Here is a 72,089-nt window from a genome sequence, read left to right on the forward strand (position 1 = left end):
GGCAATTGGCGACGAAGAAGCGATGACAGATCCTACCATGGTTACCGGTACGTTTCTTCTCAACAATTCTTACGCATGCATTCTTTTTGATAGTGGTGCGGAGAAAAGCTTCTTGAGCCATAAATTCAAACATATACTAAAGAAAATCCCTAAACATTAAAAGATACATTTATCGCAGAGATGGAAAATGGAAAGACCGAGAGTACAAACGACATATACATAGGATGCACGCTTACTCTAAACAACCATTATTTTCAAATTGACCTTATGTCGGTCTCAATTAAAAGCTTCGACATTATCATCGACATGGATTGATTAAGTCTTCACTGTGCTAATATCCTATGTTATGAAAAAGCCATTCGTCTTAATCTGCCAAGTAACGAATCTCTCGTTATCTGTGATGACAAACCCGATACGTATCTTCAAATCATTTCTTGCGTCAAACAGAAGTATATTCACTAAAATTAATGTGCCTTCTTTTCTCATGTGGTAGATAAGACACAAGAAGTGTAAAACATCAAGGATATCCCTGAATTTTGTGATTTCCCCGATGTTTTCCCTGAAGATCTTCCAGGAGTTCCTCCTGAACGCTTAGTTGAATTCCGAATCGACTTGATTTTCGGAGCTACCGCGTAGCTAAATCCCTGTACCATTTAGCACCATCAAAGATGCAGGAACTATCCAACTAGTTGAACGAACTTCTAAGCAAAAGACTCATAAGACCAAGCTTCTCTCCCTGGGGAGCACCGGTCCTGTTCGTGAAAAAGAAGGATGGATCATTCCGCATGTGCATAGACTACCGATAATTAAATATACTCACTGTTAAAAACTGATATCCTCTGCCATGAATAGATGACCACTCGATCAACTTCTAGGAGCCAATTTCTTCTCCAAGATTGACCTGAGATCAGGATACCATCAACTACGAGTCCAGGAGGATGATATTCCAAAGACTGCTTTTAGAACTCGCTACGGTCACTAAGAATTTGTAGTGATGCCCTTGTTGGATTAGGTGTCTAAGCTCATAACTATAATTGGTATGTACTTGACCCGAGAGTAGCATGGTCCATTCGGGTTGCATATCATCAGGACAATTTGATAGGATGGATACTTGAGTAAGAGGTTACTTATGATTTATTAATATATTATAAGTTCTAATATATTAATATGAAATCATATTATTTAATTAGTATTGATCAAGAATTAATTTTGTGATCAAAAGAGACTAATTAAATATATGGGGATTGATTAGGTAAATCAATGATTCTTATAGTGTGGGCCAATGGTTATTTAGGATGTGCTAAATCAATATGGTAGTCCACGGATAGTCCATGGAGGTTTAACCCATGGACCCTAAGTAATATGAAAGGTCATGGGTATTAGGGTTTGCATGAATGTAACCTTAGACCTTGCCACACTATAAAAGGAACCCATTAGTCACCAAAATCGGCCCCCATGCATTCCAAGAAGAGTGGTAGCTGGTTTTTGTGCAAGTAGCCTCTCTCTCAAGTTCTCCTTTGTCCTAGGTGTGTTGTGAACCGTTTGAGGTGCAACATTTGGGGCACTAAGTTCTTAAAGGCCAAAACTATAAGCTACAACAAAGGGGTAACTCTATAACTGAATTCTATGTTGTTTATATCAATTGTATTTTAGTTGTAGGCTTAAAGCTTTGGAAACAATATTGCATGTATAATTAGAGAAAACATAGATCCAAAGATTTTAGGGTTGTATGTGCACCATAGGATGTTGAAGTATAGTAAAAGCCAAAGGTGGTATCAGATCCATGGGTTGTTTTCTGTTATATTGATGCTTGGTTAATTTGTTCAATGCAAGAAAAATCATTTTTTTTGGAATGTGCCTGATCACCACGAGGTGGTGACTGTTCAGTGGGAAAAAATTTCAGTTTTCTGGCCTGTTTTGGATTAGGATCATTATCACAAAATGTTTTTGTTCATAAAATTTGATTTTGTTGCTATGGTAATGATTATCCACATCCAAATAAAAGATAATTGTCATAGTTTCAAAATTTGTATTAGTTTATATGATAGGCTAATTTCTTGCAAATGGTTGATATCAATTATCTTGACTTATGAGTTTCATTAGATCATAGATATATTATTTGATAATTTATCTTAGTTAAAAAAAATATGATCTAAATGCCCTTTATGAACTCCATAACTTTTCCTCAAGTTATGGAAAATGAAAAAATTTTCTTTTTAAATGTTTTTAAAGTCTTCCATAACTTGTCCTCAAGTTATGGAACTTGAAACGTTTTTTCATAAAAACCATATTAAACTCATAAGTTATGGAAACCAAAAGTTTTGAAAAGTTTCAAAACTTACCCTTAAGTTTTGGAATTTTTAATGTTTCACTTATGAATACTTTAATTCCAAATTAAACCCTAGAGTTTTAAAAGTTAAAATTCAACCCCTTATACTATTATATTACTACAAGTTTAATAATTATATATATATATATATATATATATATATATATGTGTGTGTGTATATATATATATATATATATATATATATATATATAAGATAAGTCAGTCTTACCGTTAGTAGGCCTCATTCACAAAGTCGGTCTATAAGGGGGGTGTATAAGTTTACTGCCTATAAAATGGTAGTTTAATGGGTGCCACACTCTCACCCACCGCTTCCTTGACTGGTGGAGGGTCGTTAGCCGAACGGGTAGGATAGGACATTAATTCTCATTATAAGTATAATGATAATTATAAAGTAACTAAACTTTTATTAATTTCCCAATCTTAGTTACTTTAGGAAAATGTGAATATGGTGCTATCCCATGAAATTGCACTTTGCACCTTGTTAAGTCGTTAGTGGAGCGTGTGTGGTTAACCGACACACTAATCTGGGACTGACAGTATGCGATAAAGGGTAGTTTGATGTTAATCATAGATCAATGGAGCATGTGTGGTTAACTGACACATTAATTAGGCGGTTGTAACATTGGGTGTACCAAGTTAATTTGCATGGTTATTCACACCTTGTTTGTGATCCTCGACATCCCAGTCACAAACTTGAAGGGCATAATCGAGATTTAAACATGCCATTGAAAAGTTCAATGAATCTCAAAGGATCTAGGAATTTCATACCAATTAAAACTTAATATTCAATTTTTTGTTCATGGTGGATATTGGCAAATCGTCATTTACCTACCTTCAAATACTTTACAATTGGATTACGACATCCCTCTTCCGAATTGTAAAATATTGTGTTGGGTCCTAGCCTTAGTATGTCATTTGGGTGTTATATTAAGGACTTAAATCTACTAACTTGAATTTCTCCCTTGTAGATGTCTAGTACATACAACTATGGTCTACCCAAATCTTTTGGAATAAGGTTTCCTCATGAAGATGATGTTCCACGATTGGATCGTGGAAATGGAAATCATGCTTCACTTCCTCCACCTCCTCCAATTATTCTCCCTAACCCAGAAGCTCAAAGAGTTGAAAAAGTTCAAGGTCACTCAATCCCTACTTGCAATGAAACATCAAGATGTAAGGTATGTGTGTACTCACGTCTTGGAGATGAAGTCACATATAGACATGTTGAGTGTATTGGGTGTTGTTGTCTTGAGGAAGTTGGCTGTTGACTGGGTTCTTCAATCACTTCCTGAGTCATATAGTGAGTTCGTTAAGGACTACTATGTGACAGACCACGACATGACCCTTATTGATCTTATTTATTTTCTTGTTGCTGCTGAATCAGCAATGATTTGGCGCACTTAAAAAGCAAATTTGATTGGAAGATCTACTTCTCAAACTTCCATGGAGATTGACAATGGAAACATTGGAAGTACAGAAAAGATTTCTCTTACCAATGGAAAGGGATCGGCCATAGTCAACCCGGTTGACCAAATAGTAAAGAGAAAGGCTAAGTCTAAGATAGTCTCGTTTACCATTCCCAAAGAGTCCATATGTTTCTATTGTCAAGAGAAGGGGCATTGGTTGCGAAGCTGGACAATTTACCTAAAAGATCATAAGGATGGTAAAAGTCAAAATATTTGACTCTACTTCAAGTAAGTCCACTATCTAACTCTATTAAGTTCCTAATTGTTGATTCTTAATACGTGATGTGACAAGGTTGCATTTTGAAGTTTTGTAGGAGCATGCACAAGGAAGGAAGCTTAAAAGTAAGAGCATGATGAATCTGATCGTGAAGAGATGGATTTCGATCGCAAGGTTCGAAGATCGGATTTTTGAGCTGCTGCTTAGGAGTTATGATAGATTGCTTAGAAATATGTAATAACATAGTTTTCATTTATATTTACATTGTAAGGACAAGTTTTCCACAAATTTTCATAATTAAAGAAAAGTTTTTTATTTTATTTTAAGTATCCTTACAATGGAATTTGTGAAAAAAGTTACTTATATGTTTCCACTGATAGCAATATTGGATAATGGATTTGATTCTTTCGTTTGTGGTAGTGTCAAAATTTACCAAATAAGGAAAGATTCTCATCATCCAAGTTTCAATTGGACAAAAACTTGAAATCATGCAACTTATATTGCGTGAAGAATGAGAACCTTCATCTTTGGGAAATTAAGACTAATTCCTTGTTCACATGTATATGTGAGTCAAGTGAAGGAGTTGGAGATTGGGTACACTTGGTTGTGCGCTGGTCTGGTCAACCACAAAGAACTATAAAACTGTTCGTCATGATTTACTAAAGTTTAATAAATATGGTTATGCTTACAAGATTAAGTATAATTCTGAATCATTGATAAATTTTCAATGTATGGCAGAAAAAATGAGAAGAATCAAATTAGGTAGAAAGATAAAAGTTTCTCCAATCTGAAAAGATGAGAGTGTATTTAGTATCGTGTTTTATGATCATCTTAATGATTATGAAAAATCATATCACAATTGATCCTCTAGGGTTATCTTACTGCATTTCTATGGCTGAGAAGAGGAATCGTGAATTGCTGAAATTGTTAAATCAAGAAGATGAGTCATACTTTGTTCCAAAGACAAGTCTTGGAGTCATACTCTAAGATTGTTACCTTGAGTGACATAATCTTAAGGAAGGTTTAAAACACTCATCAAATGTAGAGTAAAATGTTTCTTACTCTTGTACATTAGAAATTGGTAAGTTGTGATGTCTTGGATAAGACAAAGACAAACTAAGACCAATTGTGTGAAGTGTATGTCTCGATAAGAATCCGCACTAACTCTTGAATATTTGTTTGTCAAGGAATGGTTCATGACAACAGAATCTTATATATCAAGAGGTCAGTGGGAGTCTTAATGATTTTGACTAGTTTCAAGAACTAATCAAGAATAAACCTATTGTTAATCACTAGCACACGACTTGAGGTTGTAACCTATCGTCCTGACATATTCTTATTTTTATGCTTATTCCAGTTAAAAGTTGACTATGCATGTGAGTTCTATGAGTTCTCAATTGTTTGAATAAGGCAAAGCACCTGGATCAATGAAAGTTTCATTGATCAGTATGAGTGAGCTGCTTAACAACTTGGAAGACATGGTAGGCCCTTGTGTTACCAAGTGGCAAGAAATTAAAATTGAACAAGTTCAGTCCATATGAGTTTGGATTTTTCACTAACCTTGTCTTATGATTATGGTTTGACAAATTCACATGGATAGGAACACATACACCATAAAATCTAAGTGTCATAAGGTTTCTCTCCAATTCATGAAAATGATTGTGAGGAAACACTTTCACTAAGTGGATTTTAATAATTAGCAGTTGTGATATTTGCATTCTTAAATTCGATTATGATTACGACATACCTCTTCATAGTTCAAATTGTGAGAAATGGAAAAGGTCTAAACATTTGAAACTTATTGTTGTAAGTTCTAAAATTGTTTAGCACACATGTGAGCTATCTAAGGAAAGGTGTATGATTTTGAGAAGCCTAGGTAAAGTCTTATCGAAGCATCTCGTATCAGAAATCTGAACTTTGGAAATAAAGTCAATAAGTATTGATTTCTAGAAGTCCAGCTGATTTCTGAATACATGTTAAAGCTAGTAGGAGCATTGATGGGTTTTGTATACTACAACATCCTATGGTGCACATACAACCCTAAATACCTTGGATCTATGTTTTCACAAATTATACATGCAAATGGTTTCCAAGGCATTAAACCTATAACTAGCATGCCTTTGACATAAACCATATAAGATACTAGTTAGGGTAACATACCTTTTATGCAGCTTGAAGTCTTGATGTATTTGGCCTTAAGAGCTTAGCCCTAATAGTGTGGAAGCCTCAAATGAAGTCACAACACATCATGGACAAAGGTATACATTTGAGAGAGAATTCCTTCCACACCTAAATTAACTCCATGAGCCTCTAGAACTAGAAGTGGCGATTTTGGCTATGGAGTCATCTATTTATATGTAGGATTCCAAGGGTCATGGGTATAACCCAAATCCATAGCCATGGGTGTTATGATCCATGGTTCATGTGGCCCAACTCTTTATGTATCCAAACATAAACTTGGTCCAACATGGATCATAAGTCCAACATATATAAATATAACTAATTACCATAATTAGTCCCCATAGATTTAATTAGTCTCCTTTGATCACTAAATTAATTCCAAATTAATTATTGATCAATACAAATTAAAACATATGATTTTATATTAATATATTAGAACTTATAATATATTAATAAATCATACATAACCTTCTCTCAAGAGGCTATCCTAACAAATTGTTCTGATGATATGCAACCCAAACGGACCATGCTACTCTTGGGTCAAGTATATACCATTAATAGTTATGGTCTTAGACATCTAATCCAACAAGCATAAGTATTATGCTAGTAAGATAATAATTATTATGATAGTGGGAGCATAATTATTATGAAAAGTGTTGCAAGTTAGCAATGTTAATTATAGAAAAACAAAAGGTTTCAAATCACAAAGTTGCGGGGTTTGAAAAGTTGTTTTACTATAATTAAGGGAGAGGAAATTATACTTCAGTTCAAAATCTAAATGCTTAGATTGAGTTTTTTAATCAAATTTAGTCAAATATATATATGAATGTTATGTTGGAATGGTTCAACATAAGGAAATTTTATATATGGAAATCTAGGCAGTTATAGCGGTCCAAAATCAAATATCGTTCAAGGGCCGATATTTGGGATATAGGTTATCGCGGTGGGATATCGATGGGATATTGGTATTTTTATATCATGCATAATTAATATATATAAACATAAAACATATATAAAAGTAATATAAAAAGTCAAAATTCAAAACTGTCAATGTTTGAAACATAATCTTACGTAAGCCATGGAATCTTCCTCCAAGTCCACATCAACCAAGGCGTCTAATTAATTTATCTAGATCATCCACATCAACTCTAATATCATCATCATCATTTAAGAATTATGTACTTAACACATCAACATGATCAAACCTATAAAAACTAGCAAGTTAACACTTAAGTATGTAACAATTAACATAACAATAAGATCGGTTAATACTTAAAACATGAGCCTATGACCTAAAACTAACAATTAAGTACTTCACATAATAGTAGGTTCAGTTAAGTTAAGTCCATAAGACTTAAGGCTATGACTTAACACTAAAAAAAAGCAAGTAAAATTACTTAACCGATATCCCACCTGGAAATCGCCTGGAAATATCGGTAAATATCACTGATTATTTGCGGTTCGATATTTTGGACCGATATTTGTCACCGCTATTTTTAAAAGTACCGATAACCGATATCCCACCTGGAAATCACCTGTAAATCGCCGATATTAACTGCTTAGATGGAAATGTTAATTGCATTCTAAAAATTTGATTATGATTACGACATCACTCTTCATAATTCGAATTATGAGAACATGGAAAATAGAAATATTGTAGCAAAAGACTGGTCAAGTATCATGTCTTTATGAATTTTGTCCAACACGCTTCGGGTATAAGATCAATTACATGTGCTATAATATTCATCCGTTCTCAAATTTCCAAATGCCTAAGGCATTAAGAGGGAAAAAGGACTAGAACTGGATATGACTAAAGTGGTTAACAACTGTTAAGCACAATCTAAGGTTCGCCAAGGATTGGTCGCTTATAGTTGGAAGTATAAAAATGGATGGACCATATTGACATACTCTGAGAAGAGGTAACTCTTGTTCAGAAGTGATAGTCAAAATGGGAACATGGAAATGTTTCTATAAGTGGAAGTTATTCTTTAAATCTGTGTAAGATTAGGAAACTTAATGAAAGAAGGATGTTCAAAGGAATGTATTTTGAATTTGAGACTTCGTTTCCATGGAATTTATCTCCATTGGAATATTGTGTAATGTTTTTTGCAAAGTCTCTATGACTTTTGTGCATAGTCATTACAAGAGAATCATTGCATATAAGTTTAGCATCTAATCGATTATAGTAAATGGCAAGACTTTGATATTCTTACATTTACGTTAAGGATTTGGAATTGTGAAATGAGCATCATTGAAATGTTGTCAATTGATCTATTTCACAAAGTAAGGATCATAGATAAACATAGTGTGCATGCTTGGAGCATGGGACAACTATTGTTTTAATTCAAGTATTAAGTTGATTATATAACATTATACAATGAATAATTAGATATACATAGTGTGCATGCTTGGAGCATAGTATTAAGTTTATTATTCTTGTGTTTCACTTTGCATGTTTTGACTTCCTTAATAACTAGGTTATTCAACCCATCCACAGTCGATCATACTTTGGAAGTAGGTATTGAGGCAACACTGCCATGAATGGGTATGTAGTTTGTCTAGGTGTTTTAGACATTTCACAAGTTTGTTGCAGTGTTCATGAGTACTCTTGGAATAAGATTCAAGTATTAGATTCAACCCACGCTCGTCTAAATCACTTCATGGATTTTATCACGAGTGATTGTGAGACGCTAATATCTTATATTCTTTAAACCAAGACCTGTGAGTTGTAATATACAAGTTGGTTGCACATTGACATATGTAAATGCATTAGTAACTTGGTGTTATAAAACATATTGTTGTGTGTGATTTGATGAGTAAGTACAAGCGAGCATATGAGTCGAAGTTTATCCGTTCCTTTTACCATTAGAGGGATATTAGCGATATCTGTGGGCCCCTCGATGATTTATTGATGACACCCTAAGTGCTTGGCTAAGTCTAGACTGATTTGATTTGTTCAATTAGTCGGTCGTCATAAATCAGAAATCGAGAAACAACATATGGACAAAGAGAATGATTATAATCTATGTCTTAGTCCATACGATATCTAAAATGGAGGAATATATGATCCCTTATCTAATGGACGCGTCACTGACTAGGTCAGAATTCGACAACGGCATTTAAGAGCTACGATTGCTAGTTGGGATTTTGGAGTTATACTTGCAATAATACTTATAAGACTTAACCCAGAGGGAGACCGTTGGATTAGGTGTCTAAGCACATAACTATAATTGGTATGTACTTGACCCGAGAGTAGCATGGTCCATTCGGGTTACATATCATCAGGACAATTTGATAGGATGGATACTTGAGTAAGAGGTTACTTATGATTTCTTAATATATTATAAGTTTTAATATATTAATATGAAATCATATTATTTAATTAGTATTGATCAAGAATTAATTTGGAATTAATTTTGTGATCAAAAGAGACTAATTAAATATATGGGGATTGATTTGGTAAATCAATGATTCTTATAGTGTGGGCCAATGGTTATTTAGGATGGGATAAATCAATATGGTAGTATATGGATAGTCCATAGAGATTTAACCCATGGAGCCTAAGTAATGTGAAAGGTCATGGGCATTAGGGTTTGCATGAATGTGACCCTAGACCTTGCCACACTATAAAAGGAACCCATTAGTCACCAAAATCGGCCCCCATGCATTCCAAGATGAGTGGTAGACAGTTTTGTGTGCAAGTAGCTTCTCTCTCAAGTTCTCCTTTGTCCTAGGTGTGTTGTGAACCGTTTGAGGTGCAACATTTGGGGCACTAAGTTCTTAAAGGCCAAAACTACAAGCTACAACAAAGAGGTAACTTTATAACTCAATTCTATGTTGTTTATATCAATTTTATGTTAGTTGTAGGCTTAAAGCTTTGGAAACAATATTGCATGTATATTTAGAGAAAACATAGATCCAAAGCTTTTAGGGTTGTATGTGCACCATAGGATGTTGTAGTATACTAAAACCCAACAACCCTTTAGTCTAACGAATATGCCTGTAGTGTTCATGGACCTAATGAACTGTGTGTGTCGACCTTACTTAGTCAAGTTCCTTATAGTTTTCATCGACGATATACTAGTATATTCCTGAAGTAAGGAAGAACATAACATACACTTATGACAAGTCTTAGAAACCTTAAGGGCAGAGAAATTGTATGTGAAGTTCTCGAAGTGCAAATTTTGAATTCGAAAGGTGGACTTCCTAGGTCATGTAGTTAGCAAGGATGGGATACATGTCGATGCCTCTAGGATCAAAGCTATCGAAAACTGGGCGACCCCACGAACCCCGACATAGATTCGTGAATTTCTAGGTATCGCTAGATATTAAAGAAGGTTCATCCAAAACTTCTCCAAAATCGCAAAAACCCTCACCACTCTGACTCAGAAGGGTGTAACCTTCAGGTTGGAGGGGAAACAAGAAACTGCTTTCCAGACACTAAAGCGAGCCTTATGCAACGCACCGATCTTGTCCCTCCTACAAGGGATGGAAGATTTTGTCGTTTACTATGATGCGTCCAAACAAGGGCTAGGTTGCGTTGTCATGCAGCAAGGAAAGGTCATATCCTATGCCTCGAGACAACTTAAGAACCATGAGTTCAACTATACTACACACGACCTTGAATTGGGAGTAGTGGTTTTTGCTTTGAAGATCTGGAGGCATTACCTTTATGGTACGAAATGCACAGTCTTTACAGACCACAAAAGCCTCCATCACATATTCAATCAAAAGGAACTTAACATGAGACTACAACGATGGGTGGAACTACTCAATGATTACGAATGGGAGATTCGCTATCTTCCTGGCAAAGCCAACGTAGTAGCAAATTTCCTTAGTCGAAAAGAGTACTCGGGCCACTGAGTAAAGTCTCTAACTATGACAATCCATTCACACCTGTCCGCTCAAATCAAATAGGCTCAACTGGAAGCCTTGAAACCCGAGAACGTGACAGGTGAAGCCTTAAGAGGGATGGAAAAGAACTTGGAAATCAAGGGTGACGAAGTTCGTTTTCTCATGAATCGAATATGGACACCGAAGTTTGGTGGCTACCGAGATGTTGTCATAAATGAAGTCCATAAAACTCGATAATCCATTCATCTAGTTTCAGAAAAGATGTATCTGGACCTTAGGAAACTCTATTGGTGGCCGAACATGACAGCTAAAATTGCTACCTATGTGGGCAAGTGTCTAAATTGTGCCAAAGTCAAGGTAGAATATCAGAAGCCTTCGGGTTTGCTAGAACAACTTGAAATACCTGAATGGAAGTGGGAGCAGATAACTACGGATTTCATAACCTAGTTACCTAGGACAACAGGTGGTCATGACACCATTTGGGTGATTGTCAACAGATTAACCAAATCCGCACACTTCCTGCCAATAAAAGAAACTGACAAAATGGAGAACAAGGACGTACATTAAAGAGATAGTACGATTGCATGGTGTGCCAATATCCATTATCTCTGACCAAGATAGTAGATTTACCTCGCGGTTTTGGCAATCACTACAAAAGTCCTTGGGAACCAATCTTGACATGAGTACAGTGTACCATCCTCAGACTGATGGGCAAAGCGAGAGAACCAAACAAAAGCTAGAAGACATGTTGACGGCTTCTGTAATTGATTTTGGTAAAGCTTGGCATACCTATTTACCACTCATTGAGTTCTCGTACAACAACAACTATCACACTAGCATCAAAGTTGCTCCCTTTGAAGCCCTCTATGGTCATAAGTGCAGATCCCCTCTGTGCTGGGCTGATGTGGGTGATACGCAACTAGCCAAGAATAAAGTACCCGACAATACTTTAACCGGTACCGAGATCATTCGAGAAACAACAGAAAAGATCGTCCGAATCTGGGAACGACTTGAAAGCTTCTAGAGACATACAAAAGAGTTATGCGGACAAACGTCGAAAGCCCTTGGAATTCCAGGTTGGTGACTCTGTGTCCCATTGAAGGTCTCACCCTAGAAGGGCATGATACGCTTCAGAAAGCGTGGAAAATTAAATCCAAGGTACATCGGACCATTTAAGAATCTTGCTAGCATCGGCCCGGTTGCTTATAAACTCAATCTACCGCATGAGCTAAGTAAATTCATCCCACTTTTAATGTATCTAATCTCAAGAAGTGTCTGTATGACGAGACTCTTGTAATCCCACAGAAAAAATAGAGTTAAATGAGAGTGTACACTTCATAGAAAAAACAGTGGAGATCATGGATAGGGAAATCAAAAGAATAAAACAAAGTCGTATACAAATAGTGAAGGTTCGTTGGAATGCCAAGCGGGGACCTGAATTCACTAGGGAATGGGAAGTTCAAATGAAACAAACATACCAACATCTTTTCCCTAGTTCATGTATACACTTTAAAAACAATTTCGGGACGAAATTCCCTATAACGGGGGAATAATGTAACAACCTGTTATTTCAAGTCCATGTAAGTTAAACTTGTTCAAATAAAAGTTTAAGCTACAACCGTGTACTTATCTAAGTACCAACCAAGTCCTGAAATTATGACCAGAGTCTCCTAGAGGGAGAGCGTGACACTAATGTATAGATCTATACGGGACTGACAATCCCGCACCTTAACCGTTCGCTACAGTTAGGCGGACAGGCCTGGGGTGACAAATGTCGTACTGACTACGATGCCCGAAGAACGTCATGTTCATGCCATCTTAGGTCATCAAGCATGGTTATGATAACTCATTATTTGGTATTGAATAAAACGATTAGTGTATGAATAAGTAAACAACTTCACATAGGTTTATTAAATAATAAAACTATAATACAGTATTTTACAAGTACAACTGGTGAATCCAGGCACTTACAATTACACAGTTTTTATACAAGTACAAATGCAGAATACTATTCCAGTATAAAGAAAACATACTTTTCATGGTTTTATGTGAATTACAACTACATTATACTAATTAAGAGTATAATAACATTTACACGTTTTGGTCTTAGGGTATTAAGACTACAACACATTACAACAACAAATATAGGATATTCTAGGAAAACATACTTACATTTTCAAGGAACAAATAACAAATTTCAGTTACAAACATGCTTATCAACTCACCAACTTAATTGTTGACACTCTTTTCAAAACTACTTGTATTCTAAGGAAATCAGTAAACATGTATCCATAGGTTTTGAGAAGACGGAGCTTCATAGACTCATGTCTTCCAAGCAACAGTAACAGCTGTCGTGGTTGCTGCTATGACGCAAATTAATGCTAGTGGTACTAGTGGATCCAGTAGTGGTGCTCACATCTCTAATCACGGGGAAAGTCTTGGACACCCAATGGAGTGTTCTTATAAAGACTTCACGAACGCCAAACCCAAATTCTTTGATGGAACTGGAGGTGTCGTTACTCTAACACACTGGTTTGAGATAACCGAATCGGTGTTTGGAATCTGTGCGTGCCCTGAAGCTAGAAAAATGAATTTTGTAACATGAAATTTCTTGGATAGAGCCCTCTCTTGGTGGAACAACTATGTCTAGTCGTTATCTCTCCCAGTAGCCAATGCTATGAGCTGGGAAGACTTAAAAGTTCTGATGCTGGCAGAATATTGTCCCAAAGGTGAGACACTAAAGTTAGAGCAGGAAATCTATAGTCTCATGATGAAGGACTCTGATATTGCTGCTTATACTGCCAGATTCAGTGACTTGGTTCTTTTGTGTCCCGGGATGGTCACCCCGGAGAGTATGACAGTAGAAAGATACATATGGGGGGTTAACTCCCCCGACTCAAGGAAACGTTATAGCTGCCAATCCCCTTACTTTCAATAGTGCCAAGCGTCTGGCACATACACTCGTAGATCATGGAGTTCGTTAAGGCTCCATGCCAGCCATTTCTGAAAAACCCAAATAAGGAGGCAGCAAAAAGAAGGTCTAGAACAAACGAAAATGGGCAATCATCGCAAGAGACTTCTAAAAAGCAAGAAACTGTGGCAGTACACACTACTATTGTTCCCATTGTTGTTCCTGCTTTTATTCCTACCACTGTCTCTATTACTCCAGTACCCCCAAGTCGATATGATGGAACTTTTCCAAAGTGTAATAAGTGCAACTTCCATCACATGGGAGTTTGCACGGAAATGCACTACAGAAACTGAAACAGGAAGGGCCTTGAAGAGTTGGTCTATGATGTTTTTCAGTTGAATTTGATGCATATGTGAATTGTCCAAAAGAAGAGGGAACATATTCGTCAATCTGTTTTTCAGACTCGACAAGTTCCTCATGGGACTCGAAGAGTTGGTCTAACTCAACGAGTTCACTGCCCATAACTCGACGAGTTGACTCGTCAGATCTCTGATTTTTTGATTTTCATATCTTGATTTGATTAGGATAACTGCCTTAATTCGTTTTTATTGCTTAAAATGGAATTTTCTAGAAAAGGTGATGGTATATCCTTATCAAGATAAATGATTTGGTCAAATTTTTAGATAAAGACAAAATTAATTTATTAACTTAATCATTTAAAATTTGATCTTGTATTTTTGAATACTTTTAAAAATACACCATATGGTTTTACAATTTAAAATTTAATTAAATAGTTTAATTTTGAAATTTTAAATTTAAGAACCTCGGTATTTTAAAAGGTTTAAAGTACATCCTTATGGATGTTATTAATAATTTACTTAAGTGTTTAATTAAAAGACAATTAATAAATCCATAAAGGGTTTAATTTTAATCAAATTAAAAGTTTAATATATATATATATATATATATATATATATATATATATATATATATACAGAGAGAGAGAGAGAGAGCTAGGTTCAAATGTGGATTGACATCTATTGTGCGGACGTGTGGACAGTGTTATTCTGTGAGAATGAAAAATAAAATATGTTGTTTGATAATATCAATACGTTCAATCTTACATAACTATTGTCATTATCACATATTCTCACTAATTAAATCATCTATGAGGTTATTATAGACTTTTTATTATTATTCTCATTCTGTCAGAATGTTGTCAGAATGTTTATTGAGTCATATTCTGTAAGAATGAAAATGAGTGAAAAACGATGTGAGAGAACAAAAATGAATAAAAATTAGTGAGAATGCATGAAAATGACGATATTTATGTGAGATTGAACGTATTCGCATTACTAAACAACTTATTCTATTAGTAATTCTCATAGAATAGCATTGTCCACACGTCCGCACAATAGTTGTCCATCCACATTATAACCTAGCCCTATATATACATACATACATACATACATACATACATACATACACACACACATATAATATATATATATATATATATATATATATATATAATATGTAAGAAAAGTCAGTCTTGTCGTTAGTAGGCCTCGTTCACAAAGCTGGTCTATAAGGGGTATTTAAGGAAGCGGCCTGTAAAATGACCGCCATTAGGTATCCATTCTTACCCACCGCACCCTTGACTAGTGGAGGATCATTAGCCGAACGGGTAGGTTAGGACACTAAACTCTCATTAAAAGTATAATGACATAAAGTAAATAAATGTTTTCTAAAATCCCATTCTTAGTTACTTTAGGAAAAAAAAGTGAATTTGATGCTAACCCATTAAATTGCACATTGCATCTTATTGGTCGTTAGTGGAGCGTGTGTGGTTAACTGGCACACTAATATAGGACCAATATTTTTGGCAATAGGTGTCTCGTAATTTATCATTGATCAATGGAGCGTGTGTGGTTAATCGACACATTGATTAGGTGATAAATGACATTGAGAATACCAATCTAATTTGTATGGTTATTCACATCTCGTTTGTGATCCTCGACATCCCAGTCACAAAGTGAGAGCATAATCGAGATTAAACATGCCATTGAATAGTTCAATGAATATCAAAAGATCTAGAAGTTTCATTTTATTGAAACTGGTAATTGGTTGCCTACCTAAAATAGATATGAATTTGATTACGACATCACTCTTCAGAATTCGAATCGAAAATATGGGTCCTAGCCTTAATTTAAATTTTGGGTTAATAATTAAGGATTAAATAAATCAAATAACTTGAATTCTTTTCTCCCTTTATAGATGTCAAGTTCAGACAACTATGGTCTTCTTGGAAATGGTTTTCCTTCTCTATCTGAAGACGATTTTCCACAAGTTGATTAGGGTGAAAGAATGTTCCCTTCTTCAAATGGTGGAACTGGAAATCATGCTTCTCTAACTCTTCCTCCACCACCTCCAGTGATTCTCCCCAACCCATGTTTCCATCAAATTGAAAAGTTCAAGGTCACTCAAGCCTTGTTGGCATGCAAACACCTAGATGGAAATTCTCTGTGTGTGCATATTCTAAACATGAAGTCGTATATTGACAGATTGGGAATGTTGGGTGTCGTTTTCCCAAAGGAGCTGGCTATTGACTTGGTTCTTCACTTGCTTCTTGAGTCATATAGTCTGTTTGTTAAAAACTACTATATGACTGACAACGACGTGACCCTCATTGATCTGACATATTTGCTAATTGCTGGTGAAGCAGAAATGCTAAACTGCACTGGTCAAGCAAATGTGTTTGAAGGATCAATCTCCCAAATTTCCATGGATCTTAGCAATGGCAACATTGGCAGTCCAGAAAAGGTTTCTCTTCCCAATGGAAAGGGATCGACCAAGGTCAAACTGTTTGACCATATGGTAAAAAGAAAAGCCAGTTCTGAGATAGTTCCATGTGCTATTCCTGAAGAGTCCATATGTTTCTATTACCAATTGAAGGGGCATTGGATGCGAAGCTACCCTGACTACCTGAAGGATCGCAGAGATACTAAATTCAAGTTGTATAACTCTACTTTAGGTGCATCCATTATTTAACTCTATTAAGTTCCTACTCATAGATTCTTATTACATGATGTGATAGTTACATTTTGATGTTTTGCAGGATCTAAGAGAAAGAAGAAAGCTTAAGAAGAAGAGAAAGCTAATTCTGATCGTAAGAGATGGGTTTCGGTCACATGGTTTGAGGATCAGATTTTTGAGCTGCTGATTAGGAGTTATGATAGATTAATAGATTGCTTAGGAAATATGTCTAGAAACATAGTTTTCATATGTTTGCATTGTAAGGATAAATTTTTCCGTATTTTATCAATAAAGTAAATTTTTTTTATCTTATTTACTTTATATATCCTCGCAATGGCATTTTTGAAAATTGGTGGTTATATTTCTATTATTAAGCAATAATAAATATGGATCTGATTCTTTGTTATTTGTGGTAATGTCATAATTAGCCAAGTCAAAATGAATTCTTATCGCCCAAGTTTCAGTTAGATAGAAACTTGGAGTCATACAATTTGAATTGTGTGGTGTATGAGAACCTTGATCGTTGGAAGATTAAGACTAATTTGTTGATTAAATGTTTGTGTGAGTCAAAGTGAAGGACTAAAGGATCTAGTACACATTGACGTGGAATATTCAGATCCACAACAAATGATGATAAATCTATTCGTCATGATTTACTGATGGTTCAATAAATATGGTTATACTTATAAGATTAAGTGTAATTCTGATTCGTTGAAAAGTTTCAAAGAATGGCAGAACGAATAGGAAGAATCTATTAGGCAGAAGGATAAAGGTTTCTCCAATCTGAAAGGAAAGGAGAGTACTTTAGTATCATATTTTATGATCATCTTAATGATTATGGAACTGTGTCACAATTTATCCTCTAAGGACATCTTAGTGAAATTGTCTCAACTAAGAAGATGAATCAGATATTGTTGAAATAGTTTAATCAAGAGATGAATCATACTTCGTTTCCAAATCAAGTTTTAGAGTCACACTCTAGTAACTACAAATCGTACCTTGAAGCTCATCTCAAACTAAGTAGGTTTATACCACCTCATGAAATGTGGAGTAAAAATGTTTTCTTGCTCTAGCACATTTGAAATTAGTAAGTTGTGATGTTGTGGTTAAAAGACAGATAAACTAAGACCAATTCCATGAGATATTTTATTGTCGAGAGTTCACACTAACTTTTGAATATTCGTTTTTTGCTTGTCAAGGAATGTTCCTTAAAAGAAAAACTTATATGTCAAGGAGTCAGTGGGAGTCTTAATGATCTTGAATAGTTTAAGGAATCAATCAAGAATAAACCTTCTAGTTACCACTAGGACACGACCTGAGGTTCACAACCAATCGTGTTGACACATTCTTGTTTCTGTGCACCTTCCAGTTAAGTTGACCATGCATGTGAGTTCTATGTTTCTCATTTGACTGCGAAAGGCAGAGCACATTAGCTAATGATAGTACATTGGTCAATGGATGTGAACTGCTTAAACATCATGGAAGACATCGTAAGCCTTTGCGCTACCAGAAGGCAAGAAACTAAGAATAAGCAAAGTTCAGTCCATGAAAGAAAAACTAAATTTGATTTTGTTTTTGTCATCAACCTTATCTTATGATTGTAGGTTGGAAATGAAAATTTCGCATGGATAGGAACACATACACCATAAAATCTAAGTGGAAAATGGTTTTACTCTAATTCAAGAAAATGATTATGAGGAAACAATTTTGATGGTAGATTTTAAATCTGAATTGATATCATTATGGTTAGTAGATGTAATAATTGTGTTCTCAAATTCGTATATGATTACGACATCCCTTTTCATAGTTCGAATTGTGAGAAATGGGAAAGGACTGTTTGAACGTTCAAGACTTATTGTTGTAAGTTCTGAAAGGGTTTAAACACACACGTATGCTATCTAATGAATGTGTATGAGCTTGAGAAGTATAGATGAAGACTTATCAAAGCATCACGTATTAGAAATCTAAAATTTAATAAGAAAGTCAAGAGCATTGATTTTCTGGAAGTCCGGTTGATTTCTGGATACATTTCAAAGCTAGTGGGAGCATAATTGTTATGCTAGCTAGAGTATAATTGTTATGATAGTGGTAGCATTATTGTTATGCTAAGTATGGCAAGTTGGCAATGCTATTTATAGGAAACAAAGTTTTAATTTGCAAATTGCTATATTTGAGAATTGATTTTCTATAAAAAGGATTTTGTGGAAAAGGTACTTATACTTCATTCCAAATCTAAAAGTTTAGATTTAATGGAACTTAGTCAAGAACATAGATGAATATTGTGTTGAAATGATTCAACATACGAAATTCTATATATGGAAATATTATAACAAAAGACTGATAAAGTATCATGTCTTTATGTAAGACATTATGTATCGAATCCCATATGCTTTGGATATAGGACTGATCACATATGCTATAGTATTCACTTGTTCTGATTTTTCCAAATTCCTAGGGCATTAAGAAGGGAAAAGGACTGGAGATGGATATGACTAGAGTTGTTGAACAACTGTAAAAGGACAATCTGAAGTTCGCTGAAGATTGGTTGCTTATGAACGGTTAGAAGTATAGCATTTGGATGGACCACACTAACATCTTTCAGATTGGGATAGTTCTTGATCAAAATTGATTGTCATATGGAAATATGGAAATGTTTCCATAATGGGAGTTGGTGATTGGAATATGAATGTGAGTTAGAAACCTTAATGCACAGAAGGTGTTCAAGGAGTTACCTTGAATTTGATACTTCATTACGATGAACTTGTTTTAAGTAACAAAGTTTCATTAGAGCATTTTGGGACATCGTGGCAAAGTGTTTGTGACTTCTAGGCCACATCATCACAAAAGGATGATTGCATGAAAGGTTAGATTCTGACACATTTAGTTGTGACAAGAATTTTGGAAATTCTTACACTAGTAATAAGGATTTGGAATTGTGATATGAGTATCATTGGAATTATGTCCAATTGATCTATTCACAAAGGAAGGACCATAGAAAGACATAGTATGCATGTGTATAACATGGCATGACTGATGTTTAATTCAAGTGTTTGGTTGATTAATCGAAACATTATACAATTAATAAAGTCTGATTGATATGGTGATTAAAAAATAAGTGTTTTATTTATATTCAATAGTTGTGAGACCATATTTAATTAGGTTATTATAGTGTTTCACTTCGCATGTTTTACTTCCTGAATAATTGGATTATTCAAAACATCCACAGTCGGTCATACTTTGGAAGTATGTAGTGAATTAAGACTGTCGTGAATTAGATTGTAGATTGTCTAAGGGTTTAGACATAACAATGGTTTGCTGCAACATTCATGAGTACTTTTGAAATGAGGATTTGAGTATTGGATTAACCCACGCTCAGAGAATTACTTCATGGGTTTTATCACGAGTAATTTTGAGACGGTAATATCTTATATTCTTGAAACGGAGACATATGAGTTGTTGTTTACGAGTCAGTTGTGCATTGATAATATGTAAATGCATCAGTAACTTGATGTTGTAAAATGTATTGTTGTGTATGATTTGATGAGTGAATTGTACAAGCATATGACTCGAAGTTTATCCATTCCTTTTGCCCTAACGGGGAAAAGCGTTATATGTGGGCCCCTCGACGATTTGATGGTAATATCTAAAGTGCTTAGCCAAGTCTGGACCAATTTGATGTGTTCAATTAGTAGTCTGATATTAGTCATCATAAATTAGAAATCGGGAAACAAACTTTGGACAGAGAGATTGATTATAATCCACGTCTCATGTCCATACGATATCTTGTAGAATGGAGGAATATTTGATCTCTTATCTTAAGGACACTCAACTAACTAGAGTTCAACAACGACTTTTGAAAGCTACGATTGTTTGTCAAATTTTGAGGTCATACTTGCAATCATAGTTATTAGACTTACCCAAGTGGGAGACTATTGGATTAGGTGTCTAATCCCATAACCATAATTGGTATGTACTTGATTTGATAGTAGCATGGTCATTTTGGGTTGCCTTCACTCTAGCAACTTAACAGGATGACTTTTGGAGAGAGAAGTTGAATTTATTATTTGGAATAATAAATTGATTTATTAATGTATTATGAAAATAATATATTAATTGAAAATCATGTTATTTAATTAGTATTTAATCAGAAATTAATTTGGAATTAATTTTGGGATTAAAGGAATTGGTTAAAGGGACATGGGTTGTTTTGCAAATCACTGATAGTTGTGAAATAGGGCTATTGGACTCCTTAGATGGGAGTGAATGAAAACTATAGGGAGGCCCTATAGGTTTCGTCGAATGCCTCTAAATGAGGAGTCCATGGGCTGCTTAAGCCTTAAGCAGGAAATTCGGGTTTCATCCAGAAAACCCTAGCATCCCACAACTATATAAAGACCCCACCACCTTTGGATTTTCGGCCAATGCTTCAATCTTGAGAACCCTAGCCGAAATTCTAAAGTATTCCCTCCTCTCTCCTCTCATCCTTTTGCTAGTGGTGGATGTAAGCCATTAGAGGTGTCATATTTGAGGCACTAAGCTTTCAAGAGTCAAGGATCTACAAGGTGTTCTTTTTATTGCTACATAACAAGTAAGGTAAACACCAAAACCCTTTTATTGTGTAATTTTCAAAAATTATATGCTAGATCTAGGTTTTGCTTTGGTATTCAATTTGGATGTTCAACTAGTGAAAAACTTAGTGTAACAACGTAAATTTTCAAAATTATTTTTTTCATTTTTAAAACATTCATTCATTCATAAAATAATGTTAAACACATTGTATCAAATGTTATTGTCACAAAACGTCTCCCCAGAATCTCTACAAAAACTCCAATGTGTGTGTACGAATCATGTTGGCGCCTTCTCGCGCTCATCATTAGTAACTGAAACACATAACACAACAATTGTAAGCATAAATGCTTAGTGAGTTCCCCCAAAATACCACATACAGCACATACGCCACTCGAGGCTATAATACGACCCTCCGGTCAATGTGTCTCAGCGGGACCCTCCAGTCCCGTAGCTCGTTGGACCCTCTAGTCTGGTCATAGCTCGTTGGACCCTCCGGTCTATATCATCATACAACATACAAATTTCACATAGCACATAATCTCACATATAACACATAAGACCCTCTGGTCATCGTATAGTACCACTCTAGGTAACGTATAGTGAGAAGACTTACCTCGATGTCTCGGTAAATATCTGACTCGGAAGAAGTGTGATCTAGCTTCCGCCTAATCACATAAAGTAATACTCTCATAAATACAACTGTACTCAACCCTAAAAGTCAACAAGGTCAACGGTCAAACTTTGACCCGACTTGTCGAGTGCACAAGGACGACTCGGCGAGTCTACACGTGTCCACTGACTCTCTTAGATCCTCTCCTGACACGTCGAGTACTCCCCTTGACTTGACGAGTTCCACCTGGCATGAATCGCGGGGCCAACCCGACTCAACTCGCCGAGTTCTAACTTGAACTCAGACCCCCGACTCTTCCTGACTCACCGAGTCATTCCCCTAACTCAACAAGTCCACTCACTGAGTGATTAACGGGTAACCTTCATACTACTCGCCGATTCTGTTCTTCGGACTCGTTCATGCCATGCACAAACTCAAAACAACTTCTGAGGCCAGATCTGTTCCATACAATCATAGATCTAGCCTCCCCAAGCATGATAATCACGTAAAGTTCGGACCTTGACACACATATAACATCTAAATGGTCCAAAATGATGATTTAGCCCTAAAAATAACATTCCAAGCTCATGGCTCCCAAAATGACTCATAAAGCTCCAAGGGTTAAGGTCTCTGGACCTCTTTGGATCCAGATCCAGAACACAAACTCGAGAAGGGACCAAATATTCCACTTAATCATCCTCTAAAAGGGTTAGAAAACGCTAACACTAAGAATCAACACCAAAACTGAAGAAGGTCCGAGAATAATACCTCAATACAATCTCTAAGAGCTCAAAAACCACCAAGATTGCACCTCCTTCAGCCTCCTCTTTCCTTGAACACTTCCTTCTTGCAAAAACACCCACAAAAGTTCAAGATTGGCCTCTCCTTCCTCACAAACACTCTAGATCTCTTTAGGGTTTCTCTCTGGGGGTTGGTGGCCGCAAATGACGGCCATAAGGCCCTTTAAATAGGTCTCAAACCCCAGAAATTAGGGTTTCATTAAACAGCGTGGACTCGCCGAGTCCACTCATGAACTCGCCGAGTCCAGCTGTGAACTCGCGTACAAATCCGAGACCATACTCGGCAAGTCTAGACGCCAACTCGCCGAGTCTCCCCCCAACACCCAAAAATAAAGAACAAAACATCATACCTGGGAATCCGGATGTTACACTTAGATCCAAATCAATTAGGGTTTCATGAACAAATAGGTTGTAGTTATGCTCATATCCCATCAAACAACAAGTAATGGGTGTAGAACTTTACATACTGGATTACCCCTGAGCCCAAAACATAAGTCTGGCTTGCCCCACGGGCCTACAGATCATGTTTGGCTTGCTCCCCAGCCTGATCAATCAATAGAATGAATACCGCTAAGCCCTTAGTACGAGTCTGGCATGCCCTGCCCGACCCTCAGTTCATATCTGGAATGTTCATGAGTCCTCAGTATGAGTCTGGCATGCCCTCCCTGGCCCTCAGCTCATATCTGGCATACTCCAGGGTTTGTTGGCTACAACACAAAGCAGTACTACTACTACCTCAACCCATCCACACAATATATCGACATATAATAGATAATATCATATATAGATAAACATGCAGTATCACAGGTAGCCTTATAGATCTACCAGACTAGCATATCAATTCTAGCAAGCATAACTATTCCATACTCAACATCTCAACAAATATCTGGTTATCAAACCAATAGGCTGCCTTGGTGCCTTCGACTCGAAAGTACAATGAAGAAAAACTCACCTCATAAGTAGCTAAACTGATAAGATGTAACTCCATATCTCAGCTCCTGACTCAAATGCCTACAACCACCATGTGACCAATTCCACTAAAACTCTGAAATACCCAAATGCCCTCAAAGGTCAGGTTGGTCAACCATGGTCAAAGTCAAAGTCAAAGGTCAAGGTCAACCGTCCATGTTGACCCAACTCGTCGAGTGCACCCACAAATTCGTCAAGTTTCTACAGTACTCAGAAAGTCGGGGAAAACCCAAGCCAACTCGCCGAGTTAGCTGGAAAACTCACCGAGTTTTCCCCAACTTAACACATTCAGATGATTCTTTGATTCCAGGGACTCTAAGGCTCCGATTTGAACTCCAAATGTGTCAAAAAGGATAAAGTTTCCAATTTTATCCTTTGGGGCTACTCCAAATGCTCAAAAACCCTTCCACAAGGCTTGAGAACTCATAGGCTTAACCATTAAGAACAAAATCCTTAAGATCTGGAACCCAACTTTTCCAGAAGAGATTCTAGCCTCAAAAGCATCCCAAAGGTTGGTGCTTTATAGACATGCATGTCCAATGCATGTCTTGAACCCAAAATGGGTCAAAAAGGGAAAATATTACCTAAACTCCATGCATGGCATCAAAGCTTGGCTAAAGACCATATCTAAACCACTATAAGGTCACCTTGACCTGGAGATTCATAAAGTTGCAAACTTTATGAAGTCCATCCATGCAACATCCAAGAATAAGGAGAAAAGGGGTCAAATCTCAAGATCTAGCTACATAGATAGATAAAAATCGGATCTTGAGTACTTACAACGGTCCAAAAGAGTGCCAAATTAAAGATGAGAGCTTAACTTGCTAGATCCTTGCTTCCTTCTTCCAACTTCTTCTCCTTTTGCCTCAAAAGAACCACACTAAAACACAAAATGAGAGGGAAGGGTGATTAGGGTTCACTAGGGCTAAAAAAGGGGTTTGGAGGCTGATAAAGGATCAACCCTAGGGACTTAAGGAGATTAAATAGGGTGCAAAACTCTAAAATTTAGGGTTTCTCACCTAGTCGCCAACTCGTCGAGTTGGTCCAAAAAGATATGCCGCCCATAGTCCTTTCAACATGTGGAGTTGAGGCCATCAACTAGCCGAGTTCCAAGGGAAACTTGTCTTTCAAAGAATAAATCTCATACCTGGAAATCGGGATGTTACAAAACATGATTATTTGATATTGTTCGTTAATCAATTGCATAGTTAAAAAAAAAAAGATCATTGGTTACAAAAATGGGTATCGAGTCGATTGAATAATATTATGTCGTTGTTTGATTAATGAAGTTAACAGTATCAAACAATTTGAATCGAAATTGACATCACAAGAATTTTTTTCCTAGACTTATTTTACGTTAATATTTATATTAAATAATATAATTTATCATTTTTGTCTATTTATTAACGTGTTTTTATATTTTGAATATATATATATATATATATATATATATATATATATATATATATATATATATATATTATCGAAAGCTTTAAGAAATGACGTTGATGGCTTCAAGTTTTTAAAGATTAAATTTGTTTTAATTCTAATTAAATTGGTTTAATATTAACTAGATGAGGAACCCCGCTTCGCGAGGTATGGATTTGTTAATGTTTTTGGTACGCTTTCACATTTTTTGAATAAGAATCGTAGGGAATGAAGGGTGATTGAAATTTTTGGACCTAAGATGTGTCGTAGTGATGTATTGGACTAAATGTTGTTTATAATAGAATTATTAATTTGGAATAATGATCAAATACATATGACAATGATCGGTCATTTGTTAGAAAGAAAAAAGGGCATAACATATGATAAGTAACACACTAAGACAACTTACTTCTTAGTATTGTTATTACTTCTTAGAACAAATTATTAAAAATGTAGTTTTCAAGTGTAAGAATATATATTTTTCTAGGAAATGTTGCTTCAATCATCAAACATTTTCCCATTGCATAATTACCTCCCACGTGTGAAAATGCATCCAATGTATTGATCTCTATCTTGAAGAATGTCACCTATTCAACAACTGAAACTGATAACCAAAATCTTTACATTTTGTCTATTAACAATTCCAACAAAACAAACCTGTTCTTAGAATGTAGACGACCAGTCTGAAAGAAAAAAAAAAAACTTGAAATGAACAACTTATTAGAACCACTAATCCTGAAACACTACAAAATTGCAGAATATGAGTAAATTATTACCTCTACGGATCTTTTTGTATTGAATCTTACAATCCCAAATGCGGCAGTTTTAGGTCATGAATTGGTCCAATAGTTATTCTTACTTCTTGAATCGCTGTTACAAAAGACAAAGTGGACAATTTCGTTGTCTTCAAGTTTTCTCCCTTTTGTAGTTAAGAGACCATTTGGGTTGACAACACATAATTTACGAAGCATTTCACTGCTCTGACTATGTACATTTAGAAATTAAGATCCTATAATACACTAATATGAAAGAATATTGCTATTAATTACCCTTAGAACTGAGACTTGATCTACAGTAACACACTAATTAGTCTAGAAGCAACATTAACACCTTCCTTACCTTTTGGTTGGTTCTAGTTGTCGCTGTAATTAAACATAATAGTAATAATGATAAGTAATTCTAAATTTTAAATCATTAAAATAAAATCAAAGAAATGGAAATTTTATAGTTTAAATCAATAAGACAAACATAAAATATCAGCAAGTACAATTAATCCTAATCCTTTTGCAACTGAGGTATCTTCCTTTTCTTGAACAAAATAACCATGACTTTGTTCTCCTAACCACACATGCATATCCTGATAAAAAATCAAAAAAACTAATTAATATGAAAATAAACTGGCCTTTTTTGCATTTATCCTAATCAACTAAATGAAAGAAGCAGCAATGTACTTTCATTTTACAGTTTACATGAAAGCAAGTTGCTATATTAGATATTAAATTAATTTAAAAAAAGAACAAAAAAAAAATATAAATGATAGTAAGATACTTTATTAAAAAAAGACCATCTTATCATAATCTATATGTGTTATGGAAACCTGTAAGTTAAATCCAAGGAATACTAAAACTGGATTTAATTAATTCAGAAAGAATGAGTACCGAATATGCAACCAACAAACCGCATTTCGATAGCTATCGAATAATGAGTAGCACCCAAAGGGACTTTAGGATCTGTATACCAAAGGTTCTGTTGGGTCGTATTTTGTGTTGCGTCTATTGGGCTCGTTAGCTAGTCCAACATAGATCTCTGGTATGGGCCTGTCCATCCGTGAGTTTTGTAGGGTTTAGTATATATAGATGCATGCATGCATTCTAGAACGAGAGGACGATTAGTAACGATTAGAGTATTATTGTTCAAGCATATTTATCGTTCTTGTTTTTGTAACCCTAGAATCCTCTACAGTGGAAGTTCTTAGTCGAGCTCTGCTGAGGATCGAGTAATCTAATCATTCGACACATCTTGATTCATACTTGTGTTTTGTTCATTGTTTTTACGTTCATCGCATACCTGTTACAAAGATCTAATCGATCAAAGAGTTAATTAATAACTCATCAATTGGTATCAGAGCAGGAGGCTGTGTAATTCATACACATCTTTTTTGTGAAAGAGTTTGCTATTAGGGTTATTCCGCATTAACTAATATTTATTGAGCTGTCACTCCATTATTGACGTAACTCAGCATTTATTTGTTTGCCCTAATATTAAATATTACAAGTCTGATCTTTCAAACAGGTTAAAAACGATCAAGCATGGACGAGTCACAATCTAATCCCATCAACATCTCTAACAGCATTGGATCGACGACGAAGATTCCTATCCTTTACACCCAGGATTACAAAGTCTGGGCACATCACTTTGAAGATTATGTCATCGGATCGGAAGACAATGGATACCTTATTTGGGAAGCAATCGTTTTTGGACCATTTTCTCACTCTGGAACGTCAAAAATCATTAAAACTCAGAAGGAGTACAATGATCTGTTAAAGGACATAAAGGATATTGCTCAAGACGAAAAGGAAAAGTTTCAATGCAACATTAAAGCATTGAGACTGACTCGATTCGCTCTGCAATCAGATACATTCAGGCTAGTGAGTTCATGCAGCACTGCTAAAGAAATATGGGATAGGCTACGAGAGCTATATTCTATAGATGAAGATTTGGAGCATTCTATTCAGACCTTGCTTTTGTCTGAGTTTGGTGAATTTAAGCAGAATTCAGATGAAACTGTTACTCAGACGTTCGATCGCTTCAATCATCTTCTTAGCAAGATGATCAAACACGATATAGAAAGGAAGTTGATTGAGCAAAAAGTAACCTTTTTGAATGGCCTTAGATCCGAGTGGAGAGCGGTTGTGTCCACTGTTAAAGCTCATGAGCAATTTAAATCCTATTCGTTGGCAAAGCTGGTGGGGATTTTGAAATCCCAAGAAAAGATTGTTTTACAAGAGAAAAATGTTGTCTCCAGTTTAGGGTGCTTGGCACTCTTGTCCAAAAGCAAAAGTATGGTAGAAGATGAAGATCTCAATTTAGAAGACTATGATCTTACTTCTGAAGACTATGCAATGATGGTATCGAATCCAAAGAGGTTCATTAAGAAAAGGTTCCCTACCAATAAGAACCAAAATTGGCAGGGAAGCTACAGTTCTGAAAAGGTCAGGGAGGAACCGAAGACAGACGAACCAAAGAAAGAGGCAAAAGTTGAAGGAGATTCAGGTGTGAACTGCTACTACTGTGGAGGAAAGAACCACTATGCAAAAGACTGCGTTCTAAAGAAAATGGCAGAGAAGGATGAGGAAAAAGATGAAGAGGCCTTGTTGATGAAAAAGCTGGAAGAGATCAAGAGAAAGAAAGCTACTGCTAACCCTTCAATGAATGCTTTAATTGTGCAGGGTTCGGCAGCGGATGATGAGTTCGGTGGCGTGCAGGTCTGGTCAACCGACTCAGAGGATGATGAGGTCAGGAAGCCATCTCATGGAAAGACATACGTTGCAAGAGGTGAAGAAAGTGGCGGGAAGTGCTTGATGGTGACAGATGTATCTCAAATGAGGGGATACAATACGGATGGTGGGAATGAGGACACCAAGGAGCGAGAGGACCTATGCTTCACAGCAAAACCTCTCAGCGTGCAGTTCAATAAGCTTGATGAATTAATCAAGAAGGTACAATCCATTTTTGTTTCATTTAAAGTCCCACAAAATTCGTATGAAAAAGAATTAAAAAGCTTAAATTCAAGAATCTCAAATCTAGATAGCAGTTTAACTCAAACACGGGTCACCAATTCTAACCTAACTGACCAAATAAGCAGGGTTTCTTCCAAGAGTGAGGAACGGAGGATGTGGATAGAGCTGAAGGAGTCGGAGCTGATTAAAACCAAAGATGAAAACATTTATTTTCAAAGAGACAATTTAAAACTTTTGAAACAAAGAAATGTCTTTTGTTTAATTGCTAAACGTCTTTATGCTAACATCACTCAACTTCACTTTGAACTGTGAAATAGGGCAGAAAATTCATCGCATGATTTTACCCTTCCTTGAATTTAAGGAAGATGAAATCGACGCTAAAGCATATAATTGTGAAATTGTAGTTTCGTCTGATGATGTGAATCCGACGTATATGTATGGTCTGGACAAAATTGAATCTTTTATAAAGTCCAAGGACCATAAGGACATGTTGAAAAACCTTTTGGATGAAAACGATAAACTGAAACTAAAGACCAAAACCATACAAAAGTTTGACTCATTGAATGCCAACTTAAGCTCAGAAAATAAAATTGATGTTGAAAATGCATCTGAGCTCAATGAGGATGATGATATGAGTGAAATTTATGTAGAGGATGAAGTCGACTGTTATGAGTTTGTCAAGAGCGAACCCGAAAACCACAAAAATCTTATTTCTGAAAATTTTGTGGAGTTTGCTCATTTGTCCCAAAATAACTCCCCGATTCTAGAAGAAAAGGCAGTTGTGTACCAAAAGGTGAGAACAATACCAAATCAGGTGTATAAGGTCATAGGAGTAACCGAACATCAGACAGCCGAACTCACCGGCATTGTAAACGAAGATAATGCAGATGGCTGTGATGAATTTTTCTGGTCTGCTCCTATAGATAATGCTGACGAAACTGTTGGTCTATCAGAGCGAACGTCCTGGAAAACCAAAGGCAGATATGTGCCAGAGCCACTAAACAAGCCTGGCAATTTCGATGTGCCAAGTACCAGTGGTACAAAAGAAGTTCCTATAGAAGAAGTCACTCCTTCAAGCGAAACACCATCAGTTCAAAGTGAACCGGCTGACAGGAAGCAAAAGCAAAAAGCCAACATCCACAGACAGCCGAAGCAAGTGAAGGATCAAAAGAAGCAAAGGAATCTGAGATACAAAAAGAATCTCTCAGAGCGGAAACAGATCTGGCGATCTCAAAACGCCCATTTTTTTATCATGACAGAAATTTAGAGAAAAGAGAAGACAGACCGCAAGAAATAAATAACAACCGAAGGGAAAGGTTCGGTTCAGAGAACACCAGCTACCGAAAGCATAGGTTCGGTTCCGAGAGCAAAAGCTGCCGAGGTTCAAGGTTCGGTCCTACTAATGACCAAAAACAAAAGGGCCACCTAGAACGTCAAGTCAAGAAAACTTCTCAGTCTAAATTCTCTCATTCTAATTCTTCTCAACCCCATTCTAAATCTAATTCTGTTCAAACTCAAAATGAAAAATCTTCAATAGATTTGAAAGGAAAATCGAAGGTTTCCTCAGTCAAGAATGATCAAAAGCATTCCAAGGCCGAAACGCCTGAACCTGAATCCAAACCGACTGTAACAAACCCCAACAAAATTAAAGTTTTCACCATTAAGAAGAAAGATGAAACAACTTTAATAAAAAGAACATATCTAGTTGACATTTCCCTTACTATTCATGTTCCTGTGAAAGGCTCACGTGGACCCAAGAAACTTTGGGTTCCTAAATCTGCTTGATTTTTGCAGGTAATTAGTGACGAGAAGTTCAACGAAGAATGGTATATTAATAGTGGTTGCTCACGTCACATGACCGGAAGGAAGGAAGAGCTGAGGGAATTTCGATCTCTTCCAAACGGCGGGAATGTCAAGTTCGGGAACAACTCATACGGCACGATAAAAGGTTATGGGATGATAACAAATGGAGACTTCACGATTAGAAAAGTTGCATATGTTGAAGGACTACAGCATAACCTCATCAGTGTATCACAGCTTGTTGGAGGTACCGGTCTTAAAGTTTCATTTGATGATGAGGGTTCAGAAATAATAGAGAAGAAAACAAAAAGAGTGATTCTCAAATCAGAGCGCAAAGGTGAAATGCTTCTTCTCAATCTCAAACCTATCAAAGGAAATCCAGCTATCTGTCTATTATCCAAAGTACATTCTGACGAAAGCTGGCTGTGGCACCGATGGCTCTCCCATCTCAATTTCAAGGATATCAACAAACTTGTCACGGGAGGTCATGTTCGGGGTCTTCCATTGCTCAAGTTCGATCGAGAACATTTGTGTGCTGCATGTGAAATGGGGAAGCAGATTCGTCAAAGTCACCCATCCATAATCAACACTAAAGTCGTTGAACCACTTGAGTTAATTCACATTGACTTATGTGGACCATCTTCTATCGAAAGCATTGGCGGTAGCAAGTATATTCTTGTTATTGTTGATGAATTTTCACGCTTTACATGGGTGTTCTTTCTGAAGCACAAATCTGAGGCAACTCTCAAGCTAAAGATGTTTATCAAGCAGGTTGAAGTGCAGCTGAGGAAAGTCGTTCGCAACATCAAAAGTGACAATGGGCTGGAGTTCAAGAATAAAGAATTTGAAGACTTTTTAGCAGAAAAAGGAACCAGTCACAACTTCTCAGCTCCCTACACCCCTCAACAAAACGAAATTGTCGAAAGACGAAACCGATCTTTGTGTGAGGCGGCCCGAACCATGCTAAGTTTCGCTTCTTTACCTCTATATTTCTGGGCTGATGCTATTGTTGCAACATGTTTTACGCAGAACAGTTCCTATCTCAATAAGTGTTTCACTCTTACTCCTTATGAGATCATCAACAACAGAAAGCCAAACGTCAAATTCTTCCACGTATTCGGCTCTCGATGCTTTATCTTCAATTCTAAAGATCATCGTAACAAGTTCGACGTTAAAGCCGATGAAGGAATTTTTCTGGGATACTCTCTTACTTCGAAAGCGTACAGGGTTTTAAACAAGCGATCGAGGAAGATTGAAGAAACATATTATGTGACTTTCGATGACAGCTATGTCAAGAAGCTGAAGGCCACGGAAGAATCAGTTGGAGAAATCTTTTCTCAAACAGGCCAAGTCACAGCCTCGATTGCGAATTTGTTTGAGCAATTTGTGGAGTTATTCGATGAACCGGAGAAGGCTACTCTCTCAGAAGCCAATGCAGCAGACAACAAAGTTGACCATCTGAAGCACATCGTCGATGACGCTGCCAAACGACTGGGTGAAGGAGAATCAGTTCTAAATGAATCTTCTCAGCACGGTGCTTCAGTTGAGGGGGAGAATCCATCTTTATCAAAACTGCCAAGTTCATAGGTTGAGGGGGGAGAACTCTTCTCTAGCTGCACCCGAAAGTACTGTAGCTCCCGAAAGCTCTACTGCACCCGAAGGTACTGTTGCTACCGAAAGCCCAAATGCTCCCGAAACTCCTGTAGCACCAGAAAGTCAAGATACCCCTGAGAGCTCATCAGTCGAGGAGGAGAATGCCGATATGTTTTATGATGATGACAATCAATCTGAATTAGAAGAGATGGTAAATGCTGAATTGGATCCATCCTATGATCGGAAAGGTCCTCTTGTCAAATGGACCCTCCTCTTGTCAAATGGACCAGAGATCATCCTGTTTCACAGGTAGTGGGAAATGTCTCTGAAAAGGTCCTGACCCGATCTCAACTGAAGGCAAAGCAAGCATCTCTGTTCTCAAAAGTAGCGTTCTGCATGTTTAACTCTTTCATCTCAAAAGTAGAACCGAATAAAGTAAATACTGCTCTTGATCACTCTGATTGGGTTCAAGCTATGCAAGACGAACTTAATGAGTTCGAAAGAAATAAAGTTTGGCGCCTCATTCCAACTCCTAAAGATGCCTCGGTCGTTGGTCTCAAATGGGTCTTCAGGAATAAAATGGACAAGGAAGGCAATGTAATAAGAAACAAAGCTCGTCTGGTTGTGAAAGGATACTGCCAGGAGGAAGGAATCGATTATGAGGAAAATTTTGCTCCTGTAGCTAGGCTGGAATCTGTTCGAATATTTCTTGCCTATGCTGGACACAAGAACTTTGAGGTCTACCAAATGGACGTGAAGTGCGCATTTCTAAATGGAGAACTTGAAGAAACGGTGTATGTGGAGCAACCTCCGGGATTCGTGAATGAAAAGTACCCCAATCACTGCTATATTCTGGACAAAGCGGTATACGGACTAAAACAAGCACCTAGAGCCTGGTATGAAACGCTAACCAAGTTTTTAAAGATGTCCAAATTCAAACAAGGTTCAGTTGACCCAACCTTCTTTCGTAAGAAGGAAGGTAACCACCTTATGATTGTTCAAATTTATGTTGATGATATCATCTTCGGCTCAATGAATCCTAGCTTAACGGCTGAATTCAGAAAGCTGATGGAGACTAAATTTGAAATGAGCTCAATGGGTCCTATTAAATTTTTCCTTGGCTTAAATATTAGACAGGGACCGGAAGGCATCTTTATTAACCAGGAAGCTTACACCAAGACTCTCCTTGCTAAATTCGGCATGATGGGAGAATCAAAGGTTAAAGTTCCAATGGCGTTCGGCACCAAGCTCACTTCATCCTTGGACAAGCCAGCAGTCGATATTATGCTATATCGCCAGATGATTGGTTCTCTAATGTACCTTACTGCTAGCAGGCCTGATATAATGTTTCATGTTTTCTACTGTGCTAGATTTCAGGCGAATCCTCGTGAACCTCATATGCTTGCAGTGTAGAACATTCTCTGGTATCTGAAATGAACTACCTCTCTCGGCTTATGGTATCCATCAAACTCAGGTTTCTTCGTTCAAGCCTACTCAGATGCAGACCTTGGAGGTTGTGGACTAGACAGGAAAAGCACCACTTGAGGCTGCCAATTCCTTGACGGGAAGTTGGTTAGTTGGAAATCAAAGAAACAGACTTGTGTATCTCTGTATACAGCTGAAGCAGAATACATCGCAGCTGCCTCCTGTACATCTCAAGTGATTTGGATCCAAAGCCAACTCCGGGACTATGGACTCAATATGAAAAAGATCCCACTATATTGCGACTCTGAAAGTGCAATTAGGATTTGTCATAACCCAGTGCAACACTCCAAGACTAAGCACATAGCACTGAGGTATCACTTCATTAAGGATCATGTGGAAGATGGGAACGTCGAAATTCATTTTGTTTGAACCACTGATCAACTGGCTGACATCTTCACCAAACCTCTTCCTGAAGCTTCTTTCAACAAAATTCTACAAGGTCTTGGAATGATGGAATCGGAGTCAGTACCAAAAATTACCTCTCAAGATCAAACGTAAGAAGCGAAATAGACCGAACGTTCGGGTTCGGGTCTTGATCTGGTGTGCCGAAATAGACCGAACGCTCGGGTTCGGTTGTATCATTTGATTTTCGCCTATCACTCAAACGTAGTTTCTATGGTTGTAAATCTTTTGTATCATTTTTCTTAATTCATTTATCTTATTGTCAAAGTTCTTCTCTTTTTCAATCTTATTTTTTTTGGCAACCGAAATAGACCGAACGCTCGGGTTCGGTTACAAAATTTTTCTCACCCAAAATAAACCGAACGCTCGGGTTCGGTTCCAAAGTTTTCTCAACCGAAATAAACCGAACGCTCGGGTTCGGTTCCAACATTTTTTTTGTATAAATTTTTTTATGTCTTATTTATTTCGATCAAAAATTCCAAATTTTTTTTTTCGTAAATTCAAAAACTCCAAAAATATTTTTTTATTTTGGCTTTTATATTTTTTATTATTTTATTTTATTTATTTCATTGTGGTTAACTTATTTCACTAGCTAAGTGTCCCTAGAAGCATGTTGTTGTATGTGACCAAAGCCTCATCTGATTCTGAATAAAAGCCTTACTGACTTGGTACAAACAAACCATGTCTTCCCAATTAGGCTCTCATATTTATTCTAATCATGAGCTACCTAACTCTCTTCTCACATGAGATAAGAGTTTTCTGCTTAGTCCTATTTTTCATAGCAGAGGTACTTTGGGTTTCTTTACACCATCTACATCATTTTTCTCCATCTCACTCATTTCACAAACGTAACCCTTGAGACTCTCAGACATTACCACTGAGGTTTATGGTTGCACAACTTCTGTGTTCATGATCTTAGCTTCATGTCACTACGTGCTAAGTGAAACCCACAATTCAATACCTACTATGCATTGACGGTGAACAATTAACTTGCTCTAGCTTTCACTAATGAATTGACGAACTTATCCATGGGAGTACAACATGAAATCTCTACTTTTCTTTTGAGTGATTCCTATGAAATTGTTAAATCCAATAACATTTCTTCCCTTGGGATCCAGTTTTAATTTTTTTTGAGATTTCACATACATTATTTTACCTTGCCACTAAAATTATCTCCAACCTACTTGTTCAAACAGACTACACTGGTCTCACAAGTACTTCGTTCGATTTCTATCTTATATCAAGATCAGGTATTATGAATCGAAGCGAAAGCCACCTCATAAGCCTAATTAAAAGAAGCCTTTCAACACTTCTTAATAAGTGTTTGATCGTTATTCAACGGGAAACCACACAAACACTTTAAAGTCTCTCTTGACTTTGAAGGAAGAGATTCGTGTCTGGGATCCACTGTTTCGTGTCTTTATTGACATCACATAATCCCTCAAAAGTGTTGCTTTATTTCTTTTTCTTTTACACACTCAGCATGAATCTTTTTGATTTTCCAAAATTCTGGTTTCATTAATTCTAAGGAATTTTAATTGGGTTGGCTGTTATCCAAAGTTGTGGTTAATATTGATCCACGTGGCGATTTTATTTTAAAGATGCCGTTTCACTCTAAAGGGATAAGATGACGAAATGTTGACTCAGGCGGGAGTCCAATCGATTTGATTTCAAACGGCGCAACAGGGAAAAGCGTGCGAATAGGAACCGTTTCATCTCCACACGGCGCCTGATGGGAAGGCGTGTAATTAGGGACTGACACTCTCTCTCCTGCGTGATCATCGTCAAACCCAACTGTCACGCGTCAGTCACCTCCGAAAAACCCTTCGTTTTTCAATTGAAGATTTGGGAAAGATCTTTCTCTCTCCTTTACCCACAGTATAAAAGGTAATGTGATCCACCGTTTATCTCTTTACTGCACCTAAATTCTCAGAAAGCAAAAAATTCCTCTAAAACTCTACTGTTCATCATCTCTCCCACTTTCATCTCAACAATGGCGGATTCTTCATCTGTTCACGCGACCTCTCACATCTTGCCTATTCGTCCCCAGCAGAGTTTGATCATTGATCTCACTCCTCAGGCTTACGACGCTTTCATGTTTCCCATCATCGAATGCCTGAAGTTCTCGCCAATCGCTACTGCTCTTACCAGGGCTGAAGTTGTTCCAATAGAGTTCCTGTCACAAATCTTTGCCACGACTCGCTACGACAAGGTCATCGACAAGATTTTCTTCGATGTCATTGAGCACAAGGCGTCGATTTCCAAACAGAGGTTTTGTACACTGTTAGGGTTTGCCCCTGATTCTTCGAGGGTTAATCCGGAAACCATTCCAATGGGTCATATGTTTAACATGTTCTACAACATGGGGTACACTGAGGTGCTCACTACTGTCACGAAATTCAAGAAGTCGTGCCTGCCCCCTCAGTGGAATGGAATGTTCACTGTTCTTTTCAAGGGCTTATCTGAACGAAGTGCTGGATCCGATGGGGCAAGTCGTTTATTTCTCTCCATCATGTACGGGATCTACAATGGCATCAACATGGACTACGGGTCGGTCCTATGGCAACAACTCATTCAGAGTCTCTCTTCGACTTCTCGACACTCAGAGATTTCTTATGCTCGATTTTGGACTATTGTCACGAAATGGGTGATGGACAAGTATCACGTTCCCATTGTCGCTGGTGCTCCAATGTCTTCGATTGGTACTTTCCATACCACGAAGATCATTGTGTCGAATGCTTCGAAATTTCCCTTCAACGGGTCTATCCTGGAAACGATGTATGGTGACGTTCCTGCTGACAGCCGGATCATTCAAATGTATAAGGAATTCAGATGTTCTGGTCCGAGGGATCTTACTCCAGAGATGCTGAAATCAATTCATGATGCTGACAAGCCTGCTCCTAGAGGCAAGAAAGTTGATATGGGAAAACAGGTGGCAAAGGGAGCAAAAGGCCCATCTCCCAAGAAAAGGAAACTCACTAAGGCTGCTCAGTCTCCACCGCAGAAGAGGAGAAAAACCCAACCGCGACAAAAGTTGATTATCGCTTCATCCTCAAGCGAATCTGAGGACGAGGGTTCTGATTCGGATGGATCTCAACGTGGCAACACCCCACCACGTTCGCCTACCCCAGAGATACATATTTCTACTTCTCCTATCTCTTCTCCACCCGTTACAATTCCTATTTCTATTCCCCCCATAACCTCCACCACTCAAATACCACCTACTTCCATCCCAATACCACCACCAATCTTTACCGAAGCAACAACCACTACCACTGCAGATGTTAGAACCAACATATCTGATACGGGGGTTCATACTGACGCACCAAAAACCACCTCAGCACCTGAACCCACACCAACAACTGAACACACCACCCAAACCGAAACTACTACTACTACCGAGCCTACAGTTTCACCACCACCATCTTCTCCTGCTCATGCTTCAGAGGAAGAAGAACCACTCCTTGGCAGGGAGAATATGACTTTTGATTCGGTCTACTATAGTCCGTTTCAAGTTCAAAGTGACGACGATGACGATGCTCCTATCACAAAGAGACATCTCAAGGAGCTACATGACAAAATTGATTCGCTCATCGCCTCGTCTTCCTCATCTCTGTCCTCCATATCTGAAGCTGCAATTCAGAAAATTGTTGAGGCTTTTTCCAAAGCTCATCAAGTTTCCCTTGATTCCGCCACGGCCGCCATAGATGCCTCAACCAAAGCTTGTGAGGCAGCGACCGAAAAAGTCGATAAACTATTCACTGATGCTTCTTTCTTGTTGAAATCTTTACAGGAAAGTGCTGAAGCCACCAAGACTATGCTGGAACCCATTATCAACCAGTTGGCTACATCAGTCGCTTCTGAGCTGAAGTCATTCGCTTCGCTTCGTCAAACCATCTCTGACGACAACTCAGCTTTCAGAATCACCATTGAGGAGCGTCTCTCCAAGCTTCAAGAAGACTTAGCTGCCGAGAACTCTCTCATGGATGCTCTCACAAGGAAGACTACCGCTCTGAAGGTCAAGAGTACTCAACTCTCCAACTGTTAACAGGAGATTGACTCTCTTCGATCTGAAAGAGAGGTGGTTAAATCGTGTGTTTCGGATGTCCACTCTGCTATCTCCAACATCCTTGAAGCACATGACCCAATCATCAATTATTTAGTACGTCGTACCCTTGCAGAGAAGCTCGCTCCCACCCTTTCTCTACTCAGCAAAATTGAGGGGCTCCTTGATTTTGTGTCCACTCCGAAACAAGGGGGAGAAAAAGAACAAGTGTCTCAACCACCTCCTACTTCAGCAACTCACACAACCGAACCTCCTCCAGTAGGCGAAGCCTCCGGTTCTGGTGTGAAAGACAAAGGCAAAAATATTGCTGAGGAGAGTGATGATGATGATAAAGAGACAATTGCCGACCTCCTGAAGCGTCAAGGTTGAGATAAAGAGGCTGACATCAGTAGCCGTGTGGCTAGAGAGGCTAAAGAAGCCGAAAGAAGACAGAAAGAAGCCCACGACCTTCTTGAGAGCAAGAAAACTCTTTTTCCTCCGTGGACACTTGAGAGGCTGATTAAAGAAGCCATTGACACACCAAGTATCTTGTGGCTAGAACCTGTGATCTCTTTAGATCGTTCTAACACTGTCGACTCACAGTTCGACATGCCACTGACCCGAAAGGCGTTTGTTTTTCATGCCTTTGACAACATTGCAGAGTCCCCTCATCCTCATCCACATGTTGATCGGGACTTAATCGAATTTTATCTGAAGGCCGCTCAACCCCAATACCAGACTTGGAGCGCTCAGAAAATTATCAATGGTCGGGTCCTGAAGCCGTACAGGGAAGGAAACTTCACCAACGTTCAGTTCAAGGTACTAAGGGGATCTACCAAAGCCGAACATGCCATCTCACTTGCAGATCTTCCCAACCTTAATCCCCATGATTGGATTATCTTGCACAACATCCTTCTTACAAACAAAGCTGAATATGGTCCGATCATCGACCATTTTAAGAGGATGCTTGTATGCTATATCATGGAAGTTGCTTTGATGGATCAGGAGATTGCGAGCGTATTTAAGAAGAAGCCTACCATATCTCCTGTTGGCTCTGCCAGTGATCTCAACATGATGCAGATGGGGAAGATTGACCCAAAGAGAAACTCCGTCATGTTTACCAGGAACGAAGGACAGAAATGCCTTTTCGCCTTGGCAGACAAACATCTCTACACCACTGCATGTTTGGAACACGTTTTAGGGATCATCCATCGATGCAAGCAGAACACAACGGATGATATCAAGTACTTTGATGATATGATTCAATGGTACATTCGGTTCAGACAGACTATCCTTGCTCTTATCACACGTCTGTTTGATACCGTAAAGAAGGCTCCCGCTGCTTGCCCAAGCAAGAAGAAGAAGTAGTCTCGCTCCAATTTGACGCAAAGGGGGAGATTGTTGGGTCGTATTTTGTGTTGCGTCTATTGGGCTCGTTAGCTAGTCCAATATATATCTCCGGTATGGGCCTGTCCATCCGTGAGTTTTGTAGGTTTTAGTATATATAGATGCTTGCATGCATTCTAGAACGAGAGGACGATTAGTAACGATTAGAGTATTATTGTTCAAGCATATTTATCGTTCTTGTTTTTGTAACCCTAGAATCCTCTACAGTGGAAGTTCTTAGTCGAGCTCTGCTGAGGATCGAGTAATCTAATCATTCGACACATCTTGATTCATACTTGTGTTTTGTTCATTGTTTTTACGTTCATCGCATACCTATTACAAAGATCTAATCGATCAAAGAGTTAATTAATAACTCATCAGGTTCAATATCTGAAATGATAGAAATTATTAGCAAACATGAAATTAAATTTTTAAAGAAATTTTACCATTTTGTCATATATACCTCGTGAGTATACTTCTTAATTGGTAGAGTAAACGCTCTGGCAAGTCCAAGGTCTGCTACTTTATGTATCAATGTCTTTTTGTCCATCAAAATATTGTTGGGCTTAAGATCCCTGAAACAAATGAGAAAAGAAATCAAAAATATTCTTTTTGAGTTTTCAAGAATAGAAGAAGATTTAATCTACCTGTGTAATACACCATGAGCATGGCAAAAAGCAACGCTCTTACAAAGCTGGTACATCATATACTGCATTAAACAGCACAAAACGTTACAAAAAATAATATACTTCCATTTATCTACCGATAATAGCAACAGACTTGCTCCTTTTATAGCAACATACTTGCTCATTTTACAAAAAAAAGTAATATATATATATATATATATATATATATATATATATATATATATATATATATATATATATATACTCTTTCATACCAAAACAACAATATACTTTCACTATCTACTAACAATAGCATTGCACTTACTCTATTTACCAAAAATAAAAGTAAACTTATATTTATCAACCAATCATAACAACCATCCGACTCCAGATGGAGTTTATCAGTTAAAATCATTCTATAAAACTTGATATTGTAAAATCACATGCGATGACAGTAATGTCATCATGTTTGATGTTTTCAATCAAGATGTATTTTTCATAATCACATACGGAATCTGACTTCTAATTAATATTTGAAACATATGAACATTAAGCCCACGATTGGCTGTTGGATGCTTCATGGCTGCTTCATAATGGGAGTGTCCATCATATTTTTATGAGTGAGTCTAAATGTATGATGTTTTCACAAAGATTTTCACAAAAATAAATGTAATAAAAACCATGACCACCAAAAAAACAAAATAAAAGAGTATTTGCAAATCTACCTTTCCAAGTTTGTGAATAATGTTTTCAGATATGAGAATGATGGTTGTACAAACCCCAATAACAACCCATGTCAGGGGGTGGAAGCTAGAAAGAATATCTTCCTTCAAGATCTTAAATCCAATTTAAATGTTGAAATTTGTTCCTATATGTGCATAAAAAAGGTACTGAGTCAACAAATCAGTTGCTTATAAAAATTGAGGATAAAACGTTAATGAATCAATGACCTATCAAGAAAATCAGAAATTACAACTAATGACGGGTGTCTACTTGAGACTTTGCAATATGGTCGACACAATCAACTCCATTTAATTTCTGAATGGTTTTTGCTTCAAATACAAATCTTCATCCACCAACCTGCAAATTCAATCAGAAATCCAATTCTATGGTCAAAATTACTCTACACCACAAAGAAAGTCAATGACTTTAGTCAAAATATGAGGGCCAAAACTATATTGAACATGAACTTGGTTAAAATAAATTAACAAAAGTTTTGCAATATATGATTTTCTTTTTTTTTTTTAATTTCATGCAACTAAAGATTAATCCTAGATAATAAAAATTGCAAAGGAAAACTGTTTGGTGGGTTGCAAATATATGGATTACATTGTTATAATTTGGTGGATAGTCCAAAGTATAATGTTGTAATGGAAAGAATGAAAGTTGGATTCCAATTCATTAAAGTTCCTTAACTTTTACAATATGTTTTTTTATATCCAAAAAGTGGCATACATGATGGGTATCTATCTTTAATCACGAATCCAAGTCATGTAAATGAAAAGTTATCGTTAACAGATATAAAACTTATCATTCAAAATCTTAAAGATTAATCCGAAACGTAAATTACATTAAATAATCTCAGTCATCCATCAACAATTAGCATAACCTGGTTGAAACATTTCATCGAGCAGTTGGGTTGCAGAGTGAAATAGCAGGTAACTCTTAAACAGTTATAGAAATTATGTTGGGCTACTTTTGCAGAAATTTTGAACAAAGCATATAGTGTAATTCAGAATTGTTAATCACAATAATTAGACAACCATAACCTCACCAATTATCATAGTAACAACCGCAATCCATACTTAAACCACCTTTGGAGTACAACCCAGAAAATAAAAACTTTGTGAAGTATAGAGCATACCAGGAGTAGAAGCGTAAGTTTGCATCCAATCCCTTCACCATAGCGTTAAAGGGTTCCACTAGAAACCCTAAACACCAACAAATTCCAAAATAATGGAGTAGAAGAGGAATGAGGTGATGACAGTTGAGGCGGAGGTCGAAGAATCCCAACAAAATCGAGAGCACGAAACCATAGACGATCATAAGAAATAAAGGTGAAGAAAGATTGAAGAAGAATCGAGATATACGAAGCAATGATTGGCGGCGGATAATAAGGGAGGTAAGTGTAAAATTTCAAAAGCGTATCGAGGTCAGTGGTGTTTGTTGTAGAAAGAAGTCTTGATTAGAAGAAGCATTAGAGGTGGGAAGATGTTCCGTTGGTTTTAGTGGTAGAGGAAGACGGGGAACAGTTGAGAATGTTGAGAGGTGGAAGCGATTGGGGGAAACTGATACCCACCGAAACGAAAAGGATTCTCTAAAGATGATGTAGATCGGTCTTTTGTTTCCTACTAAACCATAATCAAATATAAAAACCCCCGCAGGTTCGATTTATGACCTTTGTGGGCGGTGAAAAGAACTTGGTGAAATAATCAAGGATCTGGAAGGATGAGTCAAAGACGATAGAAGAAACTAGAGAATGACTGCAATTCTAAGACACTACCATCGGCAGTAGGCGGAGTGTGTGAAGCAGTCTGGATCGGTGATGAAGAAGAAGGGAGAAACGGTGGAGACGAAGAGGGTTGGGGAGACGGTGAAATTTGGAGTAGAGATAACGAAGACGATGGAAGGATCGGGAAGTAAAAACCCTAACCACTGTGGTCACCCGAGGAACAGTACCCTGGTCAGGTAGTTTAGTAATGTCATATGCTATTTTGGATATTAGATAAGTTTAATATTAAAATGGTTCGATTGTAATTAAAATAGTAGTTTGGATATAAAGGTGAATTTTATAGTTGTAGACGAACATATATGTTGTTTTAAAATTCATAAGCATATAAAAATAATATTTAAAGTTTGTAAGGATACAAATGAAATTTTGTTTTTTGTTTTTGTTTTCTACAAGGAAAATGGTTGCAAACTTAAAAATAAAATAGGTTAGTCCATGTCTCCTACAAGAAGAAGAGCCATATATCTTTTTTAGGTTTGCGATAAGGGGCATATCTAATGTAGAAGAAGGGTATGTATGCACTTAATTTTCTTACCTATACAATTTTCTTTGAAAAGTTATATATATATATATATATATATATATATATATATATATATATATATATATATATATATATATATATATATATATATATATATATTGTTTCATGCCTTAAATATATATACCGACAAACCCTAATTTTATTTTCCAGATTCCCCATTGTCTACGGTTTTTTAAATAACAAACAGTCTGTAAGAGAAAACATCTACATGTTCTGTATACTATCTACAGTTTTTTAAATAGTCTACATGTTCTCTGTACCGTCTATAGTTTTTTAAATAACAAACAGTCTGCAAAAGAAAACGTCTACACGTTGTGTTGTATGGGTTTCACAAAAAAAATCATGAAAATATTCTTAAAAAAATAAAAACAAACATCTAAATGACACTAGTGTGATTTAAACCTTCCCTGTTAATTGTACCATTTCCAATCATTAACCTTTAGAACATATGAAATATGAAACTAAATAACTTTAGATTTAAGTAAATATTAAACTTGGTTTTTAAACTAATGTTCTAAATTTAATCATTTTTAACTGCTTTGATCACGAGATTATATTCATCATCTTTTAAGGATATGGTGTGAGTGCGATAAACTCATACTGCCATGTAGACTGCTAACACCGTGTCGGGTCTACATTTTCCAATGCGGTAGTGCGGAGCTCGACTAGAAGCTACCGTACCTCTCTCTCTCTCACCGTTTCTGGTATGTGTCAAACATGGTAAATTGATGTGGAGATGGATAGTCTTTGCCATGATAAAACCATGAAATTACAGCCTTTAGGTCTAATACACAATTTTAAAAAATATGTATATATATATATATATTCTTTTTTTGGACCCGGGGAGGGGAGGGGGGTGGTTGGTTCGGGTTAAAAAAACCGCTTGCAAAAATGTACTATGAAATGGCGCCGATTACGTTCATGCAAGTTATTTCCCAAAATCCCTTGAAAATAAGTTAAATAACATAAAAGATTTTCAAGAAATAATAATATTTCCCTTCGATTTTCTTACACGGTGGATGATAATTATGTTCTGAAAAACAAAAGAATCCAATTAAAAACAAATATATATAGTTAACAAATCTTAAAAAGATAAAACCAAAAAAATAACAAAACTGTCAACATGGTCCTGTAGACAACAGATAAAGTTTATACACCTTTAATGTCGATTGATAGCATATATCATATATATTCGGTAGAATCCAAACAAAAGATTTAATATTACTTAAACTCAAATGATCAGGTAACCTGATCAGACCTTTGGGTTAACAGTAACAGCCACCACTACATACCCTAAACAAACAAGTTCATTAATTAATTAGCTTTAAATATGGATCAAACACTAAACCCTAGCTGCTGATGAGAGAGAAGAAGAAAGAGAGAGAAAGAAAGAAAGGGAGATGGCTTGTAAACCTGGGTCATGGTTTCCCAGTTGTCAGTTGTTCTGCATGCAGTACAATGGCCACACACACATACAGCAGTAACACAGTAGCAGCTAGCAGGATTTAATAACCAAGTACCAATGCACAGACATGGAGGAAGGTGAAATGTGCAGACTCATAGAGAGAGAGAGGGTGTGTGTTTTATGGGGGTGTGATTAGTGTGTGAGAGAGAGGGAGAGGGAGAGAGAGAGAGTAAAAAAGAGGGCATCGATTACATCACACACACGCAAAAGAAAAAAGAAAGAAAGAAAGAAAGTAAGAAAGAAAGAAGGTAAAAGACATATTAGGTTTGGGGGGAAAGCATGGGAAGGTGGCAGAGATTTTGCAGAAGCCACACTACACACCACAGTTTTTGTGTGATTGAGAAAGAGAAAGAGAAAGAAAGTAAATAGTGGTCTCTTCTGCAAAATTTCAGACACCAGTGGACCAATCCTTCATTAACTTCTTTCTCAATTATCAATCATGCATCTTGGTTTTGGCTCCCCATTAATGCATGCTCATGCTCATACTCATACTCATACATCTAACTCATTTTATTAATATTTTATAACATATATATATATATATCATTTACTATATATATTTTAAGAGTTGATACATATATATACATTAATCCACATGGTCTAGACCTTTACATACATACGTACATATATGGTCTACTTGAGTCATACTCTTGTCATAGATATACACATTAGCTACTCATTTATTTTCACCTTTTGCAACCTAATCAATATACACACATGGTTTACATAATTTGTATGCACATACTGCAGTCTTCTTCTCTACCTCATCTAAATGGGATTTTCGGAGTCTTCAATTCCAAATGGGATCTTCGGGACTTCTTGTTGTATACAATCTTCGGTATTTGTTATCTAATCTGATTTAGGGGTGTCGATCGGATAAAATTTTCAGGTTTCGCGTAAAACGGGTATTTCCTTAAAAAAATAATACCCGATACCCGACCTATATTGTAATTCGGGCTTTTGGGTTTCGGGTATTCGGGTTTTAGGCCGGTTCGGATAATTATCGGATATACCTGAAAATGTTTCTTTTTTCTTTTTTCTTTTTTATTTTATTTTTGCATTTAGGTTGGTTTAATAAAAAATTGGGTAGCAAAATATTCCATTTCAAGTTAAAGAAGACAAAAGTATGTGAGTATTTTGAGGAGCATACACATATCATTCTAGTCTATTGAATCTCGAGAAAATTAACCCCATTTTTAACACATATATTTTGAATCCAACTAATTTTGGATTATATTGTAATCTCAACTACAACAATTTATCATGTTTATTATTAGATTAAATAACTCTTATTGGGTTATATTGAATTCAAAACCAGAATCTGCTGCACCACTTCATTGTTACTGTTGTATAATGTATGTTCATGATACATGGCTAGTGAGAATATGCATCATGAGAATTTTCAGCCTATAACGAAGATGGAGGCTAAGAATTGCGTCTTTGAGGATCGAAATTCGGATTAAGAAATATGGAGCGTGCCTGTGTTTGTTTGTGTCGATCAAGAAGAAGTGAAGGGTTTTAATTTTTTTTCAAGCATGCTTCTGCCTCATGTTACCAATAGTCCAATACCCTATATAATACATAGGATATGGGATATATTAATATTTAAATATACTATGTATTATTTTAAAAAACGAATTCGGGTATTCGGGTATACCCGAAAATTAATGTTCATACCTAAAACCCGACTTATACTATTATCTGGTTAACCTATTACCCGAATGTTCATACCCGTTATCTGTTCTATCCGACCCATTTTACCCAAATTTGAAACGGGTCGGGTGCGTAGAACGAGTTTCGGTTGTTTTCGACACGCCTAGTTTGATCTATATATGTAGATGTGTACTTAATCACTTGATTCAAATACGATTGACACAAAATTTCAAATGTAATACCATGTCATATAAGATGTCATTAATGGATCAAATCTTTTTTATAATCATAATCTATTACGTTTAAAATGAACATATTCGTTTAGACCCCATCGATGTAAGAAACTGGACTAGGAACATATATACCTCTTATTATAAAAACATGATGAATAAGGAAAATTAACGATATTCATTAGCATCGATCTGGCCCATATCATTAGCATCTGACCCATATTTGTCGATTTAAAAGATGATAAAGGATACAATGATTTTATATATATGTATGTTATATATGCATTTAATTAGAAGATAATAATTAACGTTATCCGATGAATATATGTGTATGATAGATACATACACATTAGTCATATCTCGCCAGCTACTCACTGCACAACACACATATTGGCCTACACTAACCCATTTTCGCCACCTAATTGATATACGTACATTGTCTTCTAAAGTTCAATACACACATGGTCTACAACAATGGCATTTTGTCATCTAACCAGTAACATATATGATTTATGCATGTCTTCATAGATATATGTATACTGTTATGATCTTTTTACACATGGTCCAACAACAACGATCTTACCTTAGCTGACGCATATATATTAACCATTTATGATTTTCACTCAATATAAATATACATATAAATAAATAAATATGGGTGAGAAGTGAGAACCATTAATCTTGGATGCCTTCACCTTCACCAATTATCAGTTGACATTTAGCATGGAAAAATTTAACAAAAAGAAATAAAAAATTCTAAGTGTGATATTAAGTAACATCAGACATGAAATTTATCTTTATAGTTTTTATAAATTGGTGATAAATTACAATGATTGAATTTTATTTTATGTTAGATTTGATATATATAATGGAAGATCATAAAAGTTGATGATGGGTCACCTCAAACTGTAAAAAAGAATCAAAACAAGGGGTGGTGTGAGAACTTTAAGCCTTAAAAATAAAAAGTAAAAAATAAAATAAAAAATAATTAGAAGTGTCAAAAGTAAAAAGAAAATAAGTGAGGGGGAAAAAGAGGCAATAATGAAGGAAGGGAAATGAAGGAAGGAAAGAAGCGAAGGAAGGTTTTTGTGGGATGGGACCAAGTTTGCAGGGCGTGGGTGAGAACCCTCAACGTGACTTTGTCGGTTTTTTTTGTCCATTTTCCTTTTTTTTTTCACCATTTCTCTTTAAATTTTATTCTTTAAATAAAAATTAAAAACCATCCGTCGGCTAAATCTAACTCACTTCTCATCATATTATCTTTATCTATATATTTATTAAACTTACAATATATATTTAACCTAACGATATATATTTTATTAATATAAAACTATGATACAAGGTAACCATCTTAAACTAGAAATGGTCTCTAAGGAAGCACTACAAGAAAGACGATGCCACTAAAAGGTAGGATTGTCGCTGCTAAAGCGGTAACTTGTCGTTGCTGTTACTTCGCTGTAAATGTTTCATATGTCGCCGTCAATGCTCTCGGTCATTGTTAATACTTACAGTCGCTGCAAATGCTGTGTCGCCACTAATACTTACAAGTCGCCCTAAATCCGTTGCCGCTAGGAGTGTTGATCAGGTATTTTTTCGGGTTTCAGGTAATTCGGGTTTTTCATGTTAAAAAAAAGACTTGTTACCCGACCCAAATTAAATTCGGGTAATTCGGGTTTGGGTAATTCGAGTATCGGGTCGGGTTAAGGTAATTCGGGTATTATCTAAAATATATAATTTTTTTTGAATTTCACCTGAAAATAAATTTAATGAAATAAATACGTCGTGCTTTATTAGTCTTGTTTATATAAACAAACGAGACATAAACGAAGTTACTCAAGCTTTGAACATTGAGATTTTTTAGTCAATAATACCTGAGATATCAAGTAATTTTTTAACAACTTAATCTAATCTAATAAGATGTTAAAAAAAACAAATACTTAAAGATCTTAATTTAAAAGTTTAAAATGTTTAAGATAATTGTAGCCATAAGTTTTGTCATGTTCTGAAGTTTCGTCCAAATAATAAGTTTGTTAGTTGCAATAAAAACTATAATCTAGAAAATAATTAAGTTTTAAAGAACATGATGATATATAAACAATTATTTTTAATATTGCTAGTGTCATATTGTCATAATAAAAGAGATTCATTTTTTACAATAATAATAGTTAGTTTAAGCGTCATCAAATACCTGCTATAGAGTACAAGCTCTACGAAAAAAAAAATTAAAATAATTTGGGTAATTCGGGTATACCCGAAACCCAACAAACGTACCCTTTACCCAACCTGAAAAAAAATCGGGTTACCCGATTACCCAAAATTTTTTACCCGATACCCGAAAAAATCTAGCGGGTAATTCGGGTATCGGGTATTTTTGACAGTGCTAGTTGCCGCCAAAATATTTCCCTTTTTTATCTAACATTAAAATTAAAAAAAAAAACAATATAACATCTATAAAAACTGCTACAAAACTTAATGTTGCAGAAAAATAGTTTGAAATATTAACCCCACTTAGTACTATAATCTAATCCAAAATATTAATCAATAGATATCCAGTCCAAAATATTCATTCAAACAGAGTATAATATATCCAAAATGCTAACCCAAACAAAACATTTCAAAATCCTAAAAAAGTAGCTAATCGTCATCATCACTCCCATTGTTTCCTTCGTTTTCATTTCGTGCGGCAATGAACGAAATCAGTCTTCCAGTGCCGCACAACAGAGCATGTCTTTTAGCATTGTTTGCAGCATTTCCAACTACAAAGAAAACCAATTATATTACCAACATATCATAATAGCATTTTACTTTCCAAAAGTTACCAAAATATAAAATACCAACATATCAAACTATAACCAACATATCATTATAGCATTCTACTTTTCAAATACACTTAAACATACATCATACACAATATTGCATATACGTAATAGCATTGTATTTTTTTTTTAAAATTTTCCATCATAGCATTGTACTTTCCAAAAAATTACCAAACTACAAAATACCAACATATCAAACTATAACCAAACTACATGATACACAATATTGCATACACATTATAACATTATACTTTCTTTTTTCTTTTTTCCATTATAGCAGTGTACTTTACAAAAATTACCAAAATACAAAACACCAACATATCAAACCATAACCAACATATCATTATAGCATTCTACTTTCCATTATAGCATTGTACTATATACTAAACAAACAATTACCAACATATCATTATAGCATCCTAAATTTTTCGTTTTTCCATTATAGCATTGTATTTTCCAAAAATGACCAAAATACAAAATACCAACATATCATTATAGCATTCTACTTTCCATTATAACGTTCTACAATATACTAAACAAACAATTACCAATATATAAACTTATAGTATCCTACTTTTTTTTTCGTTTTTCCATTATAGCATTATACTTTTCAACTTAAACTAACAATTACTTGTGATTATGGTGGTGGATGTGTCATTGGTTGTTCCTGATCGTACATAGACACAACCTTAAAAGTTTTACGCCCAATGCATCTGATATGTCCGTGTCGAGAAACCAATATTCTTTAAAAATAATTTTTTGTATCATTTGGTGTTAGTCTGTCACACCCCAAAACCATGAACGGCGGAAACGTTCTGGGGCGGAGGACGTCATGTACAGTATCACAACAATGCAAAGTAGTAAACAAGCACAACATCATCCATTGCATTAATAATATAATTTCATACAAGTGTGTTTTGTCAAGTTATATAGACACCAAAAATATACATCAAAATAAAAGAGGAGTCTTGAACGAGCTTCGTCTTCTCAAAAACCTGGCACCGGTATCTGTCTACTGGTGACCTGAGAATACAAGTTATTTTGAAAGTGAGTATCAGCTTTAAATCTGGTGAGATCATAAGTATATTAGTGTCTGTGTTTGTATGAAAGCATTTGTAAGATGTTTGTAAGATGTAATGTATAAGTTTTGTAAAGTTTGTATTTGTTTGAACACTCCTAGAAAACCCTATGTTTCCTACTAAAAGTAGCCTCCTACCAAGGCATCTAGTATCTGTGTGTATGTCTCTTGTAAGAGTATGTATTTTCCCAAATCCGACTATCATTAACCAAAAATATAGTTTTTACATTACCGTGCATCATGTGAATGTTCACGAAGTGAATGTAATGGGAAAATATTATAGTACTGTAGTGTTGTATTAAGTAACTACTGTTGTACTAACTACCTTAAACCAATTGTTATTTAAAGTACCATGTGATCGGCATGTCCCCTGCTACCGACTCAATAGTAAAATGACGATGTAAGACGCTGTAAGAAATGACATCTGGCACCCATAGACTTGCAAGTCCCACTGTAGCGAGCAACAAGGTGTAGGATAGTCAATCCAATATAGATCTATATGCAAACTCATATGCTCCCCAATTAAGGAGATTCTGGATACACAAACGGTCATGGCAGGTAGTGTCATGCCCCGTTTAATGGCTCACATAGCTTTATTAATGTTTATGTAATGTATGTGCTAGTTGTATTGTGTGTTCTTTCTCTGTCTAGCCTGTATGTTAGTTTCTCATCATAGTATCTATCGTGTGTTTCTCGTTATAGTATCTCTTATTAGTTTCTCATCATATTATCTATTGTGTGTTTCTCGTTATAGTATCTCTTTGTATGTTTCATTGTTCTAGTAATAGTATTAGTATATCTCTAAACTATACCTATTATAGTTTACTAGTAATGTTGTTTGTGTATATGAGCTTGTTTGTATACCCTTGCTACCCAAAGGTGTTGTACTGAATGAAGTAACCTTTTATATCTATATACATATACGTAGTATATAACTAGGATTCAAACAACCCTCAGACAGATAACCCTAATACCCTAAGTCCACAACCAAACAAGGAACAGGAAGTAAGGTGAGCTATCAGTCCTAAGTACTTTCAATCCTACTTATATAACTATATCTATATAGATACACTTTTAACAGAATATAAGTTTAAAAGAGTTTAAGAAACAGCAATTGGCATGTGAAAGAGTTGATAAAAGCATTTGATATGTAAAAGAGTTTGTAAAACAGTTTGAAGTAAAACAGTTTGATAACACAGTTTGAAAAGTAAGAAGACCACTTGTTTGGTAGTTATTAATCACATGTGATTGATATAATAACTATAATTGTTCAACTTGTATCCCCCCATAAGAGCATTTAAAAACATTTAAAAGGTTAATTAAGGGGTATGAACTCACCTGTAGTGAGTGGTTTGGATGAACGGATTGTATAGGATGCTAAGTATCAAGTGAAGACTTGAGCACACACGCGGATCCTATTTAACATATAATGATACATATATGAATATAATTAGTGTTTATAACAACTAATTATTGAATTGAAACCACCTTAGGGGCTAGTAAACACTTATTTTGAAGTGTTACAACCATATATGATTGTATATACGGGGTATATGGCTATACAAGGGAGTGTATGGTCAAAATACACACTATTTGTGTGTGTGCGGCCAGGGGGTGTGTGCGGCCACACATTCCCTATGGAATGTGTCAAAACGTATTTTAAGGCTTTAGGACTCATCTAGGAAGGTTTCTTACTTCATGCTTTAGCCTTATATTAAGTTTATTACCATTTTTGGACCTAAAAGGGGTGTGTACGGCCATCATTATGTGTGCGGCTGCACACCCTTTATGAACATGATAAAATCATGTTTTTCTAGCATATCATCAAGTGTTCTTAGCATATAACAAGTTATGATAAGTGTATACACGTTATAGATGCTTGAAAGGGTGATTAAGGTCCAAAACTAGTGTGTGTTCTTCGTGTTCTTGGTGTTCTTGGCTAAAAATGGATGTTTTGATGGATCAAGGCAAGGGGAAAGGCTAGTTAAGGTCACATATTAACTAAACAAAGGATGAATCACTCACTTGATTGAAGATTGGAGTGAAAATTTGGATGATACTTGAGAGAAAACGTGTTCTAGCTTTGAAGAAGTGAAAAAGTGATAAAAAATGACAAGTGTAGTATATATATGGGAGAGTGTGCGGCTAGGGATGGGTGTGCGGCCGCACACACCTTGTTTGGTGTGTTTGGCCCGATTTTGTGATGCTACACACTTACTAACCCATTCTACAACTCATATCTTGATTATACTAAGTCTCAAGCACTCCTATAGACCCAAAACTTCATTATAAAATAGCAAAATGAGGCTATCTTTGATAAAAATGAAGAATGTATAGGTTAGAAATTTCGGGTTGTCACATCATCCCCCCGTTAGAAGGAATTTCGTCCCGAAATTACAGTTTAAGCAAATAAGTAGTTACAAATAACTAAGTAAAAAGACGAGGATATTTCATTTTCATCTGATTCTCTTGCTGCCAAGTGAATTTAGGTCCTCGCTTGGCGTTTCAGCGAACCTTCACTATCGGGATACGACTTTGTTTCATTTGCTTGACCTATCAGTCTATGATCTCTACAGGTTCTTCCACGAAGTTGAGGCTCTCGTTGATCTCGATCTCGTCGAGTGGGATTACAAGAGTCTCGTCGGACAGACACTTTTTCAAGTTCGAGACATGGAAAGTAGAATGTACGTTACTAAGTTCGTGTGGTAAGTTAAGTTTGTAAGCTACAGGGCCGATTCTCGCGAGAATATCGAAAGGCCCAATGTACCTTGGATTTAGCTTTCCACGCTTTCCAAAGCGTATTAAGCGTTTCCAGGATGAGACCTTCAATAGAACGCGGTCACCCACCTGGAATTCCAACGGTTTCCTTCGCTTATCAGCGTAGCTTTTCTGTCGGTCTCTAGAGGCTTTCAATCGTTCATGAATCTGAACGATCTTCTCTGTCGTTTCCCGTATGATCTCCGGACCTGTGAGAGTGTTGTCAAGAACTCGTCCTTTATCTAACTGGGTATCACCCACCTCAGCCCAGCACAGAGGGGATTTGCACTTTCGGCCATAGAGGGCCTCGAATGGAGCTGCCTTTATGCTCGTGTGATAATTGTTGTTGTAGGAAAATCCGACAAGGGGTAAATGAGTATCCCATGCTTTCCCAAAGTCGATCACACAAGCTCGCAACATATCTTCCAAGGTTTGGATAGTTCTTTCACTCTGTCCGTCGGTTTGTGGATGGTAGGCTGTACTAATGTCTAGCCTAGTTCCTAGGAAATTTTGTAGCGACTGCCAGAACCTCGAAGTGAATCTACTACCTCTGTCCGAGATAATGGATAAGGGAACACCGTGGAATCGTATAATCTCTCTAATTTAAGTTTCTCCATCTTGTCTATTTCTTTGATCGGTAGGAAGTGTGCAGACTTGGTCAATCTATCGACGATGACCCATATGATATCAAGTCCACCCGTTGTCTTGGGCAACTTGGTTATAAAGTCCATAGTGATCCGTTCGCACTTCCATTCCGGTACTTCCGGTTGTTGTAGTAAACTGGAGGGTTTCTGGTATTCGACCTTGACCTCTGCATAAGTAAGGCATTTACTCACGAAGGTAGCAATCTCTGCTTTCATGTTAGGCCACCAGTATAGCTTTTTAAGATACAGGTACATCTTATCTGAACCAGGGTGGACGGAATAACGAGTGTTGTGTGTCTCGTTCATGACGAAGTCTCTGAAACCACCGAGTTTCGGGGTCCAGATCCGATCCATGAAATAATAAGCTCTGCCACCCTTAACCTCTAAGTTCTTATCCATCCCTCTCAGGGATTCACCCGCCACATTTTCAGGTTTCAAAGCGTCGAGATGAGCTGCCTTAACTTGTGTGGAAAAGTGTGAATGGATAGTCATAGTCAATGATTTGACTCGACGACCATAATATTCTTTCCAACTTAGGGCGTCAGCTACTACATTGGCTTTACCCGGATGATAACGAATTTTGCATTCGTAATCACTGAGTAGCTCGACCCACCGTCGTTGTCTCATGTTGAGCTCCTTCTGGTCGAATATGTATTGCAGGCTTTTATGGTCTGTAAAGATAGTGCTTTTCGTACGGTACAAGTAGTGTCTTCAAATCTTTAGAGCGAACACAACTGCGCCCAGTTTAAGATCGTGTGTCGTGTAGTTGACCTCATGTGTCTTCAGCTGTCTCGAGGCATAGGCGATGACCTTACCTCACTGCATCAGAACACATCTGAGCCCTTGATTTGACACATCACAATAGACAACAAAGTCTTCTGTCCCTTCGGGGAGGGATAGTATTGGTACGGTACAAAATGCTCGTTTGAGCGTTTGGAACGCTCTCTCATGCTTCTCTTCCTATTTAAAGGCAACACCCTTCTGGGTCAGTGTTGTAAGAGGCTTAGCAATGCGGGAGAAGTTCTGAATGAACCTGCGATAGTAGCCAGCGAGGCCTGGAAATTGACGAATTTCTGTAGGCGTCTTCGGTGCTGACCAGTTCTCAATGGATTTGATTTTGGAAGGGTCCACATGCATTCCCTCTTCGCTAACCACGTGCCCTAAGAATTCGACTCTTCGGATCCAAAATTCGCATTTCGAGAAGTTTGCATAGAGCTTCTCCGAACGTAATGTTTCTAGGACTTGTCGCAGTTGTTGATTATGCTCTTCCTTACTACGATAATAGATAAGTATATCATCGATGAAGACGATGACGAACTGATCCAAGTAAGGACGACACACCCTATTCATTAAGTCCATGAATACAGCGGGCGCGTTTGTTAATCCGAACGACATCACTACGAATTCATAGTGCCCATAACGAGTTTGGAAGGCTGTCTTCGGAACATCCTCCCATAGCACTCGTAGTTGGTGATATCCGGATCTTAAGTTGATTTTTGAAAAGAAGTTTGCCCCTTGAAGTTGGTCAAATAAATCGTCGATACGAGGTAACGGATAATGATTTTTGACGGTCAGCTTGTTGAGCTCCCTGTAGTTGATGCACATACGAAACGATCCGTCTTTCTTCTTGACGAACAAGACTGGAGCTCCCCAGGGTGAGAAGCTTGGTATTATAAATCCCTTGCTGAGCAGTTCGTTAAGTTGACAAGACAGTTCTTGCATCTCTGCAGGTGCTAGACGATAGGGCGATTTGGCTACGTGGGTAGCCCCTGGAACTAAGTCGATTCTGAACTCAACTTGAAGTTGCGGAGGTAATCCTGGGAGTTCTTCTGGAAAGATGTAGGGAAAGTCGCGTACTACTGGAATGTTTTGAATGTCCTTCGCTTCTTGGCTCACATCGACCACATGAGCAAGGAATGCTCAACATTCCTTTCGTAAGAATTTCTGAGCTTGAATGCTCGAGATGATACGAAGGTTCGTGCCGGGTTTGTCGCCATAAACTACTAGGGTTTTGCCAGACGGAAGATTAAGGTGAACAGCCTTTTCGTAACACATGATATTGGCACGATGTAAACTAAACCAATCCATGCCGATAATGAAGTCGAAACTTTTAATTGAGACCAGCATGAGATCGATCGAAAATGAATGGCTATCTAAAGTTAGGGTACACTCTATGAATATACTGCTAGTGCTCTCTGTCTTGCCATTAGCCATTTCTATTGTGAACGGTTCTTTAAGTGCTCGTGATTTTTGCTTAAGTAAATGAGCAAATTTTTGGTTCACGAAACTCCTCTCCGCTCCACTATCAAATAGAATGCATGCATAAGAGTTATCGAGGAGAAACGTACCAGTACCACTGTGGGGTCAACAACCGCTTCCTCGTGGCCTATGGCCAGAACTCTTGCCACTCCACCGGAAATCCCTACCTTCGGGCAGTTTCTCTTGTAGTGGCCCACCTCACCACATCCGTAGCAAGCCTGGCCCACAACAGCTTCGGGGACTTGGGTGATTGGCCTAGCCGGAGCTTTGCAGAAACGGGCAGTGTGCCCCTTCCTATTACAGTTCAAACACTACATTTCCCGGAAGGCACCGACGTGATGGAAGTTGCATTTGTTGCACTTGGGCAAACTTCCAGCGTACTGCTTTACCGGAGCAGTTGCGGCAGGTGCTAACGCAACATGAACTGCTACAACTTGCTGCTTTTTGGCAGCCTTCGTCTTCTTTTTGTCCTCCCAGAACTTCCGCTTGGAATCGACGGTTTTGGTGGGTTCTGAGACGGCCAGGGTTGTTGCGGCTGGGGTACGAACCCCATGGTCTATGAGCCGCTGTGCCTGTAGGGTCCATTAGGTGTTGCGTCTTGGGCTCGGTTCATAGTCCAAAGTTTATATCCGGATTGGGCCTGTCCATCCGTGATTTTATTATTAGGGTTTAGTATTTATAGATGCTTGCATGCATCTTTGTATGTAAGTTTTCAGAGTCGATTATTCACAGAACATATCTTTTATCGATTGTAACCCTAGAAAGCCTCTACAGCGGAAGTTCTTTATCGGGCTCTGCTGAGGCGTGAATCTATTGAATCATTCTGCATATTTTGATTTATTCTCTTGTTTGATATTTCTGTTTGAATTATTGTGATCAACCTGTTTAAGATCTAATCGATCAAAGAGTTTTTCAACTCATCAATTGGTATCAGAGCAGGAGACTATGTAATTCATACACATCTCTTCTGTGAAAGAAGTGATTATGGTTTATTCCGCATTCATTGATATTTATTGAGCCGTCACTCCATAATTGACGTATCTCATTAATTATTCATCTTTCCCTAATATTACGTATTACAAAGTCTGATCTTATAACAGGTTAAACGATCAAGCATGGACGATTCTCAATCCAATCCCATCAACATCTCTAAAAGCATCGGATCAACCACCAAGATTCCAATCCTATACATTCAAGACTATGAAGTATGGACGCACCACTTTGAAGATTATGTTATTGGATCTGAAGATAATGGGTATCTGATATGGGAAGCTTTCACATCTGGCCCTTTCGCTCATTCAATCACTTATAGAATCATTAAAAGTCAAAAGGAGTATAATGATCTATTAAAAATGTGAAAGACGTCGCTCAGGACGAAAAGGAGAAGTTCCAATGCAACATTAAGGCATTGAGATTAATTCGATTCGCTCTTCAATCCGACACATTTCGATTAGTAAGTTCTTGTGGTACAGCAAAGGAAATCTGGGATCGGCTGCGAGAGCTGTACTCCACAGATGAAGATCTGGAGCACTCAATTCAGACCCTACTTCTCTCTAAATTTGGAGAATTCAAGCAGATACCAGAGGAGGTTGATACACAAACATTTGATCGATTCAATCATCTTCTCAGCAAGATGATCAAACATGACATTGAAAGAAAGCTCATCGAACAGAAGGTCACTTTCTTAAATGGCCTAAGAGCCGAATGGAGGGCAGTTGTGTCGACGGTTAAAGCGCATGAGCAGTTCAAATCGTATTCCTTGGCAAAACTGGTGGGGATTCTGAAATCCCAGGAAAAGATTGTGCTACAAGAGAAGAGCGTGGTTTCAAACTTGGGGTCTTTGGCTCTTCTGTCTAAAGGTAAGAATGCAGCAGCAGAAGAAGAAGATTTGAATCTAGGAGACTATGATTTAACATCTGAAGACTATGAAATGATGGTGTCAAATCCCAGAAGGTTCATCAAGAAGAAGTTCCCTACCAACAAGAACTGAAACTGGCAGGGAAGCTACAACTCTGAAAAGGTGAAAGAGGAGCCGAAGGTTGAAGAATCAAAGAAAGAAGCGAAGGGTGAAGCTGACTCTGGTGTTAGTTGTTTTTACTGTGGTGGGAAAAATCACTACGCAAAAGATTGCGTGTTGAAAAAGATGGCAGAGAAAGATGAGGAGAAGGATGAAGAAGCGAGTCTCTTGAAAAGACTGGAGGAGATTAAAAGGAAGAAGGCTAATACTAATCCCTCTATGAATGCTCTTGTTGTGCAGGATTCGGTAGATGATGATGAGTTCGGTGGCATACAGGTATGGTCAACCGAATCAGAAGATGATGAGGTGAGAAAGCCTTCTCATGGAAAGGCTTATGTGGCGAAGAGTATTGATGCTGGTGGAAGATGTCTGATGATGACAGATGTATCCCAGATGAGAGGATACAACACTGATGGACGAAACGAAGTGGATAAGGAGCGAGAGGACGTGTGCTTTACAGCGAAGCCTCTTAGTGTGCAGATCAGTGAACTAGATGAAATGATCAAGAAGGTACAATCCATTTTTGTTTCATTTAAAATTCCACAAACATCATATGAAAAGGAATTAAATAACCTGAATTCAAGAATTTCAATTCTAGATAGTTGTTTAACTCAAACACGTGTCACGAATTCTAATCTAACTGACCAAATAAGCAGGGTATCATCCAAGAGTGAGGAGCGAAGGATATGGATAGAGCAGAAGGAGTTGGAGCTGGTTAAGTCTAGGGATGAGAATATCTATTTGCAAAGAGACAATCTTAAGTTGTTGAAACAGAGAAATGTTTTTTGTTTGACTGCAAAAAGACTTTATACTAACATGTGACATCCCCAAAATGTCGGTCAGAAAAGACCGATTTCGTTTATGCTTTTTAAAATAATTTCAGAGTAAATCCTTTTGATTTAAAAGTGTTGCGGAATTTGTTCCCAAAACAAAACATGATAAAATAATATTTATCAAAGCATTTCATCAAGAGATGCATTTTCATTATATAATCAAAACTCGGGATGTCATGTTCCGATACAGACCATAAAGCATAAACGATAACATTACAAGTCATTCAACAGATATATACATATACAGACTTGTAAACAAAACAACTTGATGATTCAACCATCTTATGCGCTCGCGCCACTACCTGTAATACAAATAAAACTGAGTGGGTCAGGCTTGGGAGCCTGGTGAGCATATAGGGTTTTCAACCCACAATAAATAAATTATATTTAATTTCACCAACCAATCACTATCCCGATTACCCATTCCCGTTATCCTCACTTTACGTCCCTAAAACAACATCTATCTCAAGGGACCTAATCTAGGATTTTCATCGGGACGGACATCACTGCTAAGGGGTTTCCTCAACAATAGATATCCTAAAGGCAACCATGAGGGGGATAAAGTACACCGGTGAACACATCGTTCACAACACCTACAGGTTATGAACCTGCTAGCTTTCCACTAGACTGTCTAGAAAGAGTCCGTGGTTGTTATCCATACTCCGCTGAATAACTAGATCAACAACAGCAACATCGAGGCCTCTCATCTGTTTATTACACACCAACTATCTACCCATGTTCTACCCAACATATTAGTAGATAAAATATATATTTTCATACATAGTTTAAAACCTGTATAACATTTTCATTCAATATATATGCCACATAACAGATGAGGCATACCCACATAACACGTATTTCACAGAAAGCAATTTAGATCTATGAGATGGAAGGGGGTGAACATACATTCACACACATAACAACAAATTCTACACATAACACGTATTTCGTATAAAATACTTCATAATCATGCGTTAGAAGAAAGTAACTATGCACTCACACATATAAACAACAATATACTTAATACACTCGAACCATACTTGTATTATTATCGTGTTTATGAAAGGTAGTATACACTCACTTGATCAGAAGATGATCGGACAGCACTACGACTTGTAGAAGTAGTAATCCTCAGCAGATCTGGAAGATCTCTACAAAAATCGAACTTCTCGCAGGCAGAGCTTCGGCTCGGGAACCGCACTTCTCGGGATCTTCGGGATCTCGGGACTTGCCGCGGGGCTCAAGAATAATACCGGGGCTTCGGGGTATTTCTGGCACGCAAAGCGATGCAAAACGGGAGAGAGAAGGGAGAAAATGAACAAAAGAACCGGCTGCCCTTGCATCCTATTTATAGGAGGCTGGAGCCTCGGAGTACGCGGGGCGTACAGGTGTACGCGGGGCGTACAGGCGTACGCGTCCGAATTCGTCACTGCTTACGTATCCGAAGTCCTCGAGTGCTAGTGTCGACATCCTCGGTGTACGCGGGGCGTACACGAGTACGTGGGGCGTACTTCGGATCGGATCGCTGACTCCCCTTTGGATAATGCCGGATTTTCCAATTAAAAATAAATACAAATTATTTAATAAACTTTGAAAATTCATATCTTTTTCATACGAACTCCGTTTTCGACGTTCTATATATATCGGAAACCTCGTTTCAACTACTACAACATTAACCAAAGATATCAAGTTTATTTTACATTTTAATTTTGACGCTTATTTTTATTCTTAATTAATCAAACCACATAATTAAGCAATTAAGCACAAAACACATAATACTCAAATAATACACTTATATTATTTCAAAACGGGTTACAAAGGTTAAACTAGACTATTACATTGCTAAAATTGGCAAGCCCGGAAACACAGGCGTTACAATTCTCTCCACCTTAGAATGATTCCGTCCCCGGAATCACACATCAACAAACAAATGCGGATAGGGACCCATCATGTCACTCTCCGTCTCCCAGGTGAGATTCGGCCCATTCGTGTGTTTCCATCGGACAAGCACTAACTCGACCATCTTGCGTCGCAACTTCTTAGTCTTTCAGTCAACAATTGCCTCTGGTTCTTCAATCAACCTTTTGTTCTCATCAATTCTCAATTCAGAAATTAGAATTATGTCGGGAACTTCTCCCGTGAACTTCCTCAAATAACACACATGAAAAGTGTTATGAATTCCATTCAGTTCTTCTGGTAGTTCGAGCTTGTAAGCTTGGTTCCTAATCCTCTGAAGAACTTTAAACGGTCCGATAAACCTTGGACTCAACTTTCCTCTTTTACCAAATCTTATAAGTCCCTTCCACGGCGAGACTTTAAGCAAAACCGAATCCCCAACCTCAAAAGTCATCGGTCTTCGCTTCTTGTCAGCATAGCTCTTTTGACGATCCTGAGCTGCTAACATTCTTTCCCTAATTATTTTCAGCTTTTCAGCAGTTTGATGAACCAACTCCGGTCCCATAAACTGCTTTTCCCCAGCCTCAAGCCAACAAGACGGCGTACGACACTTCTGTCCATACAAAGCTTGGTAAGGTGCCATCTTAATGCTCGAGCGGAAACTATTATTATAGGAAAATTCTACCAATGGTAAATGTTCATCCCAATTACCTAGGAATTCCAGAGTGCATGCTCTCAACATATCTTCAAGCATTTGTATCGTTCTTTCACTCTGACCATCAGTCTGCGGATGGTAAGCGGTACTTAAACACAACTTGGTACCCAATTCCTCTTGTAGACTTTTCCAAAACCTCGAGGTGAAACGGCTATCACGATCCGACACAATCGTTAACGGAACACCGTGAAGCCTCACAATTTCCTTCACGTAAGAATTCGCAAGCTTCTCCATAGACCATTTCTCCTTGGCCGCAAGTGTCTTCAAGAAGAAGCGCACCATCTCTTTAGTTGGTTCTGCAACTGATTTGAATATGATTCAGATGGGGAGAATCGATCCAAAGCGGAACTCGGTCATGTTCACCAGGAATGAAGGCCAAAAATTCCTGTTCGCCTTGGCAGACAAGCATCTTCATACCACTTCGTGCTTGGAGCATGTTCTGGGGATCATTAATCGGTGCAAGAAGAATTCTGAAGATGACAAGAAGTATTTTGATGACATGATCTAGTGGTACATTCATTTCAGACAGACCATTTTTGCCATCATTCCTCGTCTGTTCGATACCACGAAGAAAGTTCCTGCGGCAGGACCCATCAAGCCTAAGTAGAGTCTTGCTCCAATTGACGCAAAGGGGGAGATTGTAGGGTCCACTAGGTGTTGCGTCTTGGGCTCGGTTCATAGTCCAAAGTTTATATCCGGATTGGGCCTGTCCATCCGTGATTATTAGGGTTTAGTATTTATAGATGCTTGCATGCATCTTTGTACGTAAGTTTTCAGAGTCGATTATTCACAGAACATATCTTTTATCGATTGTAACCCTAGAAAGCCTCTACAGCGGAAGTTCTTTATCGAGCTCTGCTGAGGCGTGAATCTATTGAATCATTCATCATATTTTGATTCATTCTCTTGTTTGATATTTCTGTTTGAATTATTGTGATCAACCTGTTTAAGATCTAATCGATAAAAGAGTTTTTCAACTCATCAGTGCCAATCATTTGGCGCTATCAAATGTAGTGGGGTGTGATGCCAAAACATTTCCCCGGTATGGTGGCATCAGCCCCCATATATATCTCTCGATTTTCTTCCCCTCAGTATGAACCATGTTGGGACAGAGGGCCACAAGTTCACAGAACCTGGTGGTGTAGGCGACTACGTTGGAGCCCTTCATGGTTAGGCTCCACAGTTCTTCCTCCAGCTTCTGGATCTCGCCCCTCGGGCAGTACTCCGCAATCATGAGGTCTTTCAAAGTTTCCTAGCCCATAGCATTAACCACTATGAGAGATAGTGACTTTAACATGGCTATTCCACCATGTTTGGGCTTTTGTTTCAAAGGTGCAAGCAACAAACTTGACCTTGCTCTCCTCTGGACAGGAGCAGATTTCGAAAACCGATTCAGTTTTCTCGAACCATTGCGAGAGGGCAATGACTCCGCCAGTCCCTTTGAAGGACAATGGCTTGCAGTTGGTGAATTCCTTGTAGGAGCACTCTTTCAAGCGCACATGGATTTCAACATGAGTAGATAGGACAGGGGTTCCTACTCCAGTGGAACCGGATGAATGATATTGAGCCATGGCTGTAGCCACAGCTGCAGCTACAACAACATTTAGAGCTGTCGTGTCGAACTGAGGAGTAGGTGGTGTTGGTGCGGGAGGATTGCGTCTTCATGATTTACGTGGAGGCATCTTTGATCTATAATTTTATGAAGATGAAAACATAGATAAGAATTTAATTGAAGAATTGACGAGAATGACTCATGGAATAACTCTCCATAGTCTAATAGTACAATGAATAACACGACTAATTGTAAACGAAAGCATTTGGATATAATTTCCATGAGACTAGATATCTGTCAATAATACTGGAATTAAAGATGTAATGAGTTCGGGAAAAATGACCTAGAAGTAGGTCTTACATCAACCAAGATGAGAAAATTTTGACAGACTACTACCTAAACAAGACCTAACGGGTCTAAGATTTACAAAGATAGGAAATTAGACTATAGTTTTTACACAAACTAGGTTATATCCAAAAGAAAAGTTGATGAGAATCTATCAGCGACGAGAACTACCAGAGTGAGTTCTTGACTCCGATAGAAGACATTCTATGTCCCTCACGCGCCTATCAGATCTTGCTTGCTGAGCTCGAAGTTCCCTTACTTCAGCTTGGGTTTCAACAAGTTCTCTCTACAGAGCTGCATTATGGACCAGAGTCCTTTCATGAGCAGACTCTAGTTGGCGAATGCGAACTATGTTAACACCAGAGTTGGCGTCAATCTCAACGACTCAGCCGATAGCTGCTCGACCCTGCTCTGTGTTCCGATAAATCCTACGAACTATGATGGGTAGGACTCTGTCAGCGGAACCTACCTCAGTAAGGTTGTAGAATCTTCTGTCTCCGTTGTAGGGAATGGGTTGACCTTGTTCCTAACTCCATCTATTCAAGTTTGTGGCCCAAAGGGGTGTGGGTCCTTGAATGTTGGACGATGGTTTGGGTTTTGAACAAATGGGGGTTGGTTGTTGACTTCTGGCTCTAAGTCAGAACCAGCAGAAAAGCCTTCAGCTTCATGATCATCCAAAGGGATTGGGTGATCATCTTCTGGTTCTTCTTCCAGCCATCATGCATTGCTGTGGTTGGGGTAGTACGGGTCTCTGGGAAGATGGAATCCAACCATTATATCTATGCGAGAAAAGGGATAAGGAAATAATTAATAGACGAAATAAATAGATAATTATAAGATGATCTTTATCAGTTACTCCGCTACTTGTCTAGAGCATACCAGTTATATGTATTCCGGGACATGATAGACTTTCTAATAAGTGATCCTAACTCTAAGTCCACAAACCAAACAATGAACAGGAAGTAAAGCAAAGATCACAGATTCTAAGTCTATGACATCCTAGTTACATATAACCTTAGCGTATCCACTAAACGACTACTGACATACTAATAAAGACCTTTAGTTCTCAGATAAGTAATTATAGTAACACAAAATACTCATATAGTATTTTAAGTTTAATGTTTTGTTCTATTGTTCTTATTGTAGTAGTGTTGGTAAGTTTTTAGACTTTTTGCAACCTCACAACCACATTTAGGCGCATGCTAATCACTCCTCGGATAATGTAGTTGATCAGGCTACATCTTCCCAGGGTTGACCATATGTCACTAAGTCTACTTGTGCTGCCCAACAATCGTAATACTTTTGTTCTGTCCTAGTGACACTGATTTTAGTATGAATGCAGGTATGTATACTTGGTTAAATATTTTATTATCTAAAAGTATAAACTCTTTATCAGATTATTTTAATCGCGCTTGAGTTTATAGTTCGTATATATTTTATGGGTTGATACACTCGATTCACCATAAACAAGGCTCTGATACCAATCTGTCACACCCAAAACCATGAACGGCGGAAACGTTCTGGGGCGGAGGATATCATGTACAGTATCACAACAATGCAAAGTAGTAAAAAAGCAACAACATCATCCATTGCATAAATAATATAATTTCAAACAAGTGTGTTCTGTCAAGTTATATAGACACCAAAAATATACCTCAAAATAAAAGAGGAGTCTTGAACGAGCTCCGTCTTCTCAAAAACCTGGCACCGGTATCTGTCTACTGGTGACCTGAGAATACAAGTTATTTTGAAAGCGAGTATCAGCTTTAAAGCTGGTGAGATCATAAGTATATTAGTGTCTGTGTTTGTATGAAAGCATTTGTAAGATGTTTGTAAGATGTAATATATAAGTTTTGTACAGTTTGTATTTGTTTGAACAATCCTAGAAAACCCTATGTTTCCTACTAAAAGTAGCCTCCTACCAAGGCATCTAGTATCTGTGTGTATGTCTCTTGTAAGAGTATGTATTTTCCCAAATCCGACTATCATTAACCAAAAATATAGTTTTTACATTACCGTGCATCGTGTGAATGTTCACGAAGTGAATGTAATGGGAAAAATATTATAGTATTGTAGTGTTGTCTTAAGTAATTACTGTCGTACTAACTACTTTAAACCAATTGTTATTTAAAGTACCATGTGATCGACCTGTACCCTGCTACCGACTCAATAGTAAAATGACGATGTAAGACGCCGTAAGAAATGACATTTGGCACCCGTAGACTTGCAAGTCCCACTGTAGCGAGCAACTAGGTGTAGGATAGTCAATCCAGTATAGATCTATACGCAAACTCATACGCTCCCCAATTAAGGAGATTCTGGATACAAAAACGGTCATGGCGGGTAGTGCCATGCCCCGTTTAGTGGCTCAAATAACTTTATTAATGTTTATGTAATGTATGTGCTAGCTGTATTGTGTGTTCTTTCTCTTTCTAGCCTGTATGTTAGTTTCTCATCATAGTATCTATCGTGTGTTTCTTGTTATAGTATCTCTTGTTAGTTTCTCATCATAGTATCTATTGTGTGTTTCTCGTTATAATATCTCTTGTTATTTTCTCATCATAGTATCTATTGTTTGTTATTGACTCATGTATGAACTAACTCTTTGTATGTTTGATTGTTCTAGTAATAGTATTAGTATATGTAACAGCCCGGATTCCCAGGGATTATTCATTTATTTATTTTTGGTAATTTGTGAGGAGACTTGGCGAGTTGGAGCCTAGACTCGCCGAGTATGATCGCGGATTTGGACGCAGGTTCGCGTCCGGACTCAGCGAGTCCAAGAGTGGACTCGGCAAGTCCATGCTGTTTAATGAAACCCTAATTTCCCGGCCCTGAGCCCTATTTAAAGGACCTTATAACCCTTCATTGCAGCTACCTTCGACCTTGAGAGCACCAGAGCATCTGAGAGTCCTTGTGAGTGAGAAAAGAGGCCATTATTCACCATCCTTGTGTGTGTTAGCAAGAAGGGAAGAGGAAGGCCAAGCTAGAAGAGTTGGGGAGCTTGGATCTACTTCCATTTCGGCAGAGGAAGCTTTTTGAGGTAATAATCAGAGCTTATTCTCGTGTTTTTATTGATATGGTCAAATCTAGGGTTTCTTCATGCATTATTTACTTTGTAATTGGAGTGTGAGAGGTCCCATGGGGAATTGGTACCTAGATCTGGACCTTAGTAGGTCCAGAGAGTCCCAAAATCTCTGCTTTATGCCTTTCCTTTTGAGTTAGGGACTTAGGTTACCATTTTAGATGTCATTTCACCAAAAGAAGACTTGTAGGCGTAACATGGTAGCCAAGATTGTAACTTTACGTGATAAATGTGCTTGGAAGGACTGGATCTATGAGTTACTGGAACGGATCTGACCTCAGGAGTGAGTTTGAGTTCATGCATGGCTTAGACTCGCCGAGTCCGAAGAACAGACTCGGCGAGTAGCATGAAGATTGTCCTTAACCACTCAGCGAGTGGTCTTGCCGAGTTAAAGGGTTGACTCAGTGAGTTAGAGAGGGTTGTCTAGTGGACTGAGTCAAGCTGGAACTCGCCGAATTGTTCTTGAGACTCGGCGAGTTGAGTCGTGGTGGCCCCGCGATTCATGCCAGGTGGAACTCGTCGAGTCAGGGAAGTACTCGACGTGTCAAGAGAGGATCCTAGGAAGTCAGTGAACACGTATAGACTCGCCGAGTCGCTCTAGTGCACTCGCCGATTCCGGTCAAAGTTGACCGTTGATCGTTGACCAGTGTTGACTTGATAGGGGTAGTCAACCTTAGTTGTGAAAAGTGTTAATTAGAGGTATATGGTGTTATAGGAGGATTATAGCTTGGAGGATCGAGCGCGAGTGATTTCCGGGATTTGCGAGTTATCGAGATACACGAGGTGAGTCTTCTCACTGTACTTTACGTTGAGTAGGTAATCAGAGTATGTGATAGAGTATTTGTATGCTATATGTATGTTATGTGTTGCACTGCATTATTTCTTTGTGATTTATGTTGTGCATGTTTATAGAGTTGGAACCGGAAGGTTCCCAGAGTTAGAACCAGAGGGTTCACAGAGTAGGGTCCACGGACCCACAGAGTTATAGCCTCGAGTGGCTAACATGTGTTATGTGTGGTATTTTGGGGAACTCACTAAGCTTTGTGCTTACAGTGTTGGTGTTATTTGTTTCAGGTACTAGTGATGACCGTGGGAAGGCGCCAGCTTGATCAGTACACACACATGGGATTTTTATGATATGTGATCTTAGGATTCATTGTATGACATTGATTGGAGTTTCAAACACTGATGTTTTATGAAAAATTAAATAAATATGTTTTTTATATTATGCGAAAAATTATTTTGAAATTCACGGCAGAGATACCAGAGCAGTGATGAGGAGATCCGCCGGATCATCCATGAGGAGGTGGCTGCGGCCATCAGGGCAGAGATACCAGAGATGTTCGGATCTATTAAGACCATGTTGATTGAGACCTTCGACAACCGTTATGCCGCTCTTTCTGAGGCTGCTGTTGTAGCGGCTACCGCAGCTATTGCTGCCGCGAGGCCGCAGGGTGGTGATGCGTTACTGTTTCGAGAGTTCAGCAACACAAACCACCAGAGTTTGATGGGACCCAGGACCCGGTGGCGGCTATGAGATGGATTTCTGACATAGAGGGGTGTTTCTTCACTTGTTCAACTCCTGAGCATTTGAATGTTCGGTTCGCACTGAACCAGCTTCGCTTGGGAGCGAAGGACTGGTGGAAGTTTGTGACGGCGCACTTTACGCCTGCTGAGCTTGCGGCAGTGACCTGGGAGAGGTTCACTGGCATGTTCCGAGATGAGTACGTTCCCCAGGTGGAGAGGGAGCGTTTGGCCCAGGAATTTCTGACCCTCAAGCAGGGTACTGAGTCTGTTACGGTGATTACCAGGATGTTCCATGAGAGGGCGATGTTCTGCCCTGAGCACGTGTCCACGGAGCAGACACGTATGAGCCGATATTTGAGTATCTTGAGGCGAGACATTCGGGAGTTCGCGGTGAACTCCTCGTACCGGACATTTTCCGAGCTTTAGGAAAATGCCCGGAAGAGGGAGATTGAGCTAGAGACTCAGGCTAGGGAGGAGGTGGAGTCTCAGGGGAGGGATCGGCGACCGACACAGTCTCAGCCGGCAGCCAAGCGGGCCAAGCCCGCTGATCCCAAACCAGGGAGCCAGAAGGGCCGAACTTGTGGGAAGTGTGGCAAGGGTCATGATGGAGTCTGTAGAGCGGGATCTTGCTACAAGTGTGGCAAGGAGGGGCACATGGCCAAGGACTGCCCCAAGGGGTTTGCGGTGTGTTTTCACTGCAACCAGACCGGACACCGGAAGGCAGAGTGTCTGCAATTGCGAGGATCATCTCATGGAGCACCTCAGGGATCTGCCCCTGCCGCCATCAGAGCTACCGAGAGTCGGCCAGTGAAGGACAAGGCGCCGAGAGCACGAGGTAGAGCTTTTCAGTTGACCGCAGAGGAGGTCCGCGCAGCACCCGATGTCGTGGCTGGTATGTATTCTTTCGTGTATTTATTTTGATGTTGTGATGTTATGCTTATATTATGTTATGCGTAGGTACTTTTCTTGTGAATTCTGTACCTTCCTTGGTGTTATTTGACTCGGGTGCGAGTCGGTCTTTTGTATCTTTGGCTTTTAGTCAGCATATCAGTGTTAGTAGTGAGGTGTTGAGTCGGCCTCTGAGAGTTTCCATAGCTGACGAGAGGGTGATATATGCCACGGAGGTTCTCCGAGGGTGCGTAGTCGAGATTTTCGGTGTTGAGTTCCCGATTGTTCTAGTTCCTATTGCAATGGGTGATGTCTGTGTCATTGTGGGCATGGACTGGTTGAGCAGATTCGGTGCGGTTATCGACTGCAAGCGACAACTGGTGACCATACGAGACCCTAGTGCGGTAGTTCTTACGGTGTATGGCAAGGGTACACGTTCTGGATCAGCGTTTTTTTCGGCCGCTAGGGCAAGGCAGTGTCTACAGCAGGGCTGTAAGGGTTTTGTGGCGTATGTGATGGATACGCGGGCGGATTCTGAGAGACCGAGGTCTGTTGAGGAGGTTCCGGTAATGCGTGAGTTCCCTGATGTATTTCCTGAGGAGTTGCCGGGTGTGCCTCCTGTGAGGCAAGTGGAGTTCAATATCGATTTGGTTCCGGGGGCCGCGCCTATCGTGAAGGTGCCTTATCGCCTTGCACCTCCAGAGATACAAGAGTTATCCTCGCAGCTTCAGGAGCTGCTGGGGAAAGGGTTTATTCGGCCGAGCAACTCGCCGTGGGGAGCGCCTATCCTGTTCATCAAGAAGAAGGATGGTTCACACCGGATGTGTATTGATTACCGGGAGTTGAACAAGCTGACGGTCAAGAACCATTACCCGTTGCCGAGGATCGACGATTTGTTCGATCAGTTGCAGGGAGCATCTTGGTTCTCCAAGATCGATTTGAGGTCTGGATATCATCAGGTGAGGGTGTGGGTTGAGGACGTCCAGAAGACAGCGTTCAGTACGCGTTATGGGCATTACGAGTTTATGGTGATGCCTTTTGGGCTCACTAATGCCCTAGCAGTGTTCATGGATCTCATGAACCGAGTGTGTACGCCGATGCTGGATCGGTCGGTGATTGTATTTATTGACGACATTTTGGTATATTCGAGATCTAGAGAGCAACATGAAGAGCATTTGAGAGAGGTTCTCGTAGTTCTGAGATCGGAGAGGCTTTATGCCAAATTCTCCAAGTGTGATTTCTGGTTGCGGGAGGTCCAGTTTTTAGGACATCTCGTTAACCAGAAAGGGATATTGGTCGACCCGGCCAAAGTTGAGGCGGTGATGAGTTGGGAGGTGCCGAGGTCACCCTCCGAGATCAGGAGTTTCCTAGGGTTGGAAGGGTATTATCGGAGATTTATCAAGGATTTCTCTAAAATCGCAGTGCCACTCACCAGGTTGACCCGGAAGGGTGTTGCTTTTTCATGGGGCCCCGAGCAGCAGGCCTCCTTTGAGACACTTCGCCAAAGGTTATGCGAAGCCCCGGTGTTAGCCCTCCCGGAAGGGATGAAGGACTTTGTGGTATACTGTGACGCATCGATTTTGGGGTTGGGGGAGGTGCTGATGCAAAGAGGGCATGTTATAACATATGCATCGAGGCAGCTGAAGCCTCATGAGATGAGATATCCCACCCATGATCTAGAGTTAGGGGCAATGGTGTTCGCCCTCAAGATTTGGCGTCACTACCTGTATGGGGTTCGGTGTATGATATACACGGACCATAAGAGTTTGAAATATTTGATGGATCAGCCCAACCTAAATATGCGACAGAGAAGGTGGTTGGATGTGGTCAAGGATTATGATTGTGAGATCTTGTACCACCCGGGCAAGGCTAATGTTGTAGCTGATGCACTGAGCCGCAGGGCGGAGAGAACCCCGCTGCGGGATGTATGTTTGAGATTGACCGTGGTAGCTCTAGTGTTGGACGCCATTCGTGGGGCACAGGCCAAGGCTGTGCAACCTGAGATGCAGAAGAAAGAGCGGGTTGTTGGTTTGGTTTCAGAGTTCGTTACCGATGGTCGGGGGCTTATGACATTTCAGGGGCGTATCTGGGTGCCGTACGTGGGAGGAACACGTACAATTTTGATGGAAGAGGCTCATCGGTCGAAATTTTCGATCCATCCTGGGGCCACTAAGATGTATTTGGACCCGAGGAAGGAGTATTAGTGGCCCTGTATGAAGAGGGATGTTGCGTGGTTTGTTGAGAGGTGCTTGACCTGTCGTAGGGTTAAGGCCGAGCACCAGAGGCCGCATGGTATGTTGCAACCGTTGGAGGCTCCCGAATGGAAGTGGGAACAGATCACCATGGATTTTATCACCAAATTTCCAAGGACTGGTAGGGGAGTTGATGCAATTTGGGTGATTGTGGACAGGTTGACGAAGAGCGCTCACTTTCTTGCTATTAGCGAGAGTTCTTCAGCAGAGAAATTGGCAGAGGTGTCCGTGAGGGAAGTGGTATCTCGGCATGGGGTGCCGATCTCGATTGTTTTAGACCGAGATGTGTGTTTCACTTCTAGGTTCTGGAAGAAGTTTCATGAGGAGTTGGGTACTAGGTTGCATTTTAGTACCGCATATCATCCCCAGACAGACGGTCAGAGTGAGCAGACGATTCAGACGCTCGAGGACATGCTCCGGGCATGTTTGTTGGATTTCGGGGGTAGTTGGGATGCGTACTTGCCCTTGGCAGAGTTTTCCTACAACAACAGCCATCATTCGAGCATTGGTATGCCGCCCTTTAAGCTGTTGTATGGGAGGAGGTGTCGGACCCCCA

General features: G+C 38.3%; 1 protein-coding gene across 6 annotated transcripts; it reads right to left on the reverse strand.

Annotated features, from left to right (window-relative positions):
* Positions 1–25,773: 25,773 nt before the first annotated feature.
* LOC145052557 (cell division control protein 2 homolog D-like) lies at positions 25,774–45,386 on the reverse strand. 6 transcript variants are annotated; one of them, XR_013684076.1, is made up of 8 exons: positions 44,935–45,386; positions 41,442–41,548; positions 41,194–41,336; positions 40,490–40,551; positions 40,289–40,417; positions 26,168–26,748; positions 26,049–26,074; positions 25,774–25,978 (listed from the first exon to the last, which is right to left on the reverse strand). XR_013684076.1 is itself a non-coding variant. In XM_079000385.1 (6 exons), the coding sequence occupies exons 4-6, from the start codon at positions 40,546–40,548 to the stop codon at positions 26,626–26,628; spliced, it is 294 nt and encodes a 97-aa protein (XP_078856511.1). In that variant the 5' UTR covers positions 40,549–40,551; positions 41,194–41,336; positions 41,462–41,548; positions 44,935–45,375; the 3' UTR covers positions 26,592–26,625. The 6 variants fall into 6 exon arrangements, 5 of the variants coding, with proteins under 5 accessions (XP_078856511.1, XP_078856508.1, XP_078856507.1 ...); XM_079000385.1 differs by lacking the exons at positions 25,774–25,978; positions 26,049–26,074 and having other exon boundaries at positions 26,592–26,748; positions 40,306–40,417; positions 41,462–41,548; positions 44,935–45,375; XM_079000382.1 differs by lacking the exons at positions 25,774–25,978; positions 26,049–26,074 and having other exon boundaries at positions 26,592–26,748; positions 40,306–40,417; positions 41,419–41,548; positions 44,935–45,374.
* Positions 45,387–72,089: the final 26,703 nt, after the last annotated feature.

Source organism: Lactuca serriola, chromosome 5 (assembly GCF_051521515.1).
Source record: "Lactuca serriola cultivar US96UC23 chromosome 5, Lser_US96UC23_V15, whole genome shotgun sequence".
Classification (NCBI taxonomy): Eukaryota; Viridiplantae; Streptophyta; class Magnoliopsida; order Asterales; family Asteraceae; genus Lactuca; species Lactuca serriola.

Bases quoted from the DNA above. Each gene is read 5' to 3' on its own strand.
- LOC145052557 (XM_079000385.1), bottom strand. From the start codon at position 40,548: ATGATGTACCAGCTTTGTAAGAGCGTTGCTTTTTGCCATGCTCATGGT. The intron at 40,418-40,489 runs GTAGATTAAATC...CATTTGTTTCAG, and splicing joins GCTCATGGTGTATTACACAG to GGATCTTAAGCCCAACAATA. The intron at 26,749-40,305 runs GTATATATGACA...ATTTTTTATCAG, and splicing joins TTAAGAAGTATACTCACGAG to GATATGCATGTGTGGTTAGG.